Here is a 70,702-nt window from a genome sequence, read left to right as displayed (position 1 = left end):
CAGTGGGGGTTTTGTTCTTTCCTTTCTTTCCTCTTATCCAGCTCTGTTCATCCGTAGCCTGAGCTTGGGAAGCTTGCCACAAAGCACCCTATGGCATACCCCAATTCTGTGGCCTTTTTAATCTCCTGCCAAGGAGGGTGGTTTCTTTTCAAGGTCATATTTCCCCATTGATGCACTGCTGCCTGATTTTGGACTCTTGGTATTTTTAATCCCCCAAAGTTAATTGGTTTAGTTGCAGGCCTGCTGGGCCAACCTTGTTTTATAGTGCCAGTGCGCAGTGGTCCAAGCTGCTGTCTGTGGTGGAGGCTGAGCCCAGGAGAGCTGGTGGGATGTGCCAGGGAGGTGAGCCCACAGCGCCTGCGAGTGCCAGCGAATACACCCACTTTCCAAGAGGTTGAACACATCAGCTGTGTGTTAAGGGCAGCCGGTAGCTGGTGTTTGCTGTGTGTGGTCCACATGGCACCAGGAACCTTATGGTATAAGTTTTAAGAGCCAGGATTAATCATGGTCCCTCTGTTCCCTGCACAGCACTTACTGTTGGTGCACTGGGCAGGATGTGGTGCCTGTTCAAAAATGCTGGAAATCAGCTGTTGTAGTCTGATTTGTTGCATGGCTGGGGCAAAACATTGCAAGAGAGTGATCGGGGGTGGGAGGGTGGAGCTCAAATCCCCCCTATCTTTTCACGGACATGGATTCCAGGTGCTTAAGGATTTTGGGAAAGTAGGACAACCTCTCCTCAGGTGTTTCACATGAATGTTGATGTGGTAGAAATGAGGCTGTGAGTGGGCTACTGCATCCAATCGGCTGTGGAAAGCTGTGCTCCTCCCTGCTGAGTCTCTCAAGGACTGTGCATTTGACCTGCTCTGATCAGACCTGCCCGTCCCTACCCATTCATGAGCCGTGCTGCCACACAGTTATTGTAAGCAAAGGGGCTTGAAGATGCCAGTAGGGGACATAAGAGAATACTTGGGTGCCAGGTTAATTGTTTCAGGGACTGAGTGCTGATAGCACAGCATGTTCCCTAACAAGTAGACGGACCCTCCAATAACTTAATAGGATCCTGCTGTGGGCTGTGATTTACCTCTTGACAAATTAAACCAGCACCAGATCAATACCATGCTGTGTTGCAGTAAATAGGCTTGATTTTAAGTATTGAATAAGAATTTATTTCAGATTAAGGCCTGATTTTTAAAGGATAGAGTGCACTGGTCTTTAAAGAGCAGATCAGGTCTGTGGGTGGCTGCCGGCCCCCACTGGTCCCCCCACTGGTCTCTGTAAATCCTTGCTTGGGGAGCTAGTGGAAGCAGGGGTGTGTTTCTTCCTTAGGAACTGGAAGGTGGCAGAGATCTCAGGGGTACCCTTGATGTGGCCAGCAGGTCGAGGGACTGAGTTCTCCCCCTCTGCTCTGGTGAGACCCCACCTGCAGCGCTGTGTCCAGCCCTGGGGCCCCCAGTGTAAAAAGGACCTCGACCTGTTGGGGCAAGTCCAGAGGAGGCCACGAAGATGCTCAGAGGGCTGGAGCCCCTCTGCTGTGGAGACAGGCAGAGAGAATTGGGGTTGAGAAGAGAAGGCTTTGGGAAGACCTTACAGCAGTCTTTCAGTACTTAAAGGGGCTGCTGACAGGAAAGCTGGAGGAGGGACTTTTTACAAGGGCATGTAGTGATAGGACAAGGAGGAATGGCTTTAAACTGGAAGAGGTAGATTTAAATTAGATATTAGGAAGAAATTCTTCATTATGAGGGTGATGAGGCTCTGGAAGATGTTGCCCAGAGAAGCTGTGGATGCCCCATCCCTGGAAGCGTTCAAGGCCAGGTTGGAGGGGGCTTGGAGCAACCATGGCAGGGGGTTGGAGCTAGATGATCTTTAAGGTCCCTTCCAACCTAAATGATTCCATGATTCTACGATTGGAGAAATTTCACTTTGAACCACAAGTCAGTTCTGTAAGTGGAGCGAGGACCTGAGGAGACTACTTATAAGAATAATTCCCATTTCCACCAGGTAAAGCAGGTTTGCATGGGGCTGGGCCCCAGGACATGTTGCTGTAGTGGTGTGTCCGCTTCTCTGGCCCATGATGGGGGTATGCGTGGGAAGGGTGAGCTGTCAAAGTATCCCTGAAAGAGCTTTGTTGTCTACGGGGCTGCCAGTTCCTCTTTGGGAAAGAGACCCTTCAGGTAACCATAACCACATTACTAAAGGGTATCATCACCCTAAAGAAATGCAAAGCTAATCTCTCTAGGAAGAGCGTGTTTCACTTTTATAACCATTTGGTGCCGGTGCATTCAGCTTTTCATATATGTCAAGAACAGTGTCAGCGTCCCTCTTCTTACATTGGAAAATCGTCCCCAGTCCTGCCCAGGCTGGGTCCTGCCACTGCTCATCACACCAAGCACAGCCCCATGGGACAGTCCAGGGACTTGAGAAACTGACCCAGGGAGAGTATTAGAAACCAGACTAATTATGGTGAATACACAGCTTCGACATTTTCATTGTGTCACAACTGTTTAATCCTTCCTAAACCCCCTAATGCTGCTCAGTAGACTTTTCTTGTGTTATCTTTATTGTCTCGCTAATAAGATGTTGCACATAACAGAGATTTATACGAAAGGTTTTAGAGAGGATTATATGAAGATTAGACAAGAAGTACTCACAAAAGGTTGGAGATTTCTTAGTACCAAAATTTTTCATTTCTATAGTGCGAGGATTTTACTTTTTTTCCCCTAAAGAATTTGTAGGGAATTTCTGCAAGAAAATTCCTAAAGTTGCTACTGTTCAAAACAGTTCTCTTGAACTTGAGCACTGGTTATTTTTCAGACTAGTACTACCTGAATTTGTCATCTGGGGTTTTTTTTATTTGTTTTTTCTAAATGTGGACCCAAACTCTGGGGAAAAAAAGAGGGTGGATTAAACTCACATGGGGTCTCTCTTCTGCTGGACTAGCTATACGTGAGCATCACCGTCCTCTGTGGTACCCCTGCTGATGAGTGCAGATGGACTTTGACATTCAGCAGAGATCGCCGATTTCAGAGGAGCTCTGCGGGTGCTGGAAGACATTTTGTGCTGAGCCTTTACAGCCACAGTTACCTCACTGCTAACTCCAAGGGCTAGCTGTGGTGGAACAACACTGATGTCTTGCAGCTGAGATCTTGGGCTGTTATTTCATCATCAGTAAATAAATGTTGCTGGAATTTTGCAGAAGCAAAGCACCACCCTGGCATCAGATCAGCATTTAAAATGGAAAATAAAAAGGCTTTAAAATAAAAATAGCAGAAGCCAAAGGCTGGTAGGTTTATGGTTAACTCTCAGAGCTGCTGGAAATTAATCTTACTGTAGGGCCTTAAGCCAGAATCACCCACAGAATCAGGACTTAGTCACTTTGTTCTCCTTCAAAAGCTACTACGCTGCATGTTCAGCGTCAGCTCCTGAAGGCAAGCCGGGACACAGAGTGGCTTATTCTTGGTCATTCTCTGTGAAGCCATGATGCACTGCTACAGGAGTCTCTCACAAAGCTTCACTTCTGCCTTGGGAATCTTCTAAAATCCAGTGTCTTATGTTAGTAGGTGTCAAGCTATTTTGACTTGCAGAGATCTAACTTCCTGCCAAAGAAGGCACAGAAGCCCACATAATATGTGGTACTTTCTGGCAGCAGGCTTGCTTTTCTAACATGTCATGCCTGTCCTTAATAGTGGTCCTGAGTTGCCTGTGATATACAGGTTGGGAAACACCACTTGGAGTGTTTTGGCTGCAGTGACAGGACATTTATTTGGGAATTCTGCAGAGCATCCTACTTCTGACACCCATTCTGAGCTCACAGTATGTTTCATTCACCCTAGTTTTTATTATTAGTTCAGCAAATAATAACTAGTTTTTGTTAGTAGTACATTTTTATGATTAGCACAGTGTTGCTTGATGACTATAGGTGGAGTGAACTGATGGGACAAGCTACACAAAATGCAAGGCCTTTACTTTCAGGAGGGCTTAAGTACCCAAATGTAGTCACATTGAAGAATTGGTATTTCTGAGTATGTTTAGCACCTTCTGGACATTTTTTCTTCTTTGAGAGGTAAAATTATTTATCACAATCATTTTATCGTAGAAAGTGGACCTGCTCCATCCTCATGCTCTGAGGCAGTCAACTCTTCTTCATCCATGCCGGACAGCCTGGTCTGAAAACCCTCCTGCAATGGCAATTGTATACCTGCAGTCATCTCATTTAGTGCTTCACTGTTCTCCTTGTCACACAGTTGGCCTGCTGTCCCACTGAACTTTCCATTAATGCATTTGAAGTCTCTTGCTCCTGGCCCTGTCAACACAGTTGTGCATAATTAATCCTTTCTTTTGTGCAGGAACCTTTTACACATGTGAAGATGTTGTGGTGTCTCCCCTCTGTTGTCTTTAAGTTGTTTGACCCCAGTTCTTTCCATCTTCATACACAGACTGCAGGGCTTTTTTTAGACCTCTGATCGTTTTAGTCCTGTTTCAGATACTTACTGAAGCTTCAGATCTTGCTTCAAAAGCTCCATGAATTCTGTACCCAGCCTTTAAAATTAGAGGGGCTCTGAAGTGTAATGCAGCACCACTAACATGCCAACAAACATTATCTCATGCTGTAATTTGTCCTAAAAATTGGTCGCATTTTTCATCCGGGGAACTTTGTGGTGCCATCTGGGGTGGTAAGGGTGGCAGTGTTGGATGGCGCAAGCTCCTACCCCTACCTCAGAACCTGCCTAGACAGCAACATGCGGGTGGCTACATTTTGGGACTAGCCAGCCCTGGATTTCTAGCCTGCTATGCTGTTCCAATTGTGGTATTGAAAAAAGCCTTAAGCCATCTAATGAACTGCTGGCTACCCAAAAGATAGCAAATATGAGAAGTGATTTACTGTCTCACTGACATGCTCTACAGTCACGATGACAAATACAGAATGGATATTTTCTCAACTCAAATGCTCTCTTGTGGTAAAGAAGAGGCACTTTGTAATTGCAGAACCAGAAAAGGGAGACAGCTTATTTCACTTCTGGCAGCTTTGTTAATAAAGCATTGGGAAGGCAAATAATTATCTGACATGCAATTACATCTAAGCTGTTTTCCTTGGGGAAAAAAACAATATAAGTGTTGGGCATCTGATTTTATTATTCTGTCTGGAAAGTCTGTATTTGATACTTGAAATTGATACCTGATTTGTTTTTTGTTGTGGAGTGGACTATGTGTTAGTTGTCTGTTTGTGCTGTGCTTTACTGCCAGTGAGTGAGTTTCAGAGTGGCCAGGCTAAAGTAGGAACCTTTCTCCTAATCAATTAAACTTGGAAGGAGTTTGAAATTCAGGTAACTTTTGATGGGGGATGCCCAGATGCTGAGTAGCAGAAAGCTACCCGGGTAGTTTTTCAGAAGCTCATGGCATGATCTCACAGCTCTTACCATTTTGCCAGTACTGCCTCTCAAGTGAACCAGATCCTCCTACCTCAAGCGTGTAGGCTGTATTGGAGGGAGTCTGGTGAGTTCTGGTTTCTCAGACAATTTCGGTGCATGCTACAGATGAGATTTCTGTGTGTTCCTCATGAGGTTCTTGCTCTTTGCCATACCTGGTTGTTGGTAAAGCCCCTAAACTAAAATTGATGGTGGAGCACTAAACATGTTTGGTCTTGTAGATTCAGGTTAGGACAGCAGGATCCATTCAGCCTGACAGAGACTCTGAGGCTGGTAGCATCATGTGCACTCTGCAGCTGAAATTCCTCTTGAATTCTTGAATCCTTTTTGGTTTTTTTGTTGAGCAGCTTTTTTTCATTCTTCTGATTTGTCTGTAAATATAAATGAGTTTCTAATATTAGAGGTAACTTTTAATATTCTTGTCAACCTGAAATCCATGTCTTGTTTCTTTTATAATGTCAAAATATTGAAGATGCATCTAGGCTGATAATTTGCTGTTTCCATGAAACACCAAATGTCTTCTATTAAAATTGAAGAACAAGTCTCTGTGCCCATAGTTCTTCTTTTTTTTTTTTTTTTTCCTTATATCTTTAATTGCATTTGAGGTTTAGTATTTCTCACTATATGGTATTTTCATATTACAACAAAATAAAAAACTTAAGAAGCTGCACTGCCAGCTCTGGAGATGTTAGTGTGTATCTCCTGGTCATTGCAGGTGGGTGGTTTGTGTTTCAAAAGTCGCATGATTAAGGAAAATCTAATTCAAATTTTAATCCTTGTGCTTCCCAGGAAAGCACTAGGTGTCAGGTCTATAAAATCCCATAGCAAACAAAAAGCTTTCTGAAAGCACTGCAGTAGAAGATGTTAGTACTTTCAAATCACTTGAGTACTTCAGGGAGTGTGCGCTGATACTGGGGAGGCGGGAATCATCAGATACTTTGGGTTTGTTAGTATGCAACATACTGTGCTGATGTGTTACATCTTACCTACTTGGCAGCATCAAAACTATTAGGAGGTTTTCAGGTACACCCAGGATCTGGCCTCTGTTAGCCAAGACACAACCGGCTGTCAGTGGTCTGCGTCTTTTTGAACTGATTTTGCAGCGGTGCGGGAGCTGGTCACAGAGTCAAGCTGCCAATGGTTAGCAGCAGTGCATTGAGGTCTTGCGGGACATGGCAGGCTGAAAAGGCCTTTGCTTGTGGCAGCAGGGAGAAGCGTTTTTGCCCTGGACGATAGCTGCGTACTGCTGCAAATCTTCATATCATCATCTTTGAGTAGATGTTCAGTTGGTGCTGATAATCTTATTTCTGGAAGTTGCCTGCTTGGGAAGCTTAAAAATAGATCACATGGTATTTTTTCATTAGAAAAAAAGAATAGGTATTAAAGAGTGAATTCCTGGGCTGATTACTGAAAATAGCAATCCATGTTAACACGAACTAGGGGATTGGATGTTTATACGCTGATCTCAAGGGAATTAAAATCTCTTCAGATTTAGTAGGTATTTCTTGCAGTTATTAGGTGAGATTTTAGCAGGCAATGAGTACTCTGCTTCTTGGTATTTGCAGAATACCAGAGAATTTTGGTAAAGTTCAGGTTTCGCCGCAGCGAACAAAATGTATGAGTCTTTAGCGTGCCTTTAGTATGAATATTCTCAAACAAATCATACCTGTATATTAGGGAACTCGAGGTTAAGGCAGTGTTTGTACTACAGGCCAAGTGATGACTGGGAGCAGCGGCTCCCAGGCTGAATGCTATTGCAGGATTGCTCATTTGGCTCCGGCTCTTTGGAGAGAAGGTCTGGAGGAAGAGAGGCAGGAACTCACTGTGGCTGACGTGTGATTTTTATGCCATACATCAGTAAGGCGATGGAGGATACCACTACTTTGAACAAGTGAGTGGGACCCTCCAAACACTTAAATACTCATGAGTTGAGGCTGCACTGCACTGCCCTGTGCATCCCTGCTTCTGCAGGTGTATGAACCAGGCATTTATCATGTGAGTACAGGTTTGTGGACAGTGGTTAATTTACACTTAGGGAATTGCCGTGATCTCTGTGGTGGAGTCATGTTTGGTTACGTAGCCACTGGATGTGTGCAGAGACAGTTGTCACTCCTGCAGATGGCACAGAGAAAAGGTGTGCACAGTCTTGTCCACACCACGTGATGTGTGAGCACACACTAGTGGGGCTGAAGGACTGCAACCTGCCTAGTAAATGTTAATGTGATGCTGAGCAGAGCAGAGCTGATATTCTGGGTGGCTGAGTAGAGGTATCCAACAGCATTTAAGCCAGTGGGGGTTAAGAGAGAGTAAAGAATTCAGGATTTGATTCTTTAAAATCCATATGGCTTGACGGGGCACAGTAGTGAGACGTACGGTTCTTTTTTGTGCAAGCCTTGGAAGTTGTTTTGAATTGAGTTGGTTGAATTAAGTGACGTTTGCTGTATGCTTCTGATTTTGCTAGAAGCAAGGTAAAGTTTCAAATTAAAGCCTTGACTCTGCTATAAATAAAAATCCATTTTGTAGGATACATCTGTTTTGATCTCGGTTTGTTTGTCTCTTCTGCATCTTGCATCTTATTTATATTCCAACAGTATTAAAAAAAACCCAACTTCATAATGGCCTTTTAGCTTGTCATCTTAAAACACATGCTTGGCCTGGAAGAGCCAGTGAAAGTCATGGTTATGAGAGTCTTATAGTCTGGTGATGGGGAATGGACTGACCTGTCAGCTGCAGGGACATACGCAAAGTGGATTTCATACAGATCTTGTGGTGTTCAAAACCAGTGAAGACTGTAGTTTTGGATTGGAATGCTGTTCCAAAATTGATTAGAGTCAAAGAAAGGCCTTTCATGTCTTTATCAGGCATTCACACAGAGTGTTTCCCATTGGGAGCGTTTGTCCTAACTAGGGTGTCTAAAAGCCAGGTAATCAAGTGTGAGCAAGTCACCTCACCGCCATCCTCGTCAGTGGGAGGAAGTGGGTGCCTTCAGGGAGTTACTTATCTCAGTTTGCAGTAGACATCTAAGAGAGACCAAGCGGGTTGTCTTCTGGAGTGAACAGTTTACAGATTTTGGTGTAGCTGGTTCAGACTTTGGTGTCCAAAGTCACGTGAGGTAAATCTCATTCTCAACGTGGAAATTCGATGTTTCATGTACTTGTGCAACTGTTGTCCTTTATCTGAGATGATTCTGTCTCCCTGGAGCCACAGCACACTTGTCATCTTCTCTGGATCAGATATTCTGTCGATCCCAATGACGTTTATATTAATATTGTAATTTTAGTTGTTAATCGTTTCCTATAAGCAAGAAAAAGCTCCCCATATGGAACCTGACATAGCTCTGTTTGTTTTTTAATGAGGACTATAGACACCATAACCAACTAGCAACGCGACATGGTGTAGTGTCCTTCATGGGCACTTATTCTTTGTATCTTACCACAAGGTAAACCTCCAAATGATTTTACTATTTCTTGCCAGTTCTGTCAACAGAAACTGAGTACATCTGTGGCTGGAGTGCAGTTTGCTGCAAGCACTCATTCATGCGGGGCTCACACTTAAGGTAAACCTGTGGTTACCTGAAGTTCTGCTGCAGCTTTTGATGTAGGTTGGAACTTCAGTGAAGGAGAATAAATGGCCTTTACTTTTGCAGTAGGTCCCTTAAACATGTATGACTAACTACTGCAAGTAGAGATGTTGTAAGCCAAGAGAACAGTGTGTTTTGACGGCATCAGCCCCTTTCTGCTGCAAGCGTGGAGTACTTGTTAGTGGCTGTGATTCAGCACTCTCTAATTATGACTGTGCTTCTAGCACTGGTTTGCTGTCTGGTTAGTGAGTCAGCAAACTCACAGCTTCAGCTTCCCCCGGGCTCTTGTCTGGATGAATATTTACTGAGCCAGGGGACAGAGACTGCTGCAGGCAGCGTGTGCTGTGCCTGCACAAGGAGGGTGGTAGGAAGCAATGTGGGTGCAGTTCAGATGCCTCCAGTTGCTGGGACTCTTGACCAGGGATGAGGAATCTCTCCCGAGACATGCCTTATCCAATGATTATCTTTTACAATAAAACTGGTACAAAGGAGTGGATACTCCTACTGTCTTGAGAGCTTTGGTTAGTGTCTTGACAGTGTTTGCCTTAACTAGGAACAGATGTGGAGGTTGCAAGCCTGCAGCCTGCATTATCATTTACACTGTATAGTTACATGCTAAATAATTTACACTGCTCTAATTCATACTGCATGTTTCCTTGACAAATAGGTACTCCCTGAGATAAAATAATTCAACATGTAGATAGATTAGTTATGTAGCTATGTAGATTGATTGTGTGGAGCACTGGATTGTATTGGGTTTTGTTAACTGTAGGCTGCTGAGCTGGCATGCTCGGCAGTGGTTGATGGTGATCTGGGGCTCACGGTCAGGGAAATCATGAGCCAGATTTCCGGGGTCTCACACAATTTCCACTCCCTGCAAATAAGGAAAATTTTAACATGTTGGAGACTGAAAGTGCAGAACCTGAGGCAAGCAACAACATATTAAAATCTTTTTCAGAAGTACCTGGAAACTAGTTTACTTTTGAATTGTGTGTGGGGGAACCCCATGTTTCCCCACTGTGACATCTTGCATAAACATGAGGTAAGTAAGATGGTACAAGACCACAGATTTCATGTCGACTTGCAGTCTGTGGAGTAACTACCATGCCATCCTAGTAAATTTGAACGTCACATTCCACTGGTGGATGGATGTGTGCCTGATCTGCCTCAGGAGAGAGGGACAGAGCTTGCTTCTCACTTCTACTCATTATTCTTTTCTTCAGCACACTTAGAGAGTACATAGGAAGGATCAGAGGACTTATATGAATAGCATCTCATACAGAAATGCAGTCAGCTATTCATAGTAAGGGCAGAAACAGATGGCCAAAGCTTTTGCTTGTGTAGCCAGAGAAGCTGATGCTTTTCAAGTCGCAAACTTTGATAGGAGTTATAGGTACCAATCACACATATTTTCAAAATGGTTTTGGATCTGCTTTGTATCTCTTGTAACTGTTGTACAAAGCAGAGATTTTTTGGGTAGGTGTTTGAGAGAGTGCTTTGTGGATTTGCATGTGGCATCTGAGTTAGTGTTAAAACACTGGCTGGTTTTCCTTGGGAAAAAAAAATGCAACAACTTTTAGATGCAGTCACGTTCCAGCGTTAATGTTGAAATTGTCTGAAAGAAACGTTTCGAATTGCTTGACATTTTCTCATGCATTTCATCCTCACCATTGTTAAGGTTCGTTAATGATTCCATTATAAGCTCTTACTTGCAGAAACGGTTTTCTAAAAACAATCTCTCTGTTATATTATGTTGTTTATGTTATATAAATACTCAAGGACTAGACATGTATTAATAGATAGCCTTGTGATTGTGGAGCCAGCAATTACTTCACCAGTGATTACTCTATCACAAAGTCCACTGACTTTCAGCACTTTGGAGGGAGAATAAAATTCCTTCTGCAAATTGGGAAGATAATTTTATTTGGAAGTGTTGTTACGCAGTGCTAGAAATCCTCTCCATGCATATAAGCAGTGGTTAGCTTTATGCAGTGCAGTATGATGCTCTGGAAAAGACTGTCATGGTGGAGAGCCTTATCAGTCACAGGGGATATAATGAAGATCCTAAAGGAGAGCTCCAAAGCCTTCCAGGAGAGAACATGCTGGGTGGAAAACTAGGCAGCTGTAGCCATTTCTCTTTCCTGGACTACTTCCATAGTGTGTCCCAGCTGCTTGACACTGGGGCAGGATGGCCTTGAGCGGGGAGGTGATGAGTACTTTCTCCTTCCTTTCCGTAGGGTAAACCACTGTCTCTTCCTTACTGTGCCACCACACCCTAATAATACAGAGTGCAGGCCACTCTGGAATAAGAGAGCAGCATTAAAAGGGATGTGGAGGGCAAGATCAAGAGAATGTCCTACGCTGCTGGCTTGATTGCCCCAAAGATCTAAGATTCATCTCCTTCCCCTCTGGGTACAGGCTGCCTCATCCATTAGGATTCCATAGGTCGGTTCTCCGCATGTGCCAGGCTCTTCTGTGGCTGCATCTGAAGAATAGTCCAGCCAGGACTCTGCTCCCTCCCCTCTGCTCCTCCATTTGTCCTGGCTTCTTACGGGTGAGTGAAGAGAACAGTCCTTGTACACATACCCCAGGCACGGTACTTGCTCCTGTGTAAAACACGTGAGATCCCAGCAGGCTGCTTTAGGAAGCCCAGAACATGACGTTCTAGGTCAGTGGTTCCTGATCCTTTTCAAATCACTTTATGGCCTTCCTTACAGCCGACAACTTCTCCCTGTTTGATGGTATAGTAGGGGATGGAGGACCAAGCCCCAGGCCAGGAATCCCTACTCTCGGTTCCTATCAAAGGCACAAAGACTGTAGATGAAAGCTATATACTTGTGGCCCTTAAAAATTCAACAGCTTTGCTAGGAGATTCCAGTAGAGCTAAGATGCCTTTCTGTCCTTTTCCTTTTTATTTCCTATAGTTCCTATAGCAGATACCTTGAAAGTCATTGGTAAAACTTTCTACCTACAAATTCTTGTATAAGACTTGGTAAGTTTTCTCTTGGTGAAGAGCTCTGAAGCCGGGGCTCTTAAGAGGTGTCAGTAACCACCTCCTGGCAAAGAAAGGTCCAGCATAGTGCCGGGTTACACAAGTGGATGGGATTTTCACTCTCAGTGAAACTTTCTCATTGCTCCAAGTGAACAACTTCTAATAGTACTACTAATTATTATTATTTAAGGGAGTAGAAGAGAGGAAGAGAGAGATGATGTCAGGGAAAGAGGGACAAAAATGTCCTAGCTGCCCCAAGGGAAGCGAGGAAGAAATGTAGACCAGCCGTGACTTATATATCTCCTGGTTGTGGCCATTTTTGTAGGGCATTAAGAGAGAAGAGGAAGACACTCCTGCAATACCATTGCTTCGTTATCAGATACAGAGCTGGATGTTACCGGCTCTTTTGCCCGAGGCATTCCTGATTTAGCGGCTCTATAGGAGTTACATTATTCAAAGTTTATTTAGAATAATTTCTGTATTCATCCATATATTGTCACAGTGTAAGGAACCAGAAAATTGCATTGCGTAATTCCCTTGCAGTTGTCTGAGAAATCTCCGGTCTGCTTTGCTAACACAGCACAGATATTTGATGTGAAATTCTTCCTTTCATGCAAAGGGGCTGCCACGCTTTCAAGTTTACAAAGCGCAATAGCTAATATATTTATATTCTATCTGCTGCACTTAACAATTGAATGAAAGAAAAGTGTTAGCAGAGGTCAAGCATTGTTTGGATGTGTTGCAAATGGTTTCCCAGGGAAACAGCAAATCAGTACTCATAGCCTACTGCAGCATCTCCAGAACAACATAGCCGAGTGTTTACTATAGTACACGGGGCCAAAAGCGATGCAGACTAAAGACAAAGTGAACATCTGAGCAGGAGAGCATTTTCAAAGGATGAAGAAACATTCGGCAAGAGTGGCACCATTACCGTCTTATAATGTTTCTGAATTAAATTCGCCTGTGCCAGACGGTAAATGTTTTTTTTCCTATATATTGAACCATAGGCAGGAATTTATTTTGCATGCTCCTCCTGCTCCGTTCCATGCGAAGTAATGTGAATGTGTGTGTTTGTGTATGTGTATTTTTAAAGTAGCTAATGCTCGGGTAGCATTTTTAGCACTTTAACATCATCTGAGATAAATGCAGTTAAATTTCTATTGCTTGTGTTCAACTTCTGTGTGAATGATTTCTGATGAAAAAAACAAACGGTGAGATGTGAACAACTGATAAAGTAGTTGTACTTCAATTCTGGCTTTTAAAATTATGTGAAGTTGGGACCATGTAATGTTACTGATTTTTCTGTAGTAGTTTAATATTGTGCTCTAGATTTATCTCTCTTGCTTTAAAGACAGAGCCACCAACTTTTTTGTGCTTGCTGTCCCTCAGCTTGAGATAGCGATTGTTCCCTTGAACTGCTCCCCCCCCCTTATTTTCAGAAGCGTCAGCTCCAAAGCAGTTCCTTAATACAAAACTCACAAGACAGAAATTGTGAAATCTGTTGTATGCTCTTGATCAGACGTGACAGCCTCATTCCTTTAAAAGTGTACACCAACTTCACATCACACTTCTGTGTCAACTGCAAATGTGCTGATGTTGTCCAGCATGAGATATGACTGCGCTAATAGCTGTGATGCAGATGGGAGGCTCTGATAGAAATGCTTAAAATATACAATGGGTATTTAGGCAGTATAAATCCAAAGTCAAAAGGAAAGCTTTTTTAAAAATATTCCTAATATTCAGGTTCAAGTTTTTGTTTTAAATGTCTGCTGATAACTCAGGCTTTAACTGCACTTTTGCAAGTTTATTGTTTTCAGTGTCAGTTGCTTTAAAGAGCTGAGTGATACTTTCTGAAGTTGCTTGTTCTGCCAGAAATGAACTCTTTTCCCACCAGGTGTGGTACATTGTTATGAACACTTGAGCCGTAAAATTGCAAGGTGTGTGCTGTCTCTGGTTTGAGCTTTGTTATGCCGACCAGCAATGAAAATGTGATTCCTTTTTGTGAGTTAAATTCAGCGCTACATCCAGAATAAAACAAAGCAAGAGATGCGGTCCAGTGATTGTCAGCAGAGCATGACTTCCAGTTCTTCAATTTACCTTGGTCAGGCTGGCTTAAATTACAAATGGGGCTGGATTTTGATAGAGCAGGCAATAGTTTGTGTCATTTTCCTTGGGAGTACGTGTGTGATACTGAGAATTCTGCAGGCTTGGTTACCTGGTGTTTCTGTCTTGAGAGAAAAATGCCTTAAAGAAAGCTGAAGGAGCTAACAGACCTGCTATTTATGTCAGTCCACTGTTGTTGCACAGCACCAGATTTTAGCGTGTGTGATCCTGTAATTCATACAGTCACCTGCTTTTAAAGGAGCAGCATTACAGCTGGGTGAGCTGGCTTTCTGTGCTGGTTAAATGGGGAGATTTGCTGTTCTTTATTTCCTGAGAGCTCCCAGCACAGACCGGGCTCGTGTCATGCCAGGCAGTGAATGCAGAGGATTAAACACTATCCCTACCCTGTAGGGTCTAAGACATCTCACAAACTGTAGTTGACACCAACTTAACCGGTCCCAGCTGCTGTCAGGTGCCTCTGTTCAGTCCAGTCTTAACTTTCTCACTGTGCCAGGCTGCAGCAGCACTGTCAAGTACTGCACTACCTGTTTCCTCAGGGAGGGAAAATCCAGTTGTTGTAGGAAAAAAGGGCAATAGACTGGAAGTGACTACATGACAGCACTTGTCATATCCAACAGGCTGAAAATGGAAAGGTTCTTGCTAGGGATGAAGCTGGCCAAGCTGAACTAATATCAGACCCATATATTAAAAGTGAGTGTATGCAGCTAGTTTTACAGATCAGCAAAGATTTTAGCAGGGATTCCCAAAGAATCCTAATGGGGTAGGGCAGCCAGCTTCTCAGGAGCACTGTGCCTGTCCCCCCTGTCCTTCCCAGGCATCGGGAGGGCACTTGGAAGAGATGCCGCAGCAACTTGGGTTGTGGACCTGTGTGCTAAGGGAAGAGAAGGTGAGCAGTGTTGGCAGTTTTGAAGCAATTGAGGTTTGTGGCTTCCTTGATACCTTCTGGTAGAACCACAGAAACTGCTGACTCCTGGACTGGAATGAAATGCAGGCAAGAAGGCTCCTTCAGTAGTAAAGAGGCACCCAGATATTTGCAGATCACTGGTCAGAAAGTGCTGCTCATGTGGAAAGAAGTGGAGCAGAGACAGCTGCCGAGAAGGGTTAGCACACGGGCTGAGTGGTTCTGGAGGATGTGAGGTGTGTATCAAGCTAAGACCACAGCCACCAAATACTTTTGAGGACATGTCTTCAGCTTAGTCTGGCCAGCCCTCATTTCCCAGCACAGCATCTGCACTAGCATGTGTGCAAGTGCCTAAGCCAGGTGGGTTGTACAGACACTGCGTGGAGGAGACTTACCCCAATCGTGCCATCATGGAAAGGCAGGCGTAAGACCCAGCTATTGCCCCAAGGGCACTGAAGAAAACAGAAGTATCTCCTGGGGTTACAAAATGCCGCAATGCAGTGATAAATACTTACTTTTTGCCCCAGCGGCTTACCTGTAAAACGTTCTTTTAACCCACCCTTCCTCAAATGTTTTTAATTAGACTTTGAGTCAGGCAAGGAAATTGAAGCATGTGCTTAATGCATGTACTGCAGTGCTGCCATGGACTGGGCCTGAGAGTCAGATTTGGACTCATCCAGGTGCACCTAAATGTAAGTGCCAGTAAGAATTAAGAAAGTTGTCTTAGCTTCCTAAGTGAGCAGGAGAGCTGGACACTTCTGAGAGGTGATTCATCTCCTAAGATTGATATCTAAGGCTGCTGGAATGAATCACTCTCTGGAGGCACCCATCAAACAGGAGAGGCAATAGTTTGTGTAGGAGATAAATACAAGCAATTTGATACTGAGTTGTGTGTCAGTGTGCTGACTGCCTTTACGCTTGCATTTTAGGAGACTCATGAACCACCCTGGATTTATTGCAATGTTTCTGGAAAGTAAAAGCTATATCATAATTATTTAATAATGAGATGCATGAGTGATTTCTGGAGCATCCTGGGTCTAAACTGCTTTCACAAGAACTATGTCAAAGCAGCTTCATGGCTTATATTGAAACTACTTTTGATTTACTGCAGTGAAAGTAAAAATGAGTTTAACTCAGAATGTATGTTTATTTTTGGAAATGTCACTAAATTTTTGCAATTACAAGATCTAATTTTCAAAGGGTTTTTTTATAGATTCATCACCTTTTCTTTCGGAATAAAGTGTATAAATTGTGAAACTACTGGAGGTACATCTGGTAGAATTTATTGCAGAGTTTTTAACAGAGGTTTTCTTTAACTGGATGTTGTACAGCTTTGAATCAAATGATTTGTATTTATCTGTTGCTCAGTCAGTGGTGACAAGCTGATATGATCCCAGGCCAATGAATCCTGCGATTGGCTTGGGCTGGTGTAAGGTCAGGTATATCTGGGGAAAGAAAGTCACATAGATCTGTTGCAGCAAAGGATAACTTTTTAAACGTGTTCAAGGGACTCATTCAGAAGTTGTTATGTAGGTGGTCTCACAGTATATGTAAGCAAAAGCTTAAAGTCCCTGCTCTGGAGCTGCAGCAAGGGGACAAAGAGTTGTAGGTCCCTGGGGATTGTTCCCTCAGACAGCTACGTGTTGGCTTCACTGGAATAAAAACATCTGACAGTGCAGCTCCCTCCTCCCCACAGAGCAGTCTGTTGTGGAAGTACCCCTGCTGTCCTCCTTGGAGGCTGAGCCAACGCTCGCTGAAATGCGTTGGTCCTCCCAGGAAATACATCAGAAATTGGAGCAGTCCCCGTGATCTGGAGTTGGTTGCTGGCATGGGCTTCGCTCGGCTGGACAGCAGGGTGCAACCATACTTCTGGATGCCTCTGTGCTGCCCTCTTCTTCCTCTGCGGCACCCGGGCAGCTTGGCTTGGCTTTCCCCGGCAGCACTTAGCGAGAAGGTACGGAGGGGTCTTACAATCTTTCACATGACTTCTTTGTGAGTTGCACAGGTAGTAGAATGAGAGAATATTTGTGTGTATGGTCGTGCCCTGCCCAGGCTTCGTTCTGGATACAGTCTCCAGATGGGTAAGGAAGGAGCAATAAACAGAGGATCTTCACATGGGAAAAGTTCTGTGCTGAAGGAGATGTTCATACCCTTACTGGATTTCAATGTTTTTCTAACTCCAGAGTCATCACAGCTAAGTATGAGATTTTGACGCAGTGTTCATTTTTCAAGGCAAATGGAGATGCCAGCAATGTTTTCTGACAGCAGAATTCAGTCCAAAATATTCCACTCCAAATGGATGTTTTAGATCTTTTTGTGTAGCTCATTCTGTGTAGAAGCTGTAGAAATTTTTATTTCAGCTTACAAAAATCATTCTTTGCAGCACTTTCTTATACATTCCTTCAAACTCTAATCATGCTATGTTGTGCTCAGTAATTTTAAAATATGTGTAGCTAGTGTGTTTCAAAATGCATACTCCAGCTGCCTGTTCCACTGCTGATGTTCTCAAACATTTTTTTCCAAGATCTGTTCTGACACCCCCACACTGGTGCTGGTGTATTATTTTTGGTGTCAAATCCAGAGAATTCCTTGTCAGTGCTTAACCAGAGTGAGTGATAAATTTCGTAGAAACATAGAATCACTTAGGTTAGAAGAGACCTTTAAGACTAAGTCCAAACATGAACCCAGCACTGCCAAGCCCACCACTGAGCCATGTCCCCAAGCGCCACATCAACATCTCTTTTAAATACCTCCGGGGATGATGGCTTAACCGCTTCCTTGGGCAGCCTGTTTCAATGCTTGACAACCTTTTCAGTGAAGAAATTTTTCCTAATAATCCAATCTAAACCTCCCCTGGTACAACCAGAATGGGGAAAAAAAGTCGTCTTGGCTTTAAGTGAGTAAGGGGGAAAAAAAGCCTGGGAAAAATTATTTCCATGCTTTTAACTATACTTTCAGTAAAATGTAGATAGATGAACAAGTGGAACAAAGACTTGAACAGAGATTTGTTTTTTTTAATAATTGTCTTTATGTGTTTTGAGGAAGAGTCTCAATCTGGAGCAATACAAAGAGGGAGCCATTTACTTCAGTAAGAAGTTGAGAACTCCTCCAGAGATAGCTGACCAGTAGACTCATGCATCAGGGCTCCTGAAAAGTTATTCTGCAGATTGCTTACAGCCAGCAAAGCCTTTATATGCTTTCTGCAAAGGTCTTTTGTTTTGGTTTTTAATGATCGCAGTTATGTTGAACGTAACTGATGTTGCAGCCTGGATTCATTTTGTGCTGCAGCCCCAGTCAGAGGTTTTAGGACACAGCACTGGATGCAGATCATGCACATCACATTTGCTGGTTTACCTGGAACACATCCATCTCGGAGCATGTTCTTAAGAAAAACATGTAGTTTGCAGAAAGATGCATTTTACAGAGCTGAAAGTGTTTATCAGGTTTGCATGCAGAAGCCAAGGTATCAAACATATGGCCACTAATATGGGGACCCCAGTCTCAGGGATCGGCAGCCAGCTATGGGGATCCGGGGAGATAAGAATCAACCATGGCATGAGTAGATGCCTTTGTGCAACTTATTTAGCAACTATTTCATACTTTATTATCTGCAAAAGGTGAATAATCATATCTATATCTACCGGTATGTCTTGGCTGTATTAAGCATAAACACCAGCTCCTTGACTCTTCAATATATGGGTGTTAAATCTCAGTATTGTTACCACTACTACTTCTAACAATAGTACGGTGCATTTGCATGTATTTTCTGTACAGATCTTTCTGTCTTTTCATTTCAAGCACAGACAGTGTGTAAAAATACTACGCTTTGTCTTGCTAGGGCCTTTCACATACCTTAAAGTTTATATAAATGCCACTAATGCTCTGGTTGCAGATTTCATCTAGCAGATCATATCAGGCACTGGGACAGTAACATGATGTATTTCTATATTGGCAGTGCAGTCAAAAAACTTCTGTGTGGCAACCAAAGAAGCTGGGAGCAAATACATGCTGCAGGTGCCAAGACCAAGTGGAATCCCAGGTTGTTTTCACAACTGGCATGGGCCATATACGGATGGTCCTGCCTGATTCCAGTTGTTGTAATTTAATTCTGAATTCCTTAAGTTGTCAGTTCTTATAGTGTTAGATGTAGATGCACTCAATTTCTTGTTAGCTCTTTATATTTCTTTTGCTCAAAACTGACTTATGGTATTGTAATTGGCAGAGCTGGGCACGTCTTTTCTCTTTGATTTAATGGTGCATTCTCAGTCTGTCCAGTTGTTGTCAGGTTTTCTTGTTGCTTAGAGTGTTGTACTTCTTTTCCAGATCTTAATTGTAAGTGGAATCAAGGTCCATGGCCTTATTGTTCAGCAGTCTGGATCTTAAATCAGGAGTTACAGGTTACAGGTCTCAACACTGTTACCATCATAAAGCCAAAGAGATGCAGAGCTGGAAGGTGACTTCAGGAAGTTATCTGTGTCGTCATCCCTCTAAGGCAGAGTCAGATACCTGTCAGGGATGGTCAAGGTGTATCTCTGTCATTTGTCTCTGTGTAAGACAGAGCCATCCATTTTTCAGGCACTTAATGGTCACTGTGGTCAGAGCTTTCATTCTCCCCATGTGTGATGTGGGCTGTGAAGGTGGTTCCCCAGATGTTGGATGGTGTAAGAGGGAGGGATGGTGGCACTGCCATCGCAGTGTCTGTTCCAGTCTGGAGGCAGTGCATTGGCAGTAGCCAGAGGAGTGGGAGCTGGGAAGCTGCGTGGGTCAGATTTGGTACCTAAGCATAAGACATGACTGGTGTGTCCAGGAGGGATTTTTTTTTTTTTACCAACTTGGATTTCCTCCCCTGACAATTAGGCTGGAACTGCTCATCTGGAAGGCTAATTAGGTGCAAGGCAGTACAGTGACACATCCCTTGATCAGGCACTAAGTTAGTTACAGGCTGTGAAATTTAAGTTATTTGCTCCCTCTGCTGCCTCTTTGTTCACTTTATTGGAAGGATAGGAGGGCACATGGAAGTTGTTGAGATTTCTAATTGTAAGTGAAGTTGCTGTCTGCTGATTTGAAGTGAACGCCTGTGTACAGACACTGAAGGGATAATTGGCAAAAATTGCTGATGGATGTCACCGTTAAACTACAACAAAAATATCTGCCTTTTTGCTTTCTGCTCTTGACAATAGTTAATCATAGTACAAGAGAACTGCTGTATACCATCACTGAGTCATTTGTTTTTCATTAAAATCTGAAAATCTTTTTTTCCACTAGGGCAAAAAAAATTGTTGTAACCTTCTCGTCTCCTTCAAACATTAAACTTCTAGAACAAACAAAGAGTGAATGAACAAGGCATTAATCTGAATGGACATATGTGCATAACCAATACACAGAGACCGTTGCAGTGTCTCGGAAGGATGTGTTTAAATGAAGAACGTCATCTCTAAATGTCTGATACATGGTGAAGTGATTTGTCTTCACCGAACAAGAGATGCTTACTCCTCAAACAACCTGTGTATCGTGCTGTCTGCAAAGATACCCTCCCTATTGCTGGTTTGCTTGGTTTTATTAAATGCAATTATGGCTTCATTTCCTGAGTTAAACTGCTAGTTCTGAACTTATTTTAAAAAGTTGAGGAGAGTTTGCCCTTCAATTTTAACTTCCCAGGTCAGCTGTTACCTTCAGGTATGTCAGTGTATGTGCAGTGTAAGCTGGACTGGTTGTGCTGAGTTGCTGTGGGCTTACACCAGTGTAATGAAGGGGAGGATTTTACTTCACAGGCAGTCCCTTTGGCTGAAATAAAATGAACTATGGGCCTAACTCACCATTGGACTGATGGTGTTGAATAGCCCTGCCCCCAGTTGCGTGCTAGCAGTAGCAAGCAATCCAATTAAAGCCATGGCTAATCCAGCCTAATGAGGTTTTATTGTTGTAAAATGGACAAAATAAGCTCTTCACCTCTACCAATAACAGTGCAACTCAGTCCCCTTGCCTGTAGGGCCATGTACATCCAGTATTCCTCTGGACACAAAATTCACATCATCTTCTTACTGTGCAGCATTAAGACCAGAATTTCATTGCAAAAGTCTCCAGCCCTCACGAACATGAACTGACTGCTATCAGTGTTGTGTGTACAGGCTGCTGGAAACAATAGGCTTGTGATCTGTGAGCGAGTCCGTCATCACCGCGGATGCTCACTCTTAACAGGTAACGTCGTAGTTCAAAGGCAAGGTTGTCAATTCTTTCACTGGAGCCCAATTTAGCAGGAACATTCAACTGACGTACTTTCCACATAACACCAGACTGGCTTCTACCTCCATCCATCTGTCAAAACCCAGCAATTGTTTCCACAGCAGTGGTATGAAGGGATCATTTTGACAATGCAAAAACATTGACATATTAGGAGCTGAGATTTTGAGGACACTGTAAAATAAGCATAATTTAATACTGAATGAGTAAAAGGTAGATTGTAGATGCCTTGCCTAACTTTTTTGGCAAAGCTGGTCTCTCTCCTGCCTACAGTGGTAGCCACAGGTGACCACTGCTCTGCAGAGCTTTGGGAACACAGTACAAAGAAACTGTACAGCTAATTTACATCACCTATTTAGTCATTGATTTAGCTATGTAATTTAAAAAAAAAAAAAAGAAAAAAAGAGTATGTATTTTGGTGCATACCAGCAAGCCAGATGTTGCTGTCTCTAAATAAACCAACATTTTGGGTCAGTAATTCAGTGTCGTGAATGCACAGATGGCTTTCAGAAGGGAATTCGGTTACCTGTTTGAGAGTTATAAATTTCCATCAGGGCAGTTGGTTAAAAAAGAAAAGAAAAAGAAAAAAATCAATCCTGTGATGATCTGGCCATAAAAGTTATTTCCAGGGCTGCATTTTTATGTTGTACTGAATATTTTACTGGCAGTCCGTTTGATCTGTTTTTAGTAACAACTTTGAGAGCAGAAAAGTTGTCCCAAATGAAATGGTATGGGGCTTTTTTTGTATTCCAAGCACTGCTGTCACATGCTGAATATGTCATATACATCAAGATAATTTGAAAGTAATTGCTTTTGAACCTCAAAGCATAATCTCTTCTCTCCAAGCCCCTTGCAAAATAATGAAATGTTTTTTCTAGCCAAAGTGAGGACGTATTTTCTCACTGTGCAAGCTGCATGTGGAAATTTGTATATGAACTAAAAGCCACAAGTCATGTATCACATCTTTCAGTGGGTGAAGGGGCAAAGGAGCTGCACATAGTTTACAGATGGATGATGAAAATGGTTGTCAGGACAAGGCTTGTGCTGCTGCTTCTTGGTTTGAACGGACACAGCAGCAGTGCACACCGGTCACCTCCTCCTGCAGCCAGGCCTCAGAATGGTGTTCAAGTACATGAAAAGGCATGGACTTCAGTGATATTAATCATGTGGTTTAGGTTAGTCACAAGCATAATTACCTTGCTAAATTGAAGTATGCTGGGATAAGTATATAATAATTATTCATTACAAGGGCACACTTTGTCAGAAGCATGTGGAAAAGCCATGGGTTCCCCTTGCTGGTTTTCCTTTGGTCTCCATTTGCAGAGAAATGGCCTTACTACTTACGCTATAAAGAATCCACATTTGCAGGGCAAGGAGAAAGATTTGCTGAAATAGATTAATAAACTAAAAATATCCTTTAAAAAATGGGAAATAGCAGGAATTTGGTTTTATTGAATAATGAAAAGTCATCCAGATGGATTTGACTCATTAAGACATACTTGATACAATCATGTGTGTTCCTTTCTAGTTCTCCTTTGTCAATCCCATAGGCTGAGTGTTGCTCTAACACTTGATTGTAACCTCCGAGTAATAAAGGAACACTTCTAGCAGCAAGATCTGTCAGTCTGGCGAGGTTTTCCCTATTTGTTAGTTTTTCCTCAATCTCTTTCAGTAGCATTCCCTTAAAATATCAAATGATGTCCAAAATGTAGATTCATTCTCAGCCTGTGATTCACCTCTGCTAAAAGCATGAACATTGGCTGTGTCAGCCTACAGAAACTGGATGAGGCTTCTGTACACTGTGAGTTACAGATACCCGTGCATCTTCTTGCATCGAATAGTGAGGTTAAAAGAAGGTCAGGTAAAGTAGTCAGGTAAAAAGTCCCACCCAGTGTAAACATCTCTACTCAGGATGGTTATCTAATGTCAGGTTGGATGGGGCTCTGAGCAACCTGATCTAGTCGAAGATGTCCCTGCTCATTGCAGGAGGGGTTGGACTGGATGGTTTTTAAAGGTCCCTTCCAACCCAAATCATTCTATGATTCTGTTATTCCCTGTGTAGTCATAGGGGGATGGAGATAGTCCCAGGGCACTACTTTTCTCATCCTAAGGCTGATGTCTACAATAAATCAAGTGAATCCAACCCAAGCAGTGTCACACCTCCTTTGCTCTGGAGGAGGTGTGTTATGGTACCTTTTTAGTACACGGTTGGTTTTCCATTTGCATGTGGCCAGTTGTGGCTGACAGCCTGCTGTCGTCCTTTCTGGAGAGGACGTGGTTTCATTGCCTAAGATCATGAGGTCTCCATAAATGTGTGGGATTTATGAAGGTATACAGAAGTTCAGTGGAAAATGCTGCTCTTGATCCCTCTAAATTTGGAGGTTATTAGTGGATCCCTGCTTGATAGCTGATAATTTCTGTGTGAGACTAAGAACTGGAGTTACTCGAGTTCTGCCTTCCCTTCCTCTCGTGTGGGGGGTAGCATTGCACATGTGCAAGGTTTCATTGCTTCTGGTCCAGGTTTGGCTATGTTAGCCCAGCATACATCTATTTGTCTTCCCTGTCAAAGTATATCCTTAAAAAATGTTCAGATTCAGTAGCGTTAGATGGCCCAGGCTTTCTAGCTGTTACAATGAAATATTGGTAAATTGCTGTGCTATCTGATTGCTTTGAAGTACAAGGGTAGAAGATTTCACTAAGTCAAGCAGTGACTTTCGATTAAATGCAATCTCTTGAATAGCAGTTTTGGTCTCAACTGCTGGGTTTCTCAATGTACAGGAAAAGATTGATGCTGCTTTGTTGTACCAGATATAAATAACTGAGCTCTTTTTGCATGTGAGAAAAAATAAGTTTCCTTGCAATTTTGGTTGCGGATCATCTGCTAGACTTCTTCTGAGGATAATGTGAATCTTGATCTTGTTCTAAATTGTTTCTGAATTGAGATGTAGCATGTGTCTTTCAACTTCATGAAATCTTTTTAAATTATGCATATCAAAGTGAGCAGTGATTTGGGTTGAGGCACCTTTGTGGCTGCTTCTCTGAGGACAGGCAGTCAACAAATGCTTTCTAAAAATAAAACTGTAATTTAGGGACCTGAAAAATTCTAGGTGCCTTTTTGAATATTTAGCCCAAAAAATACTGATTGTCTTAACCTTGTGGAGCCTGGAACTAACTTTCAGATGTCTGTTAAAAGTGTTATGGTGCTTCTGGAGTGGTGAATGGCCAAGGGCTGCCATTTCTGATGTACTTTTCAACCTCAGAGTGACTTGCAAAATGTTTATGAGGTCTTATGAAATATGTAATGTTATCCTTGTTTGACAAGTGGGAGAAGTAAAACGTAGTTATGAAACAAGTGGAATAAAGTCACGGGGGGAGTTGTGTGGCTGTTAGATCATTTATTTCTCTATTAAAAACCAAATGTATGAAGGTGAAAGGCTTTATAAAGGTCTGAAAGTATCCAGTAGGCTCTAAAAAGCTCCTTGGAGAGTAATGCTCACCAAAAGATGCAGAGAGCCAATACAGTGCTTAGACATCAAATAGGTCTTAATTTTTCAAAGTCTACTTCTGTGGGTCTACTGTCAGGGCCTGTGGGTTGTATACTGCACTGACTGGATAGGACTACATGGCGAGATGGGACGACATGGCAAAGTGGAACCCAGCCTGGGTTGTCCCCCTGATGTCAGAGTTCCCGCATACTGGAGAGAGGAGAAAGGCAAGAACATCTTTGAGAAAGATCATCTCCAGCAGGTTAGCTGCTGGTTCATTCACCTGTTTACTTGGTGGATAAAAACTAACTTTGGAGATTCTAAATAGGCTGAGAGAGGATTTTTCTGTGTAATACCATATTCTGTACATCTCTTCCTTTGTGACCTTTGTAGTTAGACCTGGTGAATCAAACATAGCTTTAAGTTCATTAAAGGTTATATGAACCCTTTTCCTCTGGCAAAAGAGTGTTGACTTGGTTTATGCAGTCTTTTGAATCTTGAATACAGTCCTTGCTTTAGTATATATTTTTATGTTGTTGTTTGGCATGTAGTTATTTGCACTCAGTGTCCTCAAATGGCTCATGTTGCAATGAAGAATGTTGCCCTCTGAGATGTCTGCTATATTTGTTGCAAATTTGACACCTTACACATGGGGTTTGTGTCCATTTTTGTATTCTTTTCAATGAGCAATAGAAGTAATTATCATATTAAATCCTCCCCAAGTCATGGCAAGGTCAGAGGCTGCTCTGGCTGTATGTGTTTAGGTAAGATGGTCACCAGCCTAAGTAGCAGCTGCAAGACAAGCAGTGGGTGATCTCAGCTGACCATGACCACACATTTATATCGAGCAAAATGACCTGTCATCTTGACTTTCTGACTAAGAAGAGGACTGTCTTGTACTGCTCATGTGTTGACCTCTTATACACACACCTTCAGTAATTTGGTACAGGCAAGATCACCAAGCACACTGCCAGATTCCAGCACTGCATGCTTTTTTGTTGTTTGCTGGTTCTTAATCCAGTCCTTCAAGCTCTTACTCATAAAATGTGGTGTCCCACTCACTGGAAAATTTTTCATCTGGTACCACTGGTATTTCTGGGTCTTCTCTGCTGCCTTGTGCCTCCATGCAGCCTCCACGCGAAATGCAGCATCTCGGTGTTGTCTGCACCTAGCAGAAGAAGAAAAAGCAACTTCTCTGAAGATGTGGAGATTCTGATTTGGTGCATGTAAAGGCTCAAAACCGGCATCTTCAATAGTTTAGCAAAAGTCTTCATCCAAAAGACCTGTCAGTCACCATGGCTTCATTCCATAAAAAAGCATCAAGGATCATTCTGCAGGATGGAAAGAGGAAGCTCTCCTCTGGAGAGGCTCTCAGCGCTGACCCTGGGAGGCAGTGGTTCCTCAGCCCTCCTTTCCACCCGAAGGGAGAAACGTGACCTCTCCTTTTGCCTGACTCAGTGTCAGTGCTCAGGAAGGGGCCCACGTGAGTACAAATTCCTTTGACTGTTCAGACCCTATGGATGGAGCCGTGGGGCTAAGAATATACTGCAGCATAGGGCTCTCTTTTTCTTCAGGGGAAAGACTGGTTTTCATACAGCACCTTTTTATCTGTAAGGGGGGAGAGAGTTAAGTATTTATTTACTTATTTCCTTTATTCTGACCAGAGCTGAAACCTTGATTTTTGCAGTGTGCTTCCTTTCTCCGGCTGAATCGTTTGTATGCATTTCACTGACAGCGTATTTGAAAGCCCCGCTTTCCTCCAGGGGGTTTACAGCCAAACTGATGCAAACTCTTTCTTCTCAGGTGCCTCACGATCATCTGTCATCCAATGCAAGCCAGGAGGCAACTGCCCCAGCAGACACAGAGGCATGACTAGGCAGCTCTCCCCTCTATCTGTTGCTGAAGATTCTGCTGCTCCCATTCTTGAGCTGCAGAATCGAAGTCCTTCGGGAATCTGTCGGCACAGCAGAGTCGAGAGGCAGAGCAGATCAGGTAGGCATAACAGCCACATTCCTGGCGTCACAGCATGCCTGCAAAAGGCCTCTTTCGTCTGTCTTTTGAAAGATGGTGCAGAATCCGAGCATGTTGACGTTGGTTTACGGTGCTGCGAACAGCAAAGACGCATGAAAGTCCTTCCTGTACCTGTGTGCAAACTGGGGTTAGACGGGAAGGAAGCAAGGATGGGAGGAAAAGGCCTGGGCCTGAGTAGGTACATGTAATGTGTTAGATATCTGAGAAATTGTAAGGCCAGTAGGCACAGAACATCTTGACAAAATAATTAACATAAGCACACAAGTTAGTTTTTACAAAGTGGTTATGTTTCCTCAGCTTCAGCCTGGCCAGAGACCAGGACCCTTAAGAGCCGTGTTCCTTCTCAAAGACATTGACAAAATCTCAGCTCAGACCATGAACAGTGTGGTGAAGAAGAAGGGAAGGAGCAACAGGTGGAAAGATATCTAGGGAAGACCATCGCAGTTCAGATCATCGATCAGCTGCACCTCAGGGCTTCCATCAGGAATGTGTCACCCACTTCACTGCAGGAGTTTAGATCAAATGCACCTGTAGGTAGGGTGAACACACTGACTTCTTCACCATGATGTCCATCCATCACCAGCTGGGATGGGATGGGCGCAGTTGCAGTATCCAGCCACAGGCCTTTGAGTCTGTTGAGGAGGAGAGAGATGTTAAACGACTGAAGTAATTTAACTGTCCAAGTTCTTTGGAAGACTGTGTAGATACTGTGAGCAAAAAGGGGAGGAAGAACAGGCTGGATCTCCCTTGCGAACTGGAATTGTGGGAGATGAACCTTCCTCTTGTCACTTCACCACCGATGGCAGCAAGAGTCAGCCGTTTTCTTCTTGTGCTGGAAAATGGAGGGATCTCGTACCCCAGGAGTACTCTTTTGATGGAAAACCTCAGAAAAAATATTGGAGGTGATTATTGCTGCAAAGACTGGATGATACAGCATCTTGCAGTAAAGATCATATCTAAAATACCAGAAACCTGATCTGTTCTCATTTTTGCAGCTGTTAGGCTGAAATAACTCTGTGCATGTTAGCACTAGGGTACATCCAAAATCAGAATCAGTCTTCTCTAAGAAAGGACTTCAGGTCACTTGAGAAGAGAGTAGTGCCTTGTCGTCATACTCTTCGAAACATTTATTTCACATTTATTAATTTCCCTTTTATCCTGATCTTCCCTTTCTCATCAGTGTGGTCTAAGCAGGACTGACCTGACAGGTAGGTAAACAAATATAAAGGGTATTATTTTCTAGGATGTAGTTGCCAAATAGTCAAGAGTTCAGAAGAAAAGCTGTAGGTTTTGGTTTTCCACATCTCACTCTTCTGAAAAATGAAAGCAAAAGGCTTTTCTGTTACCATCTTGTCACAGAGACATCACAAGCAAGAATTGTGTTATAGACAGGACTGTGCAGGGGTGCTACTGCTAGCTGCCTTTCAACACAGTTTGCCATTGACCAGTGTCATCTCTGTGTGTCACCTGCAGTGTCATCTGCATTCTTTCCCTGTCATTTCATCCTTGTTGAGTTCTGAGATTGCTTCTGTGCTCTTGACAGGGTGAGTCTGTTGGTTTATTTCAGACTGAACTAAATGCAGACACAAAGGATTTCTACTACCTTGCTAATTGTAAAATGCTATCCACCAAGCACTTTGGCTGATCAATTTGTTTTCTCCTCATTAGCATATAATTTTGTATCTGAACACAGGTGCTACTTTCTAGCTTACTCAAGCCCCAGCTTCATGACTTGGAAGTCCTTAAACCTATTTAGTATGAATTGTGTGCCTGCTTGCCATGTGTCTTTGAGTTCAAGCCCTGTCATTATTCTTAAAGGTATTTCTTACCTTGTCCTTTTGATTATTTGGCCAAGATTTAGGTGGCATAGCCCAAGGATTTGGAAAGCAGCTGTCAAGCTACTATGGCACTTTGGCCGGGGATCCATCTTAATTTCGCTTAGATTAAATGTAAATATCTAGTCTAGGGAGAGCTAAGCACCTGCAGTGGGCTTAGATATATATGAGAATGAAATCAGCTACCTTCTCACCATGCATGTCCATTATCATTAAATATGAAGGAGCCGTAGACAACATGTTTAGTCTGAATACACAATTACTTACTAACTACATTACGTGGGATGAGTCCTGCCCATTAAGCACTTCCAAGAACTCCCCACTGTATACTTAATTGGGCTAAAACTTAACAAAAGTCTTCTAAGTCCAAGGCAGGACTTGCAACAAGTGTTTATTTCTGTGCCTTTCCCTAACATTCAAACCTGGGACTGTGAAGTCCAAGTCAAACGCTAGTGGTAGTGTCATGCATAGTAATGGCAATTACATAGTTATTTGGTAATTGAAAAATAGAAAGCATGGATAAAGGTGCTTTAGTCTTCTGTTATCTTATGATTATTTTAACTGTTAGCTGAAGAAGGGCTAATTGCATGGTAGTTTTGCTTAGCAGGAAAACCTGCAATTGGATGTTACGTAATTAAGCCATCTAACTTGCAAATAAATGGTAATTTACCTTTTAATAGAAGATGTCAGTCATTATTAGTATCATAAAAATATCTATTTTTCTCTCAGCAGCCAAAGAGAATGCTAAAATAATGCTTGCTTTTTCAGGCCTGTGTCTGATTATCCTCTGGATGTTTTTAATAAACCTGTAATTTTATTTAAATTCTTGATTCACCACTAAACAATGGAGCCACTGAATACTGACTATTTTTAGGAACAAAACACATCATACAATCATAAAAAGCTCCATATATTTGTTAGGAAAACTCTTGATTGCAAATGCGCTCCCTGCTACGATGAATTGTGGTTCTTTAGATGCAATGTCAGTCTAACGTAATAACTTGGAACCTTGGTTTGACATTTTGTTACGGCTGTAGCAGAAAGAGTAATATAAAAAGAAAGTAAACCTGAGTCTGAACGGGTACCTTTTTCACATTTAAGTTGAACAGTGTATGCTCTCACTGCAGTGGATCATCTATAGCTCCTCTTGACATCAACAATTTGTATTGTTTCTTACATACATCACATCATGTGTTGACACGACTGATAACTGATAGTAATAGTTAAGAATAGCTGCAGGTCATGATTTTTAGAAGGAACTCCTGTTTCTTCTATCAAACTGATGTAATATGGTCTAATGAGGTAAATGGTTGGGGCTGAATGAGGCAAATTTTGGAGCTGCCACCTGAGCTTATGGGGCAACAGTGTCAGTGCTCCTCAGTTTCCAGCACAGTTCAGTCTGTGTTTTCAGCTGGGATCTGTGAAATCAAGATAGGTTTAATGGGTTACACCTCTGGAAGATGTGTCTGGAAGAGCAAGTCACCAGTCAGGAAGATTATATTCTCTTCTGCTAGGAAATCTCCAGCAATCTGCTAATAAATCTCAAAAGTACTGTACTAAGATGGGAAATGACAGCTTTCTGATTCCTCCTTGTTTATGTGTAGAGGTTTATTCTAGGCATGCCAATCTTCAGTTTCGTCCAGTTACCTTTTTTAACTTCAAAAATGTAAGTACACTAACTTGACTGAAAAGAGCCTTTCTCTGCTTGGGTATATAAAACCACCAAACTGTTTCTTTTTCCCCTCCCAGCTTGCAAATAAAAAAGTGATTGTTGAGTTAAAATCTTGACTAATAAGAACTTCTTCCTGGCTCAGACAGCTTTTACGTTGTACACATGCACAGTAATTGACTTTATAATGTCATTGGTTCCAAGGGTTGTAGCTCTATTCTAGAGGTTTGGCTGACAGAAGGCAAAAAGGGCTGATAAAGGGAACAGTGGCAACAGCTTAACTGTAACTTTTTTACCTCAGGCATCAGTACTGTGATTTTTTTCCTATCCCCTTGAAGTGACAGAGAAAGTATTACTGAAGTATTTCTGCGCAGGATTTCAGTGTTTGTGGGACATAGAGGAATTATAGGGAGAAGGCAAGGGATGGTTTGTGTCTGGATCAGAAGGGGAGACTTTGCCAAGAATTGTTTTGAATGCATTCATTATGTGTGCAACTCTTCTCTTTTTCTACTTTTTTTTTTTTTTTTCCAGGAGAGGAAGGAACACAAATGCACACAGAGAGCAGCAGCCAAGAAGCTGAAGGACAGACACGATGCCAGTCTTGCACATCCACATTTCTCAAGCTTATCTGGAGATTCCTGATCATTTTGTCCGTCTCTTCCTCCTGGGTTGGGACCACGCAGTTTGTCAAAATCACGTATGAGACCTTTGACTGTCCTTTTTTCATGACTTGGTTCTCAACAAACTGGAACATTATGGCTTTTCCCATTTATTATTCTGGGCACCTTGCAACTGCACAGGAAAAGCAGTCTCCAATCAAAAAATTCAGGTGGGCTTTATTGTGGCGATATCCCTTTAAACAACCTGATTTCTGTGGACTGAGGTCACTGCTCTTCTCCATTTGACCCTTGGTGTGAGAAGGCAGAATAAAGGCCATGCTGCAGAAAATCTCATTCATAAATAGCTTACAGAAGGCTAACAGATGAGTGATATATGCTTGAAAAAATGGGTAATTGATTGTTAGAGTGGTTTTTTCCCTGAGTTAATAGGTCAGTAATTTGCTTATAATCTTGCTATGTTATCTAATACCTTGATATTTTGTGTTCTTGTCTGGGTCAGGTTAATTAATCTGTTCAGGCCCATTTATGATAGACCAGTAGTATGAAGTGCATCCACAGTGATTCATAGTTGGGAAGAAATGCTCAAAGCTGAGGAGATGGTTCTCATGTGGAAAACCATAGCTTGCTCTCTATGCTCAGCAAGTATAGCAGGATGAAAACTGCCCTTGCTTCCCACTGGATCACAGCATGGAGGAAGAGCATCCTAGCAGCCTTCTCTGCTCTCTTTTGTGTGGGGCAGGAATTGGAGCAGGTGGTGGACTCTTGGTTTTCCTCCTCCTGTAGCTCCGAGGGGGGTAAGTTGGCATTGCTGAGTGGCTGTCATCCTCAGGGACTGATGTGAAGGCTTTGTTCCATTTTCTGTCAGGCTCCATGTGGAACCACCTCTTCCTCTGAATTGTGAGAGCCAGGGGAAGACATCCCTCTAACTCCAGTCTTTTCTTACACCACATGGCTGCATGTTATAATTGAACTCTCAACCTCAAGTGTAAAGGAGCCCACAGTACTAACTGTAACATTAGTCTGCAGAGGTAGAAATTTATAAATCCCTCTTCAGTAGCTACTGTGAAATCATAGAAATACAAGGTTAGAGGGGGACCCAAAGAGATCACCTGATCCAGCCACCAGTGCTGCAGCAGGACCAAGCTGGCTTAGCTTCACTCTAGCCAGTTCTTAAGCAAGCTGCATCTAAAGTGTGCTCAGGGCTTGGAAGTACCACCACACTCTGGGACAATTCATTCCTCAGTTCCTCCCCCACTTCCATTATTCTACTGATGGGACAGTGATGTAGAAGCGGCTTTAAAAGATGGATCTAAATTCAGCTTGTGAAGAGGTAACACACCTTGCCCATGAAGGGAAGAAATTCACAGCATAATTTTGAGCTGGGACCCAATTCTGTTACTCCAGTGCAGACTTGCTTTGAAAACAATCTTACTGACTTCAGCAGAATTGTTCTGCAAGGTATTAACCAGCGTGTGGCCTGTACCTTGTTCCCGTTGACAGAGGATTCAGCACAGCTGTCATTGAGCACACAGGGAAGTCAATTTGTGACTGTCAAGCTGGAGCGTAGCAGGGCCATATTCTTCCCTTGGCTGCTTTCTGGGATGTAATTTGGCCCTAAATAATCATCTCTGTCAAATCAGCGTGACTGAAATTGAACAGTTGCACTTAATTAACTGCTTCTCTGAAAACCCTAGTGCTTTGTACATTAATGATGCCTTCATTCAGATTCTTGCCGGAGTATTTGTGAGAACATTAACAGTGTCAGCTTGGCTTCTGGGCATGGGGTAAAGTAATAACAAATGCACAACAGGTAAGGAAGAAGGTGAGAATAAATATCCCTGCGGGTGGATCCTCTGCCGTTCGCTGGTTGCTTATATATCCATCAGAGCAAAATTCTGGGCATTTGTGGCAATACATAATACAAGTATGCTTAAATAATTGATGCATTTCCCAGGCTGTTAGGAGTTCAGATTTTAAAGTTCAGGACACATGCTTACATGCCCAGAGGAAGTTCTGCACACACGGAGATGTGAAGTAGGTTTGTGAACGTGTGGAAACAGCAGACAGGTGTTAGAGCTGATGGGCATCTTCCCAGAGTATTTCCTATTCTAGGTACGTCATGAACTCACATCCCAAGGAGGAGGTAGCTGCTGGCCGATACTGACTTTATCATAGGGACCAACTGCTTGGTCTGCGCAGTGTTATGACTTGGCAAGTCACTCTTCCAGTTTGGGTATGGGAATGAACATCTCTTCAGGATGAGCCCCTGATTTTGCCATGACTTAAAGAGTTGAAAAGCATCATTTGTAGTTTTTAAATTCAGAGATTTATAGACAGATTTAGTTCAGAAGGGATCTTCGGAGGTCATTTATCCCAGCCTCCTACTCCAGAACAGGGTTATTTTCAAAGCTAGGTCAATTGTTTGTGTAACTGTTTGGTTTCTTGATATTGTTCCTGTTACAAGGCTTTTTATTACACTTTGTAAGATTTCTTGTTGCTTCATTTGCTGATCTTATTTCTGTGAGCTAGCTAATTCTTGTTAATAAATCCCATTCTGCAGCGATTCCAGGCCTGTCTCAGAGTCCAGGGGTGATTTGTCTTTGTGTTTCGGGAGGATGTAGTTACTCACTAGGAGCTTTAAAGACATACGGCTTTTTGTCCAACAGATATTCCCAGTGGATCAGGACAAACAGTATCTGTGATATCTTGGCAGAGATCAGTGATCATGCGAGTGACTTGCAAAGTGCTGCCCGAGGCTGGCAAAGCTGAATAGGGCCACTGTTACTTTAATAAATCCCACTCAGAAGGGTGGAATTCTCAATCTTTAGCTTTAGACTGGCTTTCTGAAAGGTTTATAAACTTTGAGATTGTAAATTGTGTATTTCTTACCTTTTGCATTTTACCTTGGAGATTAAATTTTGTGGTCTTAGAAGCTAATTCATGGTTATTACCACCCCGCAGCATTTCAGTAAAGTATCTTGGTTGTCTTGGGGCAGAAGACACAGCTCTTGGTATCCCCTCAGTATTGTAGATAAAAGGTATGTCTTACATAAAGAGCTTGAAACGCTTTGCATTAGTGGTGGATAAAATGATCTGAAGCTTAGTAAGCTCAGGAATAGGAAATCTAACCCTGCCGGTTCTCCCACAGCAGAAGATACTCCACAGACTGGACACAGGATCCTAATAGAGTTATGATTTGGAATAGGTGAATGGTATTTTCAATGTTAATAAATTTTGCCTTGCCATCTGCCATCTTGGCTGCTCAAGGGCAAATACTGTGGCAAATTCTGCCAGAATAGATCCACAATGCAACAGCTGAGGCTAGCCCTACCCGGCGCTATGCAACCTTGAGGCACTGGCTAGGAAGGGTGTTGGTAGATGCAGGTTTAATAAATATGAACATGTTGGGAAGAGTTAGTTTTCTAGCAAGAACAATAACAAGATGTGAACATCGCTTGGAGTAAAGACAGGCATAAGTAAGTAGCTGGCATTTGCTGTCATCTGCAAGCTTGTCACCTACAAATATCTCCAACTATGTTGCAGCAGTAGCTCAGTCCAGCTTTCTCAGCCGCTTACAGAATCGCGCTGCAAATCTAGATCTTCACTGCAAAGTGCTTTTCAGAGGAGAGATGAGGATCTCTATTGCTTGAAGATGCTCAACCCTGTATGGCTTAACAGTAGGGATGAAGACCATCAGCACAAAACCAGGGCAGCTTCTCTTGGACCATTCCTGTTGGGAGACAGCATTCCTGCAGTGCTGCCCCCAGAGCCAGACACTGCTTTTGTGAGAGGTTTACACACAATTCCCTTGCCTTTGCTCCAGTTCTTGCGTCGACAAATACAGCTGGCCAGGCTCTTTCATAATGTTCAGACTTGGTCAGTCCTGGAAAACAGTTCACCAGTTCCACCATTACTCTGTTTGGTGTCTGTCTCCTGAAACGGAGCTGAAGATATTTTATCACAGCAAATGCCATCATTTAGATAGAAGGACCAAATGACATAGTAACAACTTGCGCTCACAGAAGGTCCTGTGGTGCTTCTTGCTACCGTCATGGCATTGGTGTCCGTGCCAAGTTTTAATCCAGGTGATGTAATTACATTTGCCATATTCACGTTACCTCAGCTAGCATCTGTTAGCTCTGTTTTTTTTCTTTAAGCTGTTTTAAAACCAGCTGCTGCATTACAGTCCAGAGTCTGCTGTGCGTCAGGGGTGAATAAACTCATTCTTCTGCAGGGGCTGGCATTAGAATAACTAAGAGGCAACGCAAGCTATTTAGTGGGTGCCAGAGGCAAAGCTACATGACTGCCTGAGGTGCTGTAATTCCTGAGAGCATGGCACACTGCCCAGAGCTGATGGCTACCTGCAAATAAAAAGAGCTATTTATGTTAGAGGGCAGGTTTTAAATAGACTTCTTGTGCATTTGGAAATAGTTTGTGTCATAGTTTCAGGGTCAGCTGCCCTTAGACATCTCTGTCTTTAAGTCAACAGCCTACACATTATTATCTGTATGGGGAGGGATCCATGGAGCCCTCTCTCCTGAGCCCAGAGTTTAATCACTGTCATATCTGATGACTCCTGCAAGTTTAATTTTAGTTGCACGCCAAAGAGGCTGAGTTAACCACTGAGCATCCAGCCCTCACAAAGCCCAAGGCAATCTACTGTAGCCTTGACTGGGAAGATAAAGTATTCTCCCTATCTCCTCATTCACTGAGCATTATTCATGGAGTTCTCCTAGGCATGGAGGTAAATTCATCAAGTCTCTGTCTCACTCGGCATGACCCTGTCACGAGTCTTTGCTGTATTTTTTTAATTGAGAAGGGAGGAACCGCTGGCCTCTGGTTGCATGGTCATTGTACACTGCTGTGTGTGATGGAGGCTCTTCCATCTGCTTAAACAGCTTGGGGCCTGTGAAACATTTCCAGATTTCTTCTCCTACCTGTGAACCTCCCACTGCATCCAGGAACTCAGAGATAAGTGACGTCTGCAGGGTTGCCACAGCTGCCTCTCCCAAATAGTCAACCAGCCCACAGAGTCCAACCCAGAATGATGGCTGCATCACTGAGTCTTCCTCCTTCCAAAGGCTCATAGTCAGGGGACTTTGGACTCCATCCTCCTCACTCTGCTCTGAGTTTGTCTGTGTGCAGACATGCCAGGGATCTGCAGGACAACAAAACCTGAACCATTCTGGCATCTTCCTCGTCCTTTTTGGCTTTGGAAGCCCTCCCCATGAATGGAGGAGCAGAAACAGTGGGCTTATTCCCAGCATCTCCCTGGCAGTGGGGTCCCACGATGGATGACTGGGGTATAATTTCCCATGGCATATTTGTAGAAGAGCTTTTCCTGCTGCCTGGCAGACTCCACTGGAATGATGTACTTGGATGGCTTGGCTGTTGCCTTTGTACGCTGTCAGCGTAGCCCTGGGGCACTTAACTGTGCCCTGCATTACTGTAAGCAGCCCACGCACCTTTCTTGTTTTAACACAGCACAAGCTTGTTTCCTCTAAGACAGATCCTGACAGCTTCTGAGACAGGTTGGATTTACAACTGTGTAACAATCCAATCATGCATCAGAACCGATGGCAGAGTTCCTGCTGGGTTGGAGAGAGCAGGCTCCATACAGGTCTGTAGTTCATGTTACAGATCTGTTCTTGCCAGGAGATGGGGCGTCCTGGTTCTGACGTCATGTAATGGTGACACAGCCATGGCATGTCCAGGTCAGAGGCCACCTGTCTTGAAGTGAGATGTAGTTGAGCTCAGAATCACCCTCTGCATCCACCCAAGTCTCAAGGGGAGAAAAACATCCTTTAAACATAAGCTGCTCTATCTGCATTCAGTGAGCATTCAAGTCTGTGAGTCCATCCTCACACAAGGAAACTCATCTTTAGCTCCTGTTGAAATCAGCGATACAAAAGCCTACAGTCAAACTTAAGCATTAACTCATTTGCTTCATTGAGTTTGCTTTGCATCTCAGATAAATGATACTCACCACTAGCTGTTCTGTTTCAAGGTGTAGTGTTTCTGTTCTGATCTTCGGAGGACAAGCTGGCTTCTGAGAACACTGAGCTCAACTGGAGTGAGGGAGATAATTAGCAGATCCGCCTGCCTGAGTGTTGACTTGTTGGACACCCTGGCACAGAGTTTGAGAAAGGAGTTTATTATTCCCCGAAATGACTGCTTTGTAACCCCAGGTCGTTGTAGTGGCAGTATGAAATGAGTGGTTATTAAGTAGAGTCACAGAATCATTTAGGTTAAGACATAGCCAATCTCAAGTATTGCGAAGATGTTATTATTCTACTTTCCTCAAAATGAGAGCGATGGTTTCCAATCTTAATAGTAAAAAACTGCAATATTTTTAACAGCAGAATTCCCCAGAATTACTAAAAATGGTTTAGGAGTCCTGAAAACAAATCTGTCCTTAAAGGCAAAGCCAAATCAAGATAATTATTACACTGGCGCCACCACCCCCCAAAATAACAAGTGTTTTTGACTTCACGTTGCATTGCAATCTTTGAAGTTACTAATTAGTTCTACATAATTAATGTTTTAGCAATCTTCCAAACACAGCCATAAACAGCTGTGAATACTTTGGGGCCCTGAGGCCTCGTGGCATTTAGATTAGTCCCTTAATGTCGCTTCCTAAGGATGTGTTGCAGATTAACGGTACCGTGGTTTGCTCTGTTGGTGTTTCAGTTGTATGAAGCATTCACTTGTGGGCCCTCTCATGTTTTAAATAGACATGTCGGACAGCCTGCCACGTCAAGAAATGAAGCGTACTGGGAGTATCTTGAGGAATACCTTTAACCAAGAATGAAGACAGTGGAGTTGCTAAAAAAACAGCCTTCCCAATTTGGGAAAGGTAGAGGTGTTTCAGGAGGGGTGCAGTGATGTGGCTTTAATCAAGCTGCGTGCTTGAGTAGTTGGTCTCCCCTTAGCCTGTGCAGGGACCACTTTGCACAGCAGTGCTGTCCCCGAAAGCAGTGTCTTCTGAGCTGACCCTTCCCTTTCGTGAAACCCTAAGAAGTGAACAGCTCACTTCAGTTGTATGTGACACAGCGCCTGGGAATCTGGAGATTTTGCTTGCAATTTAAACCACAAGGAAATGTCTAAACAAACACAACTTTTCACTGCATAATAAAATAAAGCTGTTAAATACCATCCCTTCCCTTTCTCACACTCTCGTTTGACTGGCTCGGTCCCACTGGCTGGTGGCTGACTTTCCCACCATAGTGATGTGTCTGGCAGTATTTTTCACTGTCTTTAGGCAATTCTTAAAGCTTTCTTGGCCATATGTGAGAATATATTTCAATAAGAATAAAAACAGGTTTTGGAGCAAAGCAAGAAAAAATTGTCAAGCTACAGAAATCTTTCAAGAGAAGAAATTGCGGTTATAATCCCTCAGTTCATGGCCTCGAAGGCAGAGTCTGAGAACTGTCAGTGCATTACAGATTAACCTTCATTTCTGTGTGCAAGTCCCTGGGATTATTGTTGCGTAGGAGTGTGATTATTCCAGGTAAGTTACTTCTTTTCTATTTGTGAAATTGCTGTTTTAGGAAGATTGTACGTTATTTTGTCTGTGTGATTTAAACAATTGATTCTTATGGGTGCATGGAGGAGTTAGGAAAAGCACTTAATTGAATGTGATAAAAGTCTAATGAATGTTGTGTTGGAGTACGCGCTAAGGAAAATCCTAGCTGAGTTTTAAACTCTCTTCTTTTCTTAGGGAATGCAGTCGGATTTTTGGTGAAGATGGTCTGACGCTGAAACTCTTTCTTAAAAGGACTGCTCCCTTTTCTATTCTGTGGACTTTAACTAACTACCTGTATTTACTGGCTTTAAAGAAGCTGACAGCCACAGACGTCTCTGCCCTATTCTGTTGTAACAAAGCTTTTGTCTTCTTGCTTTCTTGGATTGTGCTGAAAGACAGGTTCATGGGAGCAAGGGTAATGACATGCCTGATTTTCAATTCTCTCTTCTTTTCATAATTGCCTTTAAATCCACAAGCTGTTGTGCTGCCATAGTACTGCCACATTATGGGGTGGGTGTGTATGTACATACATACACACCATGAAACCATTTCTCATTTAATTTTATGATGCAAACCTAAGCCTGAATATCAGTTAGAGATCTCAGACTCCAGAGATAATTTGATGTGGGAATTTCAAGAAGCTATTACAGCTAAGTGTAATTTGATAAATTAGAATAGGAGGACTTTCAGTTCATATAAATCTACTCTGTCTTGGGTTACAGTGCTGAAGTACAGTCAGTTAATGTTATTTTAAACTTAGTGATGAATGCTTAGGTTCTAACCAAAGCAATTTTATTCCTTGTTTGGGTAGATAGCTGTTTTCAACATGCAGTGTATTTTTCTTGTGCCACCCTGTTACTTTTTACACACACACACATACGTGTGCTAAATTTGGTTTAAAAGGAACAGCAGCTGTTTTGCATGAAGGTGTATTTTGTGCTGAAGCGTTACAGGACTCACTGGCAAGTAATATGGACCTTGGAAAAAGAGAAAAAAGAACTCAAGCGAAATGATGTGCGTCTGGAACTAGGGGAAAGCAAGTGTGTTTCTTGTAATTTTACATACACCAGTCTCCTAATATGCAGTAATTTAAACTGTTCACTTTATACCTTAGCTAAGGAGTAGCTAGGCTTTCTGCCATTTCTGCTGATGCGGATTCCCCCATTGAGGTGGCTCAAGGCCCAGTGGTTGTGTTGGGTACCATCCTGACGGAACTATCAAGAGCCTTGAACTTCATTAGGGAGTGGCTGGGGGCAGGTGTGATGCCAGCAATTGGATTTGAGTGTCCTGATCCATCACGCTTTCCATGGAATTCATCTGAGTGAGTTTGTTTTTTAAAAAAATGAGCACAGCAGCTTTTTTATTTATTAATAGCGTCATAGAAGAGTTCAGGAATGAAAGGAAAAGGCATCCTTGTTTTACAGGCATCTGTCTGATCTAGCTCTTGGAGCTGCCACCAGCACAGTGAACAGAGTGCTGTGCTTGGGGTTTGGGAATGGAAGAGGAAATTGTTTAAAGTAAACCAGTTCTTCTAATTTCCTGGTGCGACAGGGCTGGCTGGGAAGTTAGTAATGACATGGGGCCTGAGCACCTCAAGACACATGTGCTGTCACATGACTAAGCTCTTGGGTAGCCATCGGCTAGGAGGGTTTTGTTGGATGGGCTCAGTGGAGGGTCTGTCCAGGCTAGGCAATGTTGAGGAGGTGTACCCGTGTTTCACAGACCTCAGCCACATGCCCTTGAAGGTAAGGACACAGATGTTTTGACTTGCAGCGCTAAAGGCAGACACCTGTGTCTCTATTTCATATACAACTTAAAATACAGAAGCACCAGGTGAATGTGACCTACCCTCAGCCTGCTGATGACTTAAAGAATAAGCAGGGTCTGAAATCCTCAGTTCTCTACAGAAATTAACAGGAATGGTAGGTTCTCTGCCCCTCGATTATCAGGTTCCAGCTGAAAAAATAGGAAATTTTGTACGCTTTAAGCTAATTTTTGTCTCAAAGCAACATCTTTCTGAAGAGCAGGCATAGCTCTTGCATTTTCCTAACCTACTCCCTTAAAGAAACCTAGATGAAAAACACTAAAGCTATTTTCAGTTATTATTTTTCACTAACTAAAAAAAAGTTACTATAAATATGCATTAATATTAATGCTGTAAACACCATGAGGTTTGCATAAGAAAAACCTGGCAGAAAAAGTGAGCAGCAAATTCTGCACGTAAAAGAAACTGTTTTGCTGCTAACTGGCAGATTCTGGATGCACATTGCTGGGAAGGTAATTAACAGCATTTTCCACCAGCCCTCCTGCCAGAATAACACTTAATGATGTTAATGACCATGCAGGAGAGTGTTTGAGAACTGAAATACAACAAAGCAGCACGGACCCAGCCCTTCTTTTGTGCTTTGAATGCCTCTACTGCTTTCACCCCCCAGCCTCTCAGAGACCAAGTGTAATTACGATATTTAGACAGTAAGGAGACAAAAAGAAATAAGGGCTTAATCATATACTGTGAGCCAGTGTTTTTGGAAAAGTACTCAGCACCCAGGAGCACGGCCAGTTTTTCAAAGGAGCTCAGCTTCAGAGCCATTGGGCACGTCTGTGGTGCGTCGGAGGTGGGGATGCAGCCAGCACCTGTATATCCAAGACAGCTTTCATCTGCTTGGGCTTGAGAACCAGCAGTCATCAAGGCTCAGTGGCTCTGCAGCGGATTCCCAGCATCACCAGCTCCCTGTGTTGCTGCAGGCAGCCTGTGAGCTGACCGCAGAGCCCATGCGTGTGTGGGACGGGTGCATGGGAGCCACATGGCCAGCTGCCTGAGGGCTCTGGGGTCCCCTGGCTGCCTGCCCACGCGCTGCTCCTGCACACCCTGAAATGCAGCTGCCAGCCAGGCTGCAGGGCTGCATTTTCAGACGGGCTGTCTAAAGACAAACCTGTCTTGATGGCCACCTTATGGTATGGCATATTCTTGCCCATGGAAGAGTTGGCTAGCTGCAGAAGGACTGCTGGGGGCTGCACACAAGGGTTCGGCTGCCCTGGCTGTATTTGAGCGACCCAGAGTGTGTGTTCTGCAGTGAGAGCCACGTGCCGTCAGCGGCAATGCTGTAGTGTGGGAAGAAGCTTTCACCCAACCCAAGAGAGAAGAACACTAGCTGGAGAAAGAGTATTCAGATGAGAAGGACGTATATGGCTGTATAGCTCTTTACCTAAAGGAGCAGTGCAGGTAGACCTTGGGTACCTTGAAGTACCTACTGCCCAGCACAAGGAAACAGCACAATCCCTGCCTGCACCGTAATCATTTTCGCTTGAACACATCTAGTGTCTCCCAGCTTAATAATGTATCCATGTTACAGTGAGGCTTCTGGAAGTCCAGACAGCTTTGGCTCAGAGCAAGCACAAATGTTTTAAAAAAGTGGCATATTTGGGTAGTTTTGTTGGCTTGTGTTGCTTAGATTTAGCCACGTGCTTGAATGCTTGCATGTTTGAGCCCTTGGTTGTGTTTCATCTGGGAAGTTGAATTAATACTTACTAGGTAGGTATGGAGCGGTTTGGGGACACTTTTTCCCCCAAGAAAAGGTTGACTAGCATGGAGGGAGGTTTCTTTACTATAGCAACTCATCTTCTGCTGTGCTCCACATGGGAAAAAAATGTTCCTGGGTAAAATGATGGTTGGCCTTGCTCTCTTCGGGGTGGGGTGGGGGGAGAAAAAAAGGTGGCAGGCTAATTTTATTCCTTACCAAGGAGGCTCCTACCCTATTACATTAATTAAAAGCCTTGTTTAAGAAGCTGTCAGCTACAACAACGAGTTTTGCTTTGCTGTGACCTTGCTGCTTCTTGTCAGCTTACAGAAGCCTGCAGGATGTGCTCTCAGGTTTCTAAAGAAAACGCATGACAATCGCTAGGCAGAGGTTAACTGTGCTAATGCAGTGGTATATAATTTGCAGGAAGAGCCTTGAATGTGAAACTTAAATAATGTTCTTGCTGTTTTCTAGTGTCAGATTTATCTAACGTCTCATGAGATGGTGCTCCATGTGTGCCTATCATTTTAGTTGTTTCAGGGAAAAAAAGTGCTTGGCTTTCTGAATAATTGGATTAATTTAGGAAACTGGCTCTAAATTTGGTGTAGTCAGACTGGGAAGATGTTTTTCCGGATAGGAAGAACCTATTGGGGATGGTGGACCTACTCATTTTCACTAATACAAGGAAAGGACTCACTTGCTGGTTCTGAGCGATGTGTGCATGAAGAGTTAAATCTCAATCCTTTCCCTTAGAAGGAGGGGATAAATACATTGGACTTTTCTGTTTTGCCTTGTGGGAGACGTTGCTTGAAATATTTCAGCTGAAACATTCCAGCTGACAGCTGAAATGCTGCATGTGAATCTGTGTGCAAGGCAAGATGCGTAGTGCAGCCTGAGATGAAGCCTGGCTTCATCTTTGCAATGTAGCAGGGCAAAGGGGGACTTCTGGAAACTCACAGGAGGGGCCATGCTGATGGCTGAGAGGTCCTGGGTTTAATTCTCTGTTGCTTCAAGGCTGGGACTTTTGTGGTAGTTGTGTCTTGGCATAAGCTGTAAGGAGAACAGCAGTATTGCACAATTATGTTACTAACAACCTGCTCACTAAACCGAAGGTAGGAGAGAGAAGTTCTGTAGGAACTGTGCCTGCCTAATGGGACCGAAACATTCTTTTAAGAGAATTTAACTTTGTTTTACTCATAGGTCCTTGGGTAGGTGTAAGGTCAGGGATCAAAATAAGCCTTGCTGCATCTCGGGTGATGGTATGTGTGTCCTGTGCCAGATGTGCCCTGAGTTTCAGCAGGGTGAGCAGCCCGGGGTGATGTCTTCCAGCACCCCAGCTCCTTTAAGGACTGAAGGCCACATTCCTGTTTAGGCACTGGAAAATGCAGCATTCTCCCCTGCCCTCCTCAGCAGCTTGCTGGTGAGAGCTCTAAGTCCAGAGACGGCAGTCTTGGATCAGTGTCCCTCCTCCAGGTGAAGGGACTCGAGCCCTCCTCCAGTATGGCCTGACTGCTGGGATGTGTTATTCTGGGAAGGGAAGGAGGGAAGCCATCTGGTGCCCTCTTACTAAAGTCCTTCCAGATCTCATCGAATCAGCACATTACACCTGGAGACTGCGAGTACATATGTGACTCCAGTCCTTGTCAATAAGTTTTCAAGTGCCATTTCATAGTGAATTTGGAGGTATCAATGGTATCCTTGGGTTTAGGTGACAGCTAGGCAGCTTTGTTGAACTGTATGTTGGAGCTTGGGTGTTTCAAATAGAAGTGAGGTGGGATATAGACATGCACTGTGGTTTGTGACTGCCTTGGACACTGCGGTGCCAATGAGAGGGGAGTGCCTGTGTGCCTCAGTTACTGGTTAAATAGGGCTAATGGTGAGAGGGAAAACATTTCAAGTTGCAACCAGGAGATCAGTTCCCCAGTGAAGGTGTTGGCCTAGGTGGGATTTAGGAGCACTAACATTTTGACCTGTAGTCTGAGAGACTGGCTTTACCCTGGGAGTTGATTCCTGGTTCCCTGTTGTCTCCCATGTATAGTCACCTTTACCTGGGTCAGGCATGTGTCCCCATCCTGTGTCCCTTGAAATGGTTTTGCTCTCCTCACTGGCTCTGTTGAAATTCTTGTGTGGGATTTTTGTGCTTATAGCCTCAGTCTAGCTCACATCTGCTTCGTATGAGCAGTAGTGGGTTTTCTGGGGCTGTCAGTAAAGCTGTGTGAGATCTGAAAGTGGGGCTTTTCTGCAAAAGGACACGTGGTTTGATCAATATGACTTTAAAGTGTGTCATGTGAAGCGTGAGAAGCTTGTCTAGTAGTAAATGAAGCTTCCTGGAAAACCTCATTAAACAAGTGTCCGTCTCACGTTGGTGTTGGCTCAGGAGTTGTACCAGAGCCGCAGGAGCAAGAAGGCAAAATGCCCTGCCTGGCTCAGCAGTGGAGTTTGGGAGCCAGTCAGTGTGGCCGTGATTGCAGAGGTTAGTGCTGTCGAGGTGAACTGCATTGTATGAACGGGGGGGCCTGCCTTGCCTAACCGCTGGGGAGTTGTGTGATTTAATGGCTATCTGGGAAGAGAAAACAGGGTCTGAGCCTTAAATGTTGCTGCTGATTCTGTAACAGCCAGCTTTGGGTAACTGCATTTGTGCGTCTTCTGCTCTACACCCGGGTCTAGTACATGAACTGCCTTTTTATAATGATAAAATGTTTAACGCAATACTGATTTTTAAAAAATCTCTAGAAAACCCCCTATCTTTGAGAAATAGGGCTGTGATTTTCTACAGGTTCAAGGAAGCACATTTTCCACTGCAGTCCGTGGAAGCTAGGCATTCAGTGTCTTTGAAATTCAGATTCTGTACTTACCTGCTGAGGGCAATTAGGAAGAGGGAGGTTTTAAAAGAATAAAATATGTTAGAATCCCTACCACTTCCTTGAGGTCCCTGGAGTCAAGACCCAGGATTTCAGATACGGAGTTATTATTTCTGTTATTTTTCTTTGAAGCTCCTTAGAACCGCTATCTGGGCTTTCAAATGAGGTCAAAAACCTAAGCACAAAAGTAAAGGCTTCGTAAAGAAATTTGGTCATGTCTGTCCAAGAAAGCTGGCAGTGCTGTTAGGAAGTACCATGCACAGCTGGAGCAGACTTGGAAAAGCTGCCAGTGGTACATTGGTATTCAGCAATACTGGGGTCATTCTCCTGGACTGATGTCTGGGAAGGTTGGCCTTCTAAATGTTTGCATTTCAAGTCAAATTGGTGGCATTGCTAAATATTTCTTATGTTTTATAGTAGAGCATAATGTCTTAAAACGTCTTGATCTTGGAGTCGTATCTCCAACGTGGATATTCAGCTTATAAAATACTCAGTGATGGATGCTCTCTCAGTAGGTCCCAGGAGAATTTGCAATGCTTTAGATCCATATCGCTAGCAGTGCATACACTTTCATTATGTTTTACATCTCTCCCAGCCGTACATAATTTTCCCTATTTAAGGGAAAGCAAGAAAGCCTCAAGTCAGAGAAAGGAGCTAGTGATACTCATTAAAACCCCATGCAGTGATAATCTCTTTCTGTGTAATGGAATTGCACTGAGCTTTACATTGCTTTGCTTTGTCTGTGCAGATAGTTGCAGCAATAATGGCAATCACAGGAATCGTAATGATGGCATATGCAGATGGTTTCCAGGGTGATTCAATTATCGGGGTAGCATATGCTGTTGGATCAGCCTCTACATCTGCATTGTATAAGGTAGGTCATAACTGTTTATTAGTATTCTTATATTCTGTAACATGGTGGTTAAAAATGCATGAGTACAAGGTGAATCACTGTAAAAAAAATGTTTTGTTTTATTCATCCCTCCTGCATCATTCATACTGTGACCAGGCAATGTCACGATGTCAGGAAATCTACTATGAGGGTAATTAGTTGTTAGCTGCCAAATAGTCAGAATGACTTTGCTTTATGAGCCTTTAATGAGATCTCCATTACTATGCTGCAAGGAGTTTAGGATCATGTTTTAATCATTTCCTGCCACCGCAGTTTATTGACACTATTTCGAAGGGACTTGCCACGTGCAGCAGGGAGGAGAGCCTGAATGTAGTGCTGCCTTCCCTGAGCGGGGATGCACGGCTCATCCCTGCTCTGCACTGCAGCTCTCTTGCATATTCTGCGCTCGTGCTGGGCTTGGAGCCCCTGTGTGTGCCTGGTGCAGGCAATGCATTAAAGACACATAGGGCTTTGCCCCCTGCTTGAAAGTAGTGGCTGCTCTTGAAGGGGAGGGGCGAAGAAAGCAGGGACCTGTCTGGGTTAGAAATAGGCTGGGCTAAATGTGTATGTATTGTCAGCCTGGGGAGGGCGAAGTGTGTGTAAAGAGGAGCAGAAGTTTGGAGTTGGTTGTAGTGGGATAAGGAGCTGCCTGCCTGCTTTAAACTTTGCTTGTCTCGCTTATAAATTTGTTGTGACCGAGTCACTCAAAATGCATGAATTTAGGCCCATGTAGGACAAATTCTCCATGAGGCTTGTGCTGCCTGTGAATTTGAAGCGAGTCCCTCCAGGCTAGGCTTTCCTCTCACGGGCAGGTTCATGCTGTGGAAGTCACCAGGGTCCTCTCACAAATTCTGACAGTGCCAAGCAGGGCAAAAATCCTGTAACTTTGTTGCATGAGTGGTGTTGTCCTTGGGTTCTTAGTTACATTGGCTCCTTGTTTTAAGCTTTGTTGTAAGACTCAACCGTCCCCACAGTAATAGCATGGCATCCCCCTCTGCTAAAATGCAGGAAAGGGCAAAAATTGGACCAAAGATCCCCTTGCAAAACTCATCTGTCGGAAAGAGCCGAGTAGTGCCATGCTGTGCTGGTCAGGGCTGTCCTGTGTCCCACTGTCCTCAGGGGAGTGGAGACTGTGCAGGAGAACGTTGCATCCCATGACAGGCATGAAGTCTAAAACCCTTCTCTCTCCTCTCCTTTGCAGGTTTTGTTCAAAATGTTTCTTGGAAGTGCAAACTTTGGGGAAGCAGCTCATTTTGTTTCTACCTTGGGCTTCTTCAATTTAATTTTCATCTCTGTTACCCCTATCATACTGTATTTTACAAAAGTGGAATACTGGTCCCCCTTCTCTGCCGTGCCATGGGGTTACCTGTGTGGAGTAGCCGGCCTCTGGTTAGGTATGTGATAAAAAATCTACTCATTTTCCTAGCTTCTTCTCCATCCCCCCCCACCCCTCACCCCCAGTACAAAATTAGCCTCAGGTACAATTTTCCCCCACCCCCTTAAGCAGCAGAGCTCTCACTGATCAAATCTGATCCCTGTGCAAACAGGTACTCCTTGAGAAGTTTTATTAATACTTTTCATAAGAAGCCATAATACTATTACTAATAGCAGAAAATAAACATGAAGCAGTCGTACTAATTGTCCGCTTTTCATCTTTACCTTCCTACTGTAGTTTCATTGATACTCCCCTGTCTCGGTCTCACAGCTTAATTGCTGGAGGTCTGATTTCAAAAGGCTGCATGTACTCAGTGGGTTCCTGGCACGCTCTGGGGGGGGGGGGGGGGGGGGGGGCGCACTGACACAGGGACCCACAGCGCTGGGGCACCTTCCTGTGGGTGCTGCAGGGCTCTGGGCAGAACTCGCACAGCTTTTGCGTTGGCTGCAAAGGCTGGTGGCGTTTCACTGCCTGTGCTCTTCACCTCCCCTCTGCCCTGCCACAGCGCTCCCTCTTTCAGAGCCACAATTGCTATCTAGCCAAGCAATCTGTTGGATTCAGCCCAGGGGTATTTTGATTTCTAGGTGTAACAACATCCTTTCCTGTAGTAAAGTCTCTATTATTTTGTAATTGAAGATGTTTTGTCTCCACTACAAGTATATTAAATGGAAACAAAGAGGATGTCATTGCCCAGCACATAGCCCATCTGCACAGCCATCCTGAGACATGGTTGAGCTGACAGCAGAGGTGCTGTGAGCACCTTGAAACCACTTTAAGCAGAATTGCAGCTGCTCTGCAAGGCCCTAAGGGTCAAAATATAGGCAGATCACTGGGTGATGAATTATCCCTAAGTGTATAATCCCATCCCTGCAGGAACAGCCTTGCAGAGCAGACAGACTTGCTCCTTATACGTAGGGAACTTACCAGCAGGACCAGGTGGTGGGTGATCAGGGGAACCTGGGGTCCTGTCACAAGCACACAGCACCAGCCCCTGGCTGCAAGAGCCCCCTGGGGAACGGTATGAAGGGGAAGTTTTTGCGGTTTGCTTTTGATCCCTCGAGGAAATTCAAGCTGCCTGGGAATGCTGTCATGTAAAATAATACCAAATCATAAAGGTGTTGAACATTTGTACTTCTGTCAGCTTTCATTTTGCCTTCAGCGTGGCAGCAAGACCATGGTCTCACTCTAGTCTGCTTAGTTCACAGGTAACTTCATCAGCTAATTGTATTGAGCGTCCTTTAGATTATGAGCTCCTGCTGATAACACCTTTGGTGTATGGTCCCGCTAGAGGGGTGGCAGCCTTTCGCCTGTGAAATGTCCTATTAAGACAAAACCAACACAGTCTCTGGTGAGAGAGGAAGCTGGGAATCACCATCCTTCTGGCAGGAGGAGAAATGATGACTTACGGCAGCAAAACTAGGTTGTTGGTATCTGATTAAAGCGTGCAAAAACCTTTGAAATACGAGCGTCATGAGCTCAGCATTAGAGTTTGTGAAAGGATGTACAGCCCTCCCTCTTCCCCCATGCAGAGCTTCTACTTCTATATAAAAAAAACAGAAATCAGTCACTTTGTGACAACTACATCATTGTGGTGTGCATACTGAGCATATATCATACTTGTAGGGTCAAGGTAGAGGAAAAAGAAAAAGTCTCACTAGTGTTTTTCCCCATAATCATGTATTATTTTCTCTGTTTTTCCCTAGCCTTCAATATTCTGGTTAACGTTGGCGTTGTGCTTACATACCCCATTCTGATCTCCATCGGCACAGTGCTCAGCGTCCCTGGAAATGCAGGTACAAGTACCGTGGTCGTTGGTGGGAAAATAAGCACACAGGCATGCAGACAGCAGGAGCAGTGTATTGTCTGAATAGTCAAAAGCTGTTGTCACGTATTTCAAAAGCAGATCAATCTCCTTTGGCTTCCATAGATGCATCTGGTGATGGTGGGTGTTTCAGTTGGTGAAAGCCTTTGATATTTGTCTTGCCTCCTTTCTCTTGGAGCAATGGAATGTGTCCATACCATGCAGAGGAGAGGGCAGGCTGATCCCCAACCAGCAGCTCAAAGCTGCTGGTTGCTGCTGAAACACACCAGTGTCGGTGTGCTGCTGTGGTTCAGCACCTGCGCTGGTGACTTGCCACACAGCAGCAAGGAAGTTTTCTCCAGAGTCTTACCTTGCTGAATAACCTCTGCTCTTCCAGTCTCCTCCTCCACTCTCTTAGCCTCGCCACTCCAGATATTTGAGCATATTTTCAAAGAAACACCTTTTTTTAGGGGAATGCAGGTCAGAGCTGTGAAACAGTCATTACCTGTAAGAAACTGCTGAAGGGCTCAGATGCGCTGTTGTTGCTGGTTGTGGAGTTCGGAGGCTGGGCCTGGAGGCACTGATTCCAGCTTTCTGACCTGCATGCTGCTGTCTCCCCATCAGTGGTCTGTGCAGCCCAAGGAAATGTTATGCTGATGCAACGTGCAGTTGGATAAGAGTTACCATAATGTACCTTCCCTCAGAGGAGAAAAGGAAACCTTGAGGCTTTAGACCAGCCTTACAGGGCTTCCTCAGAGCCTGCATGAAGGTGGTGAGGCATGGAGGAGACTTGGCACTTTGAGTACTACACTGTCAGGGGTCACAGCTGTTCTCTAAACTAAAGGAGCTGGTCACTTACAGGATTGAGAGCAACGTGGCCGGTATCACAGCCAGAGTGCGACATGCAGGTTACAGAGATGTGCCAGGCTGGTCTGATGCTGTAGTTCATCCTGCTGCAGTTTTGATGACATTGCTGTTCCTTCTTCACAGCTGTGGATCTGTTGAAGCACAAAATGATCTTCAGCGTAGTGAGATTGGGAGCCACCATCATCATTTGCATTGGGTTTCTGCTCATGCTGCTCCCTGAGGAATGGGATGAAATAACCCTGAGGTTCATCAACAGCTTGAAAGAGAAGAAAAGTGAGGATCATGCCGACGACATCACAGACTCCAGCATACACACGAGAAGCAGAAGCAGAGCTAATGGGACAGTGTCTATACCACTAGCTTAGGGCTGGTGGACTTTTAACTGCACGCGGATGTATATTCTGTGAATATAGCTTAAATTTCCTCACTATCTGTATGCTTAGAAATGACATTTACTCTGGAATGGAGATGAACTGTAACATAAGAGAAGTACATCTATAATAAATGTTTACATTTATACACTTATCAAGGAACGGCTGTACATAACTACAATAAAATGTTTTGTAATAAAAAACACGTAAGCTTTTGTCTTACTGAACGGGTGGGTTTATAATAGGGATCAAGTCTACATCATTTATCTCCTTTTGCTGGCAAAAGTAGAGCCCATTCTCAAGGATACAAATCCCGGATATTTCCAGCTGAATCTCAAAATTGAACATGTTGACCTACTTTCAATAAAGTGACCTTTCCGTGAGGTAGTAGTTTTGGAAAGCCATTTAAACCTCTCCTAACATCTTTGATAATTCATTTCTGGAAGAGGCTGATGTTCCCCTTTGGTACTAGGAATTACCATCAAAATAAATATTCGTAATGTGCAAAACATTAATTTTTCATTAAGTTATGTTATTGTGAAATATACAATAAAAGCTGTTTCACACACAAGCTGGACATGGTACAGTGCTGTTAGCCCAGAGACACGGCACTGCAAGCTTGTCTCTACTGAATGTTGTGCCTGCAGCCAGTGGAAATCCATGGCTCAGTACTGACATGCTAACTCACACGACACCCAGGACATCACGGGGGGCAGTGGCACTGCTGAGACACCGTGCCTCCCAGTCTGGTTGGAAGAGAGAAGTCCATTGCTGAACATAGGAGAAAAGCGTATTTACGTGAGCTGTTGCTAATTAAAACAGTTTGAACTAGTCTGCAGATTTGTAGGATCTCTACCTGCCCTCGTCACCCAAACCGAGCAGTTGAGCTGATGCTGATCATACCCTTGACTCCGGGACTGCTGCTACACCCTTAGCTGGCTTCACATCTTGTCCGAGCCTTTGCTAAAAGCCAGTCCTGCTCATGACACCCGTGGTCTGCTCCAGCCTGTGACCATGTAGCTGCAAACATCTCATGAACTTGAATACCCATAGTTTTGCCCCTCAAATGCGCCAGGCTCCAGTACTAGCCCCACATCCTCCCAGAGCCACGCTGAGCTCTGCCTCTTGCCAACACCAACTTTCAAGAGGTGGCGCTGGGTTTTGGGTGCCTTTAGTAAAGCCAAAACCAGCCTTACTTATCTCTTCTCGGCCCTGGCCCCTGAGCCGCTGCACTCCCAGCTGAACAACAAGCATCTCATGAGAGACTGAACACCCCGAATTGCCAGCATCCCTGGGAAACATCAGTTCCTATTTTCTAGAACTTTGGGCCAAACAAATATTTTTCTTAACCTCCACCGTAGAAAAGCCTTTCAAAAGCCAAAACAAACCAGCCAGCCTACCCAGTTTCTTCCCTAAGCCTGGCACTGCATAATTCAGGCTGGCTGTTTTCTTGTAGTGTTCCTAGGATCAACCATGCAAGATTACTTTTATTTGAGAGCACTTGATATGCAGACAAGCACTTGTTTCTATTATTCCCTGAAAAAAAAAACAAACCACAAAACAAAAAAACCTGGAAAGTATTGGAGATTTCTGTGCTCTACTGGTCTGGCCACTGTTGTGAGTTTGATTAGCAGCTAGTAGGGTGGGTTTTTGGTTTTTTTTGCCAGGAAACAAAAAGAAAAAAAAAAAAAGAGAAAGGGTTTGTTATTAATAATGCAAGTTGTATGATAGCAAGAGCCCACCCAGCACAAAGCTGCTGTTTGTAGTCGGGGCTGGCTGCAGGCTCACCTCTCCTGGAGGACATCCTGGCTGGCGTGTCCTGGCGAGCCCCTCATGCTGCCCTGCTGCGTGTGGGGTCCCGTGTGAGCCCCGTGGTCTGGAGAAGTGCCCTGGGACAACACTGGCTCCAGGAGCAGAGGTGGCAGTGACAAGGCTGGAGGGTGGCAGGCAGCCAGCCTGTCCCCACAGCCATTAGGGCTTAATACTGCTGCAAAGCAATGCATGTGAATAGTAACAAAAGCACCTTTTTGTTTGACTCCCGCTGATTCGATGGTTATCTTTTAACAGTCATGTCTAAACTGTTCCTTGTGACCAGCAGAGCTGACAAAATACCTGTGTATATTATAAAAACCCAAAACCACCAAACCAAACCCACCAAAGTCGGAGTCCTTCATCACACTGCTGCAGAATTAGGGCTGTGGAAGCCAATCCAACCAACCATCCCCTTCACACTAAAACCGGAGGCCTAAGGTTTAGCTACACACACAGACACACATACGTGATCTTTTAAAAATCTCTTCCAGCATTTGAGAATATGGGCCCAGCTACTCTTACGCTGCTTTCAAAAGGAGCTAAACGTTAAAAAGAGTCTAAGGAAATGGATTATATCCAACAGGAGATACTGATGGGACAATACAGCTAAAAACACATAGTACATGACAGCTTGCGCACCACCCCAAGCCGATTCTGGAGTTGATATGTTCATTTACAGTACTAGATAGTTTTGAGAGATGTGTTTTACTGAAACTAGCTCCTGCCAAACTGAACACATGGGAAAAACAAACGTTTCCTTTTAGTATGCATTGATGAGTATATTTTGGCAAGCGGCCTCATGGCAGCATCTTCAGGCCCAGAACTGGATCCTTCAAGGAACCTCATGGAGTAGTACACAGGGATCACGTGAAATCCCTGTGTCTGAGTCAGTTTTCCCCTACTCGAGACACTCCATGGCCAGGGGCACAGTGTGTTACTCTGCCAGCCTGTCACTCTCTACAAGCAGGCCCTGTGCACGTCCCATCTCCAGAGACTAGCGATCAGCCTTGCATTTCTCCAGGGAGAAGAGCCGAGCCCAGCAGCCACTTTCTGCCTCACATCAGGCTTAGCAGACATCGCCTAACCCAACCCAGGCTTTCTGCTAGGGGCGAGCATCCCCCACGCTGCTGCTTGCACAGTGCACAAAGCTGAGGGTTGAACCAGGGCTGCGGAAGGCTTTCCCCTCTCTGCCACCACCACGCTCCCCCCAGACCCTGCTGTGGGTGGTCAGGGGATTTGCTCCTGCAACCCGACCCCACCACTAACTCCAGGCAGTGACCACCACAGCAGCCATGAGTGCCCCTGATCCCCAGGGGCAAGCAGGTATCTAATCCCTTGCTTTCATGGAATCATTCATGTTGGAAAACACCTTTGAGATCAAGTCCAACCGTTAACCCAGCACCACCAAGCCCACCACTAAACCCTGTCCCCAAGCACCACATCTACGCATTTCAAAAACACCTCCAGGGATGGTGATTCCACCACCTCCCCGGGCAGCCTGTTCCAGTGCTTCACCACCCTTTCAGTGAAGAAGTTATTCCTGATCCCCAATCTACACCTCCCCTGGCACAACTTGAGGCCGTTTCCTCTTGTCCTCTGGCAGCAGAGACCGACCCCCACCTGCCTACACCCTCCTGTCAGGCAGCTGGAGAGAGCGGCAAGGTCTCCCCTCAGCCTCCTTTTTGTCTGGGCTGAACCCCCCCTGTTCCCTCAGGGGCTCCTCATCAGAGCTGTGCTCCGGACCCTTCCCCAGCCCCATTGCCCTTCTCTGGACACGCTCGAGCACCTCTGCATCCCTCTTGAAGTGAGGGGCCCAAAACTGAACGTGCTATTCAAGGTGCAGCCTCACCACTGCTGCGCAGAGGGGGGCCATCACTGTCCTAGTCCTGCTGGCCACACTGTTTCAGACACTAGCCAGGATGCTGCTGGCTTCCTTGGCCACCTGGGCACACTGCTGGCTCATGTCCAGCCGGCTGTCGACCAGCACCCCCAGGCCCTTCTCCACCAGGCAGCTCCCAGCTGCTCCTTCCCAAGCCCGTAGCATTGCGCGAGGTTGCTGTGACCCATGGGCAGGACCCAGCACTGAGCCTGGTTGAACCTCACACCACCAGCCTTGCCCCATTGACCCAGCCTGCCCAGACACCTCTGCAGAGCCTCCTGCCCTCTGGCAGATCAACACTCCCGCTCCCAGCTTGGTGCTGTCTGCAAAGTGACCCCAGTACTGAGCCCATGGTTTTTCCTGCAGCCCAGCTTTTATGAGCTCTCCAGGGATGTGCATCTCACTCACCAATTCCTTAAAGTCCTGTCATTCATCTGCTGCCCAACCCCCAGTTTATCATCCTTATTAAGTGAGGAAGGTAATTGTTTTCCTTAGAGTGCAGCTCAGCCTTTCAGCTAGAGAAAATGTATTAAACGCAAGAAATCAGACAATAAACAGAGGCTGTTTTGTGTGATGCGTTATCCATTAGAGGAATGCAAACCGATAATCACTGCTGTCAAGTGACCAATCAGATGTGGCTGCTGTTGCCACTGTGGGCATCTTTGACGAGCCCTTCTATCATCCCCAGCAACGTGAAGGTTTCATTTCAGTTGCGCTGTCTCATTTCCACCCCATGGAAAATGCCGGTTTCGATCTGGCAGCAGCACTATCAGACTCTCCTTCACGCCAGGGCCTGGCTGTCTGGAAGAAAAGCAAAACGTGCTGTGATAACCTGCCTTGAGCATCGCTGCCTGCACGCACCCTCGCCGCAGGGCTCCGCGACCAGGCACTGCAGGCAGCGTTACATCAGCACCACCGGTATCCTCAGCCTTGGCTGGGATAAGATGAACATCCCTTGTTAATGCAAGTGACAAGCAGCAGAGAGAGGAACAAGCCATATTTCTTAGCGTTACAGATGCATAATAATGGGATCTATTAGCCACACCAGTACGCATTCCAGCCAGTGAAACAGTGCTGGATTATTTCATTGTTACAATTCTTTCTGCTTTACTCACTGAAGATTTGCATAAAGTCCAGGTGTTATTTTGGCAAAAATCCATGCCACCCAGCTTCCATCTCCTCCTGTGCCTGTGTCTTTTGTAATTTAAAACTCATTTTAAGGAGTAGTTTTAAGGCAGAGGCAATCTGCTCTTGCAGTTGGATGTGAGACTGGTGCCCTGTGCTGAATCCTCCCCCTGGTTCACCTTTGCTCCATGTGCAGGTGAGTAAAAAACTCTGCCCCTCCATGGGAAAATCACAGGACCCCAGCCTGGTGGGGCTGGAAGGGACCTCTGGAGCTCACCCAGCCCACCCCCTGCTCAAGCAGGGTCTCCTAGAGCGGGCTGCACAGCCCAGGCGGGTTTGGATGTCTCCAGAGAAGGAGACCCCACCACCTCTCTGGGCGGCCCGGCCCAGCGCTCCGGCACCCTCACGGTAAAGACGTTTTTCCTCACATTCAGGTGGAACTCCCCGTGTTGCAGCGTGTGCCTGTTTAGGGATTTGCTGGGTGATACCGGTCATTAACTGATGCAGCATTAAGGTGTTGTGCAGTGCTGTCAGGCTAACATCCTTGAGGCACAGAGCTGTACTGCAGCAAGGGGGGTGGGACCTGGCACTCATGATCCAGCCAGAAGGAACTGCATCACCTTTAACTGCAAGGAGCATCTCTTCGCTCAGAGATTAAGTGCTTGGAGCAGTATCAACCCCAGGTATATCCGTCCCTTTGCAATTCCCTTCCCTAAATCACTGTGCAACAGGCTGTGGTGCCATCCTGCGTGGCAGGTGGCAAAACCCATATGGCTTGGAAAGAAACCTGGCCAAGAGGGGGGCTTCGGTGGCATGTGGAGCAGGGGAACCCTCCGAGGACTTTGGCAGGGCCAAGGCCACAGCATTGCACCCAAGGTGAAACACCCAAATACAGCACAACAGACACTAGCTTTAACATCCACGTAGGTTTTCCACTGCTCCGACACATCCATCATTGCATTTAATTCACAGTTTTCACAAGCTGCTTAACAGGAATTACCTGTTCTCAGCAGGGGAGGGGGAAGGAAAAATAGACATTAAGCACTGAGAAACTCAGGAGAAAAGCAGGGTGTTGATTTTATATTTTCATTTGAAAATATGACTCACTTTGGCCTGGATTTTCAGGTGGGTTTGTGCTGAAGCTGCATTTTTTCTGGCAGGAGCAAGGGTGGGTGATGCTCCCTGGCCAGCCCCTGTCCCTAGACCGCTTCTCCCATGGGGGGTGGGAGACAGTTTGACCCTTCTTGTTCTTCAAGGATCGAATTTCCCTTCCAAACCCTGAAGATTTAGCAAGAGAGCTGCTTGTAGAAATACCTGCATCTCACCCAACAGTCAGCTAAGGTGGTGCTCCTGGTTGAAAACCACTTGCAGGTGAAAATCAAAGCTTCCCTGGAGCTTGGTGCTGGCTCCTTGAGCTGCTTTCCACTTCTCTGTTAGCAGCAGCTTCCTCTCGTCCCTGCGGGGGAATGGCCAGGGATGGGTCAATGTTTAACTGACCTGGGAAGGACGTGTGAGCATGTCCACTGGAGCCAGCCCCAGCCTTGGCAGGGAGCTCCTCCGGCTCCAAAGCTGCTCACAAAGGCCCCTCCATGTTCAGGGAGGACAGTGTGTGAGCGGATTTTCCTTCTCCTTTCAAAGCCACCGCCCTGCAGAATGGGCCTGAGCTCTTCCAAGGCGCACCCCAAGGTGACCAAGGTGGCACCAATGGGTGCTGGGGAGGACATGCCTGCTCTTGCCACCCCGTACCAGCTCCCTGGTGTGCTGGGACAGCCCAGCCTGCACCCGCCAGCTGCAGCAAAGTGGGGAAAACCCACCTTTCACCAGGAACTTCCACCTCTCCGGGAAACCTGGTATGGGAGAGCTTCTACAGGTAAGGAGGTCATCACTGAAATATTGCAAAGCGCAGGGCAGAGAACCAAGGGGGCTCAGCTGGGGCTGTTGGTTTGCTTGCTGCAACATGGGCTGGGTGCAGGGGCGTGCACATGCCATTCTGCATCAGCAGCTTTTTGCCATTTCCAGGACATTTTAGCTTTGGGAAAACTCATTCCCCCAGACCTGTTTCAGAAAGCATCTGGGTCACCAGATTTCAGGATCCTTACTCCATCAGTCATCCCTCTGGGCATGGCCCCACTCCCCAGCATCGTCCTGGCACGCAATGACCCCAGCCTGAGTCTGAGCAAGCCCTTGCACAGCAGCCCCATAACTCTTGGCCATATATGCATCCTGCTCACCTGCAGCTGCTGGGTATATAAAATCATTAGCTTAATTAGAATTCGATTCTGGGTAATGTGCTCAGCAGGGTAAAACTCAGCATCAAAAAAAATCATAGCCATGTCTTGCACAGGGCTAATTTCATAAGCCAAGAGGCAGAGGAAGGCAGACACTATATAGCTGTGTGTGTTTTTCTACAAGTGGCGCCGTGCAGCCTCTCCTGCAGCCTTTCAGAGCAGGGTTTAAATTCCATCCATACCCAAGCCCTTCCTGGAGGTGAGGAAGGAGGTTTGGACCCATCTGAAAGTGGATGTGTAGCTCTGTACAACGAGTGGGATGGTGACGAACGGCCTCCCCAGCCATGTTAGCTGGGCGTAGGGAGAAATGCCCACGAACGCCGGAGTGGTTTGAGAAAGGGCAGCGCAGAGGACGCAGGATCAGCAGCCCTAGCACCCTCCTCCCTGCTTTTCCATTTCCAAAAACGGATTTCTGACACACACCGAGCAGCATTAAGCAGTGCTGCTTCACCGGGGGGTAGATATTTCCTTCAGGGTCATTCACCAAGAGGCATCAGGTAAACGGTGAAAGCAAATAAACCTCTGGCACAATAGAGTGACGTTCCCAGAGCTGGAGGTCTTGGAGAGAATACAGATCAGGTCTGGCTGTACAGCAGGGGGCTTCAAATACTTCATGACAGCAAGTACGACCAAATATTCCTGTTCTGGAAAACTATCATCACTGGGCATTTAACAAGTGCTTGTAAAGAACCATATATTTTTATAAAAAGTTTTAAAATCCCTCAATAAATGTCATTTTCTATTACTTTTCATTTTCAGAAATAAAAAGAGTATGCTCAAGAGTACTTGAGCGACGTATTAGCTTGAGCTGCTGTCTAAATAAGCAAAGCCTCCAAGAGAGTAAGTTTTGTTTGGTTTATGATGGTTCATCCTGACTTGTGTTAAATCCCACTTCCTCCAGTGGGGAGAATCTGCTGCTACTGGAGTGCAAGGGTGAAAAATAAAAGCCATGAGAACGCCTTCAGCTCGGGCTTGGCACTGGCAGCACGGTACAGTGAGGCGATGGTCTCTATTGCTGGCATCATGCAGGTGTGCCAGGGACCATCCCTGCACCAGGAACAAGCAGGTTCGGGGACAGCAAGTACTTGGCCCCCAGTTCTGTATCTACAGAGGATAAGGGCAAGTCTCATACAAGACATAAGCATGGATAGAATGAGTGGAAATAATTTAAAACAAACAAAAAACGCCAAACCAAACACACACAAAACAAACCATCAAATCTCACAAGGGAGAAATTCCCCAAAGCCATACCTCTCACCAGAACAACCTTCTCCCGAGTCCCAGCCCCTTGCCTGTGCCATGTTCCCAGCACCACAAGCCACCTCCTTACATTGTACTTCCCCATTAGAAATTCCCTATGCACCAATTTTTCCTGCAGATTGAGAAGCAATAATTTAATCACCCTCCTCTTGCTATTATAAGCTGCTGTTTCAGTACATGTTCCTCAGCAGCTGAAGATTGTCTATGGAGAAGCCTCCTGCACTGGAAATTTTCACTTCAGGGACACATTCCTGCATGTGTGGAGCAGCCGCAGCTTTGCTCAGTGGTTAATCATTGCTGGTGCTCTGCAGAGCCCAGCAAACATTTATCTGATGGAGTCACCATCTCTTCCCATACCCCAACATGCTCCTTCACCTCCTCTGTCTTGTCCAAGTGCCCTGCCTTGGCAATCTTCCATCGGGCTTATTTAAAGGGACCACTGAAGTCCCCATAAGGTCACCTCCAAATTATTCTTTTTAATATAACTATTACATTTAGCATCAGCTATAATGTAATTCCTGCACCTTATCCCCAAGTCTCCTCCCCTGTGGCCACCTTGGGGCTCCCACCACACGGGAACAGAAGCTGCTCAGCAACAACTCACTTGACTCCACCATATAAAATGGCATTTCAATGACCCAGGACAGTTTTTTTGGAGAGCAGATGGAATAGAAAAACTCTTTTGTAAGCCAAATACTTACTGCGCATGCAAGTATTTATTTGCGCAAGGGGCGGGAGGGAAAGGCAGCCAGCTGAGAGCATCAGTGCAGGACAGACCTGGGCTCAGGTCACATTCAGGCCTCAGCAAAAGCACTGCTTTAATAACTAACAGGCGAGTGCTGGGGGTGTAGCACCTTATTTCAGGCTGATTTCCAAAGATGAGGTTCTGTGATTGTACCACTTGTCCGACCGTAACCCACTAAATTCTGAGCGCACTGGCTGGCTGCATCCCAGTTCTGCTGTGGTTGGTAAAAGCATCAGAGATATTTTTTTGGTGGAACTAAGAAGTAACAGTTATAAAGTCTCAGGCACTGAGCAGCAAAGAAAAGACTCAAACTGCTGCCTGTTCCCTGCTTCAAAAGGGCAGGCAGTGAGAAAGGGGCAAAGCTCAGAGGTTTCTTGGCCAGCTGACGGTCACAGGTTGTGGCAAGAGAAAAGGACCCTTGGTCGCACGTGGGACCCAGGGAGTTGAGGAGGCCACAGGAGTTGCAGAGGATGGTTATTGTCACATACAAGATGAATGAGAGGTTGTAGAGGGAAGTAGGAGAGGCATGTGGCAGACATTTTTTAGATGCCTCAGGCACAGGTACATCCTCACTTTATTTCTGCAGCTAATAGAATAATTTTTATACCACATGTTCCTGGAGTACGCCAAGAGACACTTTAGTAGGACATGTCAACTAAAAAATAGAGCAGAAAAACATTGCTGAGTACAGCCTAGCAGCTGATGATTGCCCAATAGTTACTTCATCCACTTTTTCTTTCATCTTTAAGGGCCCCTTTCTTTCAACACCGTGCCAGAAAAGGGAGAAGCCAGCATCATTAAGCAGCACCCACCTCGAAGACCTCAAGTAAGGCGAGTTTGAAAAGCTCCCTATGAGTTGCTCTTATCGACCTGTTGATGTGGGCTTTCTCGGGGACATGGGCACAAGTCACAGCACCACAGAGGGGAAAACAAATACCATACAGTAACGCAAGCAGGAGGTCCTGCCTTTAGATGATCCTCCCTAGATGAGCTTTATCACCACCCAAGTTTGTTATCTGGGCCAGAGCAGATATACTGACCGCAGAGAAGTTATTTTTGGTTCCTTAGCACAAGACAAAGGCTACATCTTCTAAAACAGCCAAAGAGGGGCCAGTGCAGCCAGGCCCTGGACTTTGCCCACCTGCCCGACTCCTCGCTGGCCAGCCCTCACATGCTATGGAGGCACCCAGTGCAGACACATGCCCCAGCCAAATTTTAGTGCTCCCATGTGGCTGATGTGGCCAAGACTAAGCCCTTGGCAGAAGGCGTCCAACTTGCATCATGTGGGGCTGGGTTTGCCTCTTCAGGCCAAATATCCCACCAGTGTCTGGTACCAGCAGACAGACGCACTTTGCAATGGGGTCGGTGAAAATACAGAGCAAGTATTTTAGGATTCCATATTTGCTATGCACGCTATGTACCCACACATACCTTTACCTTCTCCTCTCAACAGCATGGTATATACATATGCATACACACCCCTGTATATCTAGAGGCATAAAAAAAAATCCCCCCCAAAAAATTTGTTCATTCCTCCTTGAATTCCTTCCTTTCCCCTTTTTACACTTCCCAGATCCCTTCCCCTCCCAGCCCTGAAACCCATGACTCTGCCTGACCTGGCAATTGGGCTTTCCCCCCCAGGAGTCACCATAACATAACTAGCACTCTAGAGATATATTTATATCCATATAATTTACTGCAGAGGAGGAAAGGAGACACAGCTAACATACCATGCTGCACAAAGACTAAAGTTGCTATTTCATTAAAAGAAAACTAAAAAACAACAGTGACAAGAAGCCCTCCACATGCGTTTTCTGTGCTGTTATTTTTCTGCACTGATGCTTACATACAATACAAAACTGGGGTGGGGCTCAGGCCTTGGAGACCCCCCACCATGTGCTCGCAGGGCCAAGCTGGAGCTGTATTACCAGGATCGTACAACTCTTGCCATAAATCCGGTTATTTAAAACCCAAAGCCCGAGAATCACACTGCTTTCTGTGCTCCACCTGACTTTTCATTGCTTCTCCACACCCCCCCATACCCGCCAGCACACCTTCCAACATTCAATCTCTTACCTGCTCATCACTGAGGATGCAAAGCTGCCAGAGTTTGACTCAGACTCAGTTCTCCCCTCTTCCCTATGTGCCCACAGAAGGTCATTGTAGACACCAGGTTCAGCCCTGCTCTGGATTGCCCCAGAGCTACAGCTCTTCCACTTTACTCCTCAGAACTTTCTCTTTCAGAACTCATGCTTGAGGCTTTTAGCTGTGTTTCTTCCCTGCTGCTTGACCCAGGTCCAGGGGCTTCAAAACTGAGAGCAAAGAGGTCTCAGAGGGATAAAATCAGGCAGGGAAAAAGAACCACTTGTCCAAACCCCTCCAAGCACAGGTGCAGCAGGGTGTTTTACTTGGGAAACCACTCAGCTGCTGGAAATAACCACACGCCCCCACCCCTGCTCTCATGTAGGCAGGACTTTCAATTAGAAATTAAAGACCAATGTTGTACCTGCTGCTGAGACCACTCTAAAAGAGCCCAGCTGTAATGGGACGTATCAGCAGCCTAACTAGGCAGCTGGAGGGAGTCCTCGGGGTTGGGGGATAAATGGGGCCAAACACAGTTCCTGGCTGTTTAATCTCTGGAAGAGATGTACATGTCCCACCTGGCTGTGTGCCTCTGTAGCACTCCCGTGGGTCCTGCAGCTTCGAGCAGCCCCGGCACTGCTGTGCGTTAAAGCAGCAAAGAGCTGCCCACACTGGTAATCCTCCTTCCCAGCCACCTCTATTACCCCTTGCAATTAAAATCCTTAGGCAAACATCTTGCCTCCCTGCACTGCTTTGAGACACCCCTGTTTCTCCCTGAGAGCATCTCCGCTCTCCCAAAATTTGGTGACAAACCTGCTCCATATGTTGCCCAACAGCACACCTGCTGAAGCTGGGGTGCTTTGCTCAAGCCTTCCTTGAGGTGATTAAGGTCTTTTTACTATAATAAAGGACAGAATTGCCACCAGACAGGGTCAGTTAAACCAGCTCCACTTAGGGCTGTGGCTCTGGCCATGACTGGTCGCTTCAGAGAGCATGGGTGGCCACCAACTATTGAATAACATGTCCCTGGATTTGGTGGGAGGATGAGGCGGCAGCACCTGGAAGGAGCCCAGCTACGCCGTGTGAACTGTCACGTGGAATCACAGCCACCTTTAGAAATCTCCTAACTGCACGTAATTTTTTGTCATTGATCTTAATTCCATTATGGCTGTATTAATGTATTATTTAAACACTGATAATACTCACTGCAGGATGAAGACACTGTTAATCCTACCCCATACTTCTGCCGTTGCTGTTAGGGACTGTAAACAGCTCCAGCAAAAGGCTTTTTTCCTATGGGAATATTTTCAAAGACAGCAGAGCAGGATGACGTGTCCTTCTCAAGGACTTTTAGAGGATTTCGGTCAGAGCGTATTTGCAGAGAAAAATCCTGTGAGGTTCACAGAGATGAAAGAAAAGAGTCAGTTTTCCAGCCTGTGACAGAACTTTATCCGAAAGCCTAAAAACTGGCTTCCCTGCCAGGCACAGCGAGATGGGCAGATAGATGTGGGAGGTTCTGTGCCTTCAGTGACCTGCCGCTGGCTGCCTTGATGGCACCTCGGGAGTGATGCACAGCCCGGACCACAGTTTGTGGTGTCACATGCTGCCATCTAGTGCCATTTTTTTAAGTTTCATATTCAGTTTTGTGGGGGGTTTTTTTTGATGCTGAGAGACAGGTGAACTTGGTGTTGGCTAACGGGAAATTCCCCCTTTACATGATGCTGCTGACTTCTTTTCTCCTGCATTTTTGCACTGATTTAGAGGATGCTTCAAAATTATAGCTCAGGCTTTGGCAGCAGTTCAGTGCACGCAGAGACATGTCACCATTTATTGGACACTAGTTCATATTCAAGGAGTTAATGATGTCCCTCATAAAGTGTAAGTCAGGTCTTACCGATGAAGTCCTTGATGCTCCCTTTAATTTTTACGGAAGCCGTACTGAGCTGCCATCCTAGAAGGGGACACCAGCAATATCAAGCCATGAAATGACCCAGTATCATCTAGTAGTTTGGCATCATCTAAGGAGGTAACTTAGCTCCTTAAGATCCATGCTCAGACTGCTCAGAGCAGTCTGTAAAGCAAGTCTCTGCCCACTTCCATTAGCCTCCAGGAAAGGCACTTTGTACCACGCACAGTTCTGCAGGGAAAGGTCTTAGGTTAATGTAAAAGAGATTGGTTAGACACTGGGGACGGTGCTCTGGGTCTCAAGTAACTGGGATCTACCCTTGGATGACCTGCTAGGAGACTTTCTATTAAATTATGATATGTGTCCACGCTTCAGCTTTGACATGAAGCAATCCCAGCTGGGGTATGTCTTCACCCTGGTCTTGGGCACTGTTGAGACTCAAAGAGAAATACCTACAGGCATGCAACTAGTGTCAAACTGGGTTTTTGCTGCTTTGACTGTAATGCAGGAGATCCCCCCAGTTTTGTCTTCTCCTGAAGGACCAAAGTGTTCATCTCGCTGAGCATCCACTAGAGATGTCAATCTCTTCCCTCTATTCTAAGCAGCTGGGCCAGAATTGGAGCTAGAAAAACGTCAAGGTAGTTTCATATCAGTTTTTATGATTGTATGGAACAACCAACGCTGAATATTATAAATATTGGACTTGCAGAGGCTTGAACCTGCTGGTCCTGTGCAAGCAATTGCTCCTGCAAAGCCCTGGAGTCAGCAAGAAGTGTCTCCAGTCCCCAGAATGAAGGTAAGCACACAGGTCAAGCCCTGTGCGTGAGTCATTGCTGGCTGCAGGCTCCTTTCCCTCACAGTTTGGGCATCCCAAGGAGTTCTGGTTTGCACTGGCTGCACTACTGTCCCTGGCTGAGCCTGGGAACTTGCTGAAACACTGGTGTGTGGGTGAAAGGAAACAAGGGGAAAGCTTCTGAATCTCCAGCGTGACAGTTGCCTGAATGAGGACCTGCTGAGCCAGGACCTTAAATATTTTTGAGGCTAAAGGTTTGAGGACCACTCTTTAAACCTGAGCAACTCGAACCCGTCACTTGCAGCTGGCAGGGAGAAGACCGCAAGCGCTGTGTGCTGTAACCACTGCTGGCAGTCCCAAACGTGCAAAAGTGTTTCCTTCCTTTGGATGATGAAATTTTCTTGGACAGCCGGCTCAAAGTAGTAACACCTTGGGGGGAAGAAGCATGTGTACATTGTTTTAATGACGATTTTTTTTTTCCATCATGCCCCAGAGCTGTGAGATAAACTGCAAGCACAGTGGAAATCTGTGATAAATTTCTGCAAGTTGGCTGCACAGGGAGATGCTGGCTGCCTTTATCTGGGGAGGCCCTGAGGGGCTGGGCGTGGGTTTGCAAGCTGGCGGCTGTTCCGTTCTCTTTCAAAACCTGCAGGTGTATTTATTTACATTTTTTAATACCTCGTAGGCTCTGGAGAAGAGGGGGCAAAGCCCAAGACACCTCCCTGGCAGACGTCAGCACTTGCACAAGCTGCAGATGCTGGACTTGACCCGCAAGCGCCGAGAGGTAATGCTGAGATGGATTTGGGGAGAGGCTGGGTATACACTCGTATGGGGGTCTGCCCATCCCCAGTGCCTCTCCCACGGACTGGGATGCTTGAAGCCTCTTGCTGGGAAGGTCAAACGAAGCATTCCTATGGCTCAGGCAGAGGAGAGGTGGGGAGCTTCCCCAGGGCCCCTGTATATTTGTGGATTTTCCAACATTTTGCCCTCACTTAGCTGCGCCTCATGGAGAAACCAAAAATCTCTGGCCGGCTCATGCTCTATCACATACCCAGTTTGGCAAATACTATTTGCTTGGGTTCAACTACTCAGCTGTGTAATTATTTTCAACGCTAACCCCCTAATGATATGCTGCATTGAGCTGTTAAAATGTGTTTGCTCCTCTGGTGCTTGTGTTGACGACTCATTTGCAAACCCAGGCAGAGCTGAAGCGAAATCTCCACAGGGAGGCAAAAATCAATAAACAAAAAATCAAGGAATTCAGCCCAAAGAAAGTTCTTGACACTTTCCAGAGAGGCAACAGCGCCGAAAGCCAAGACCTCGTCCCTGCTGAGCACAATCAGTGTTTTCACGGAGACGATCGTGGTAAGTAGAATAAATTTCCAAGGCAATGTAGAACTCGCTAGTCTCTTAAATGTCGTCAGAGAAGTTTCCCCATGGAAGCTGCTTGCACTGCTCCATCTCCTGCAGTGGCACAGTGCAAGTTCAAAAGACTGGTGGGGGGAAGGCGGAGAGATGTGTTCATAAGACAAAGCGTTGGGATGCCTCAGAACAGGACGCAGGTCTCTGGTCTGGTTCTCTGACAGCACCCAAACGGACCCAAGCAGATGCGAGTTAAGCGCCATGGACTGGCCATAGGGGCGTAAAACCAAAGTCCTTAGGGCCAGGCCCCTGCGGCAGCAAGTTCTCACTGACAGGAAAGTCTTAGCTTGTCCCACATGTCCCCTACACAGCAAACTAAGCATGAGGACAGAGGGTGTCCCTGGGGTCCCACGTCCGTGGAGAGTCAGGGAGTCCATCAGGCAAAACTGTCCCAGGTGGTGAACATACAGGATGCTGCAAAGGTGAGCATACACAGGCTGGGGGGAACCTCTGAAGCTCCACCAACGTAATGGCCAAAGGGATGAAGGAGAAAAAGAAAAAGGAAAATGACTGCCTGAAGACCAACCCTTTTACCAGGTTTTGCCCCCTGCCCTCTGCCCCAGCATGGGACACCTCCTGCCTGAGCCTGGGGTGTGCTCAGGTGGACACAGGCTGTGACAACATCACAGTGGTGACTCTGGCAGCATTGGCAGTCTCTGATTAAAATGTGCCCTGACAGCTTTCCTTCAAGCACAAGACATGAGTTACTCTGGCACAGTCTCCACCACAACACGCATCCATCCTCAGCTGGGGAGCTGAAGCCAAGCCCAGCCCCACGCTGGCCCATGCGGGCACAGAGCTGGTCCCTTCCTGGAGGGAGTGCAGGGCTGAACTGGGGCAGCTGCAGGCACCCATGGGTACGCAACTGTGCTGTTCCCTGGCAGACGTGGTGCACAGGGTGCAAACAGCCAGCTCACCTCTTCAGCTGGGGTCCAGCAGGGCAGGCTTCAGAAGATCTCTTCTACTGCACCAGGCTGGTCACATACCAAAATTTTCTGCTCTGAAAAAATGTGTGATGTATCCCTTGCCGCAAAAAGGAAACCTGGATGATTACAGATCGCTGGGTATTTTCAGGGATCTTTTGAGACTGTTTTTTGGCAGAACAGTCAGCCTTGCCTCTCCCCTTTGACATGCATGAAGGACTGAAAGAGGGTACCCACACAACACCGCAAAAAAAAATGTTCAACACCTTGCAGTAAATCTTCTCTGGCAGACCCTTGGGCACATTGGGAAGCTGGAACTGGGTTCAGCAGAGGGAAAAAAGTGGAGAACGGACTGCTCGAGCAACAGCTGCCAGAGATTTGCTCCTGGCTTCAGCATTGCGTGGTCCACCGATGTGTTGCATTCACATGCATGATGTAGCCTCTGGACATCTGCCATTCTTAAATGACCATGGGGTAAATGTTCACAGTCACTGAGGTTACTCACGTTTCAGGTTTAGTTTTATTTGGAAACCATTTCACACAGCCCAGGGCCAGGCAATTTCCATCGCAGATTTGCATCCCTCTGGGTGATATGTAATTAAGGTGAGATGCTCCCGGTTAGATGATTTCCAGCCATGGCTCCGTGTTATTTCAACATCTGATGTGAAAACGCATCAGGTACAATTCATTTAACAGTGACAGATCTCAGGCTCTCTTGGGCACGTGGTCCATCACAGGAGGGAGCATGGCATGGTCAGCGCAACGGTGATGCCAGCAAACACTGAGCAGGGGCTTTTCCTTCCCCCGCCGGCCCTGAGGACAGGCGAGCAGCAGGAACAGGGGTAGCGTGAATCTGGAGTGCTGACCTACCGTCCTTCGTGCTTGCGCTGGTTGATGCAGGCTGGGGGAGCAGCCGGGGGGGTTGAAGGTGCTAAGGCACGTAAGGTGACCTCACTGTCCCTAATGAAGGGGAAATCAAAGCAAATCTCAGCTGCCACTTTGTGCTGACATCCCCGAGGCACAAGCCCTGTTCTGCGTTGCTTGCACGTGACAACCTTCGGCAGAGGCTGGAAATGTATCACTGAGGGTAAAAACGCTTAAATCGGTGAAAAACTTGTCTGGCAGTGAACTTTCACCAGGAGAAAGGGGAACAGACTTGGCTGCTCCTATTCCCTTGTGTTTCTTCACCTCAGCTCTCTTCTGCTTGGGGATAAAACAATATTGCCTCTTGCCAGACTATAATTTCACCAAATATAATCCTGAGTATATTAAACCTTTATATTATACCTTACCCTGCCCGGCCCCGGGCATGAGTCTAGTCTTAGAGGGATCTCTCAGGATCTTCTTTGCACGCCTCCAGCTGCCCATAGCCATTTCCAGCCAAACTCTAGGGGACTGGGCATGCAGCTCTGCAAAATTATGACTTTTTTTTCTTTTTTTCCTCTCCTCAAGGGAATACGTGGGGTGGAGGACTCTCCAGGCAGCATGACGGGGCCGAATGCTCTCCAGGCAGGAGCAGGAAGGTTGACCTGTGGTTCTGCAGGGAGCCGCAGATGAAGGATCTGTTCTGGGACACCTCCAGCACAGGGTCTGAGGACTGGGAAAGGGAAGAGAAGATTCACCGCAAACCTATGCTTGTGAGAACCAAGACAGAGAGAATTTCTCTCTTTGATGACTTCTTTGACCGGGATTTCTAGTGGCATGGCTTGGGGCAAGAGAGATGTGCTGAAGAAATATGTCCCAGCAGCTCTGGTGGGGCTGAAAACCTCCCAGATGGGTGGACCGAGGGTGGAGACACAATGTTTGTTGTAAGCAGCATTTCTGGGAGTATGGGCCAGTGGAAAAGACAGCTGGAAATGAGGAGACCACTGATGTGGAGTAAATAATGACTGTCTGGGTTATGTGGCTGAATCAAAATATCTGAGGGGAAAAGCAGTTTGGACTGATCTGAGGGAAAAAGGAGCTTGGACTGAGCAACAGTGAAGTGGGGACAGAGGGAGGAGGAGGAGGTTGGCAAAAAAAACCCAAGCAGAAGCTGGAAAAAATTCTGGGTTAACCCCAAATACGAAGTTCCCACTGAAGTGAAACGTTTTGCTTGCCTTTGGGTTACTCAACCTTTCTGTTTGACTTTTTAACCTTATATCCTTTTCTAAACCACAAACCCCCAGTTCAAAATATAAGGTAAAAACATTCATTTAGGAAGTCTTTAAAATAAATACTCTGGCATTTCTAAAATTCCATTTTTAACTTTTTTAATTATTTTTTTTTTTTTTTTAATCTCCTCTCATCCCCTGCCCTAGATACAGAAGTACATGTACTTTCTTTGCTTCTAACCTCCCGTTCTATAGATAGTAGACAGTCTTCTGAAAAAGCTGGCTTTTGGTCACTTGTTTTCTCTGTTCAGGGTTCAGTGCTGCAAAGTGAAGGGTAGAAACTGAGGGATCCCCAGCGATTCCTGCAGACGCTACCCCGGTGGTGCTGGTCAAGGCTCCTGTGTCCACCCAGAGTTTGAACAAGCTGCCCCATTGCAATCAGACATTTCCATGTATATTGGAAAAGATGGTTATATGAAGGGTATCAGATCTATCGAAGGGATTCTTGCAGTTTCCATCTCTCCTAAACTGTATTTTTTCATAAAATTATCTGCTTTTCCTTATAAAGTCATTTGTTATCTGAAAGGGAACTTCACCCTGTGCTGTCTCCTATCTGGTTGTCTTCACAGGTCTGTAAAGGCCACTGCAGTAAATCATCAGCTTTCTGGAACACATTAAGTCATTCAAGCACATATATAAACCGAGATTACAGTTACACATCACGTAGTGATTTCAATGTGACAAACTGGATATGCAGGGCCCCAGCGCTATACAAGGGAGGGAGAGAGCCCACCACCAGCCCTGGCCATGACAAAAAGATCTGCCTGGTTCCCAGAGTCAATTTTGCTTCTGTTTGCAGTTGCAGAGCTGGCAAAGGGCATTCACTCTTCCTTGTGCCTCCTGCATGTCTCCCTAGGTTGCTTTCGTAAGCAACTGGTGTCTCTAAAACTATCAGGGGGTAAAACATCTTCAAATCAGCTAATTGCCACAGGGCAGGGACTCCAGGAGCAACAAATGCAATTCCCATCACAGTGACTTTCCTTTCCTTCAGCTGGAAATCTTATCCTCTAATTTTTCAAGTCGAGGCATCCAGAATAACTAGATCTGGAGTCAGTTCTCAATTATCCAGGACAGCACAGGGCTTGAGCAGCTTGGGATGGATGAAACATGTCCTGCATCACTGTCTCAAACCTGCACAACCTCCCACAAAGCTGTTTTAGATGTGTCTGCCCTGCATCCTCAGCTTCCTGGATTACAGAGCCAGAAAAAGAGCAGACGACACGTTTTTACATGTATTTAGGGGAATCAGACACCCGTGGCTGACTCAGTTTCAATGCTATTTAGCTCAAGCTTTATTGAAAATCCCAGGCAGAGCGGGAGTTGGAAATCACAGCCAAAGCCCCAAATCAAAACTGGAGCCTCCAGCACAGCTTCCCAGCACTGAGCTTCTCTGTCCTGATTTCACCTCTCTCTCTTTTTGACATCCCTAAATGTATAGCCTGTCTCTATGCTTCATGGAGAACACTGTTCCTTGGAGAAAGCCTGCACTTATGCATGATTTCACAGAAAAGCCAAGAAAACAAACCCCAACACAGAGAAGGAAGAAGAACAAAAATTATTTTAATGAGATAGGAGAACTGCTCGTGGCTAATGAGTCTGTGTGTTTTAAAAACGCCCTGAGAACTTCGCTGATAAACATGGTCACCATGTGTGAGCTGGAAATATCGTGAGAGCTTTGGATTCGACGTTGAGGGTATGCTGAAAAGGTCAATGATTTAATGGGCTGGAACAATTAATCTGGCACTTGTCTATACACCTGTTCTCTTAATGATGTGACACATCTCCCTTCTGTGTTCCCATCTGTCAACAATTAAGCTATAATTGGTGGAAATGCAATTTATTTCAGATAGAGCTGATTAGTTTTCCAATAATCATGTTGCCAGCCCTGAGGAAGAGTGCTGCCCATGGAGAAGTGTATGTGGACCAGTCAATCCATATCACAGACTGTGCAGAGAAGAGACTCTGAGCATTAATTTATCAATTTACAGTGTGCAAAATGTGCTCTAATGGAGGCAATAAAATCAGAAAACCCACTTCCTAATTCTGGTGCTCGACATTGTTTGACTGCGCTGCCCTCGGTTGTATCAATTCACCATAACCTGTAGAGGGGCAGATGGCAACTCATCCTCTTCTCATGTTTTCTA

At 45.1% G+C, this 70,702-nt stretch overlaps 2 protein-coding genes across 4 annotated transcripts; both read left to right on the top strand.

The window, feature by feature from the left end:
- Window positions 1–26,571: 26,571 nt before the first annotated feature.
- On the top strand, window positions 26,572–50,510 carry SLC35F4 (solute carrier family 35 member F4). Of its 2 annotated transcripts, XM_056347667.1 has the most exons (6): window positions 26,572–26,737; window positions 30,812–31,109; window positions 38,621–38,840; window positions 45,553–45,678; window positions 46,898–47,090; window positions 48,835–49,916. In XM_056347667.1, the coding sequence occupies exons 1-6, from the start codon at window positions 26,614–26,616 to the stop codon at window positions 48,996–48,998; spliced, it is 1,125 nt and encodes a 374-aa protein (XP_056203642.1). In that variant the 5' UTR covers window positions 26,572–26,613; the 3' UTR covers window positions 48,999–49,916. The 2 variants fall into 2 exon arrangements, with proteins under 2 accessions (XP_056203642.1, XP_056203643.1); XM_056347668.1 differs by lacking the exons at window positions 26,572–26,737; window positions 30,812–31,109 and adding an exon at window positions 49,923–50,510 and having other exon boundaries at window positions 38,617–38,840; window positions 48,835–48,924.
- A 6,000-nt stretch (window positions 50,511–56,510) lies between these two features.
- CCDC198 (coiled-coil domain containing 198) lies at window positions 56,511–68,640 on the top strand. 2 transcript variants are annotated; one of them, XM_056347568.1, is made up of 6 exons: window positions 56,511–56,856; window positions 60,029–60,105; window positions 63,977–64,063; window positions 64,746–64,844; window positions 65,353–65,425; window positions 67,858–68,640. In XM_056347568.1, exons 1-6 carry the CDS (start codon window positions 56,640–56,642, stop codon window positions 68,100–68,102), a joined length of 798 nt encoding a protein of 265 aa, XP_056203543.1. In that variant the 5' UTR covers window positions 56,511–56,639; the 3' UTR covers window positions 68,103–68,640. The 2 variants fall into 2 exon arrangements, with proteins under 2 accessions (XP_056203543.1, XP_056203542.1); XM_056347567.1 differs by having other exon boundaries at window positions 65,260–65,425.
- The last annotated feature ends 2,062 nt before the right edge of the window (window positions 68,641–70,702 follow it).

This window comes from Falco biarmicus, chromosome 7 (genome assembly GCF_023638135.1).
Source record: "Falco biarmicus isolate bFalBia1 chromosome 7, bFalBia1.pri, whole genome shotgun sequence".
Classification (NCBI taxonomy): Eukaryota; Metazoa; Chordata; class Aves; order Falconiformes; family Falconidae; genus Falco; species Falco biarmicus.
The sequence above is the reverse complement of the archived record's forward strand: the minus strand, read 5'-3'. Positions and strand labels throughout refer to the sequence as shown.

Bases quoted from the DNA above. Each gene is read 5' to 3' on its own strand.
- SLC35F4 (XM_056347667.1), top strand. From the start codon at position 26,614: ATGACTAGGCAGCTCTCCCCTCTATCTGTTGCTGAAGATTCTGCTGCT. The intron at 38,841-45,552 runs GTAATGACATGC...TTGTCTGTGCAG, and splicing joins ACAGGTTCATGGGAGCAAGG to ATAGTTGCAGCAATAATGGC. The intron at 47,091-48,834 runs GTATGTGATAAA...GTTTTTCCCTAG, and splicing joins AGTAGCCGGCCTCTGGTTAG to CCTTCAATATTCTGGTTAAC.
- CCDC198 (XM_056347567.1), top strand. From the start codon at position 56,640: ATGGGCCTGAGCTCTTCCAAGGCGCACCCCAAGGTGACCAAGGTGGCA. The intron at 64,064-64,745 runs GTAAGCACACAG...AATACCTCGTAG, and splicing joins CTCCAGTCCCCAGAATGAAG to GCTCTGGAGAAGAGGGGGCA. The intron at 64,845-65,259 runs GTAATGCTGAGA...TTGCAAACCCAG, and splicing joins TGACCCGCAAGCGCCGAGAG to GCAGAGCTGAAGCGAAATCT.